The 60,948-nt window shown below is 39.3% G+C and overlaps 3 protein-coding genes and 1 pseudogene across 5 annotated transcripts; 2 read left to right on the top strand and 2 right to left on the bottom strand.

The window, feature by feature from the left end:
- Positions 1–3,273: 3,273 nt before the first annotated feature.
- On the top strand, positions 3,274–18,713 carry LOC143849675 (F-box/FBD/LRR-repeat protein At1g13570-like). 3 transcript variants are annotated; one of them, XM_077358802.1, is made up of 3 exons: positions 3,274–3,630; positions 17,730–17,885; positions 17,975–18,713. In XM_077358802.1, the coding sequence occupies exons 2-3, from the start codon at positions 17,757–17,759 to the stop codon at positions 18,299–18,301; spliced, it is 456 nt and encodes a 151-aa protein (XP_077214917.1). In that variant the 5' UTR covers positions 3,274–3,630; positions 17,730–17,756; the 3' UTR covers positions 18,302–18,713. The 3 variants fall into 3 exon arrangements, 2 of the variants coding, with proteins under 2 accessions (XP_077214917.1, XP_077214916.1); XR_013235759.1 differs by lacking the exons at positions 17,730–17,885; positions 17,975–18,713 and adding an exon at positions 16,569–16,719; XM_077358801.1 differs by lacking the exon at positions 3,274–3,630 and having other exon boundaries at positions 17,538–17,885.
- LOC143850644 (F-box/FBD/LRR-repeat protein At1g13570 pseudogene) lies at positions 16,841–17,536 on the top strand (annotated as a pseudogene).
- A 353-nt stretch (positions 18,714–19,066) lies between the features above and the next one.
- LOC143849674 (protein DETOXIFICATION 33-like) lies at positions 19,067–28,228 on the bottom strand. The gene is made up of 9 exons (XM_077358800.1): positions 27,908–28,228; positions 27,545–27,740; positions 24,257–24,602; positions 23,439–23,525; positions 23,254–23,310; positions 21,135–21,373; positions 19,677–19,795; positions 19,489–19,575; positions 19,067–19,376 (listed from the first exon to the last, which is right to left on the bottom strand). The coding sequence occupies exons 1-9, from the start codon at positions 28,139–28,141 to the stop codon at positions 19,317–19,319; spliced, it is 1,425 nt and encodes a 474-aa protein (XP_077214915.1). The 5' UTR covers positions 28,142–28,228; the 3' UTR covers positions 19,067–19,316.
- Positions 28,229–30,564: 2,336 nt separating this feature from the next.
- Positions 30,565–43,260, bottom strand: LOC143849828 (protein DETOXIFICATION 33-like). Its single transcript, XM_077359038.1, has 9 exons — positions 42,893–43,260; positions 42,514–42,709; positions 35,721–36,066; positions 35,493–35,579; positions 35,084–35,140; positions 32,774–33,012; positions 31,192–31,310; positions 30,998–31,084; positions 30,565–30,919 (listed from the first exon to the last, which is right to left on the bottom strand). The coding sequence occupies exons 1-9, from the start codon at positions 43,118–43,120 to the stop codon at positions 30,863–30,865; spliced, it is 1,416 nt and encodes a 471-aa protein (XP_077215153.1). The 5' UTR covers positions 43,121–43,260; the 3' UTR covers positions 30,565–30,862.
- Between the last annotated feature and the right edge of the window lie 17,688 nt (positions 43,261–60,948).

Raw genomic sequence — 60,948 nt, 5'->3', positions numbered from 1 at the left:
GTAACTTCTCCAGATGCTGTATTCTGGAAAGAAGCTATAAAAAGTGAACTAGACTCCATAATAGAAAATCACACTTGGGAACTAGTGGACCTTCCTCCTGGAACTAAAGCACTAGATAGCAAGTGGATATTTAAAAAGAAGCTAAGACCTTATGGGACAATTGATAAGTTTAAAGCAAGGCTAGTAGCTAAAGGCTTTAGACAAAAGAAGGATATAGACTACTTTGATACTTATTCTCCTGTTGCTAGGTTGTCCACTATTAGAATTTTATTAGCTATAGCTTCTATTCATAAATTGGTAATACATCAAATGGATGTAAAAACAGCTTTCTTAAATGGAGATTTAGATGAAGAAATCTACATTAAACAACCTGAAGGATTCATTGTAACTGGACATGAAAACAAAGTTTGTAAATTAATTAAGTCACTATATGGCTTAAAACAAGCACCTAAACAGTGGAATGACAAATTTGATAGTGTCTTAATTACAAATGGCTATAAGATAAATGAATCTGATAAATGTGTTTATAGTAAGTTTAATGGTGATGAAGGTGTGATTTTGTGTGTATATGTAGATGATATACTGATTATGGGTACTAGTTTGAACATAGTTAAATCTACTAAGAGATTTTTAATGTCAAACTTTGAAACCAAAGATATGGGTGAAGCTGATATAATTCTAGGAATGAAAATCATTAGAAAAGAAAATGAAATAATATTGTCTCAGTCTCACTATGTGGAAAACATTCTTAGGAAGTTTGGACGATATGATAGTTCACCTGCAAAGACACCTTTAGATTGTCAGGTTCACCTAAAGAAAAACAAAGGTGAGTTGGTATCCCAAAAGGAATACTCAAGTATTATAGGTTCAGTGTCATATTTAATGAACTGTACTAGACCTGACATTGCACTAGCAGTTGGAAAACTCAGTCAACACACACATAGACTAGGACATAAACACTGGCGGGCTTTGACTTGGTTGTTGAGGTACTTAAAAGGTACAATGAACTTTGGACTGCATTTTAGGGGGTTTCCTGCTGTCTTAGAAGGCTATAGTGATGCGAATTGGATCTCTGATTCAAGAGATTCAGTGTCTACCAGTGGATATGTATTCACCCTTGGTGGTGGTGCGATTTCTTGGAAATTGGTTAAACAAACATGTAGTACAAGTTCCACTATAGAAGCGGAATTTATAGCCTTAGCCCTAGCAGGAGCTGAAGCCGAATGGCTCAGGAATTTTATGGCAGATGTGCCTTTATGGCCAAAGGCCAGTTCCCTCGGTGTTTCTACACTGTGACTGCCAAGCTGCTTTAGCCAAGGCAAAAAATAAGACCTATAATGGCAAAAGAAGGCATATTCGCCTGAGGCATAATTTGGTAAAGCAATACTTGAGTGAGGGAACAATAACACTCGACTTTGTAAGGTCGGAGAGGAATCTGGCAGATCCTCTGATAAAGCCACAGATAAACAAGGTGGTTTATGAGGCATCGCAAGGAATGGGGTTCAAGCTCGTAGCATGAACCATTAGTGATGGACACCCAACCAATGTGAAAGGAGATCCCTGGAATTTGGTTCAATGGGTACTAACAAGTCACCGGATGGTTTGTTAACACTATCACCCCTACTCCTAGATGCAAAATGTTGGAAGATAGTGTTCACTGCAAATGAGAAAGGATGAGTTATATGCTCTTAATCAGTTCATAACCTATATTGGGTGGTATGTTACTTGCAGTGCATACTTGATGACTGACCTAAGTGAATGTGGAAGTAAGGCCGCCTCCTATGAGAATTTGACGAGTAATTCTCTAGAACATTCATGAGAACCAAGAGGGGAACAAGACCAAAATGTTCCAAAACTGTGATTGAATCACCAAGGAATCGATGGTAGGGTGTGGGTGACAGGTTAGTCGGTTACACCTACGAGGAAAGGTTGAAGGAGTCTAACTCTACCCGTACTCGGTAACGTAATCTGTTTATCCTAAATATCGGTTGAAGTCCAAAAGACACCGGTATGAATCCGCTCTATTATTCTAATGTGCTCAGATACTTCCGTTTTCAAAACTGTAACTGTATTTTGAATCTTATGGGGGATTGTTAGTATTTTTAAATCAAAATTTAGAGGGAAGATTCAAATTAAAGTTTTCCCTCTCTTATTTGGAAGGCAAAAGTCTTTTGCTTGAATGGGGACTTGAACCCAAGACCTTGATGTGTGTGTGAACATTGTGCTCTCTAAACCAAGGCAAAATAAATAGTCCCACATGGGAGCTTGAGAGAATTTTTCTCATCCATATAAGATGGAGAGTTGGAGAAAGGCTTGAGCCTTCAAGGGGCTTTAGAATTTGTTGGGTCTTGGGCTTTTAGAAGAGCACAAGCCCATGTTTAAAAAACACACGCGCGCGCGCGCCTTGCCTCGCCTCGCCGGGCCGGGCCGTGGCCTGTGGTCCGAGGTCCGGGGTCCGGGTTTGGGTTTGGGTTTGAGGGGCTTTAGAATTTGTTGGGTCTTGGGCTTTTAAAAGAGCACAAGCCCATGTTTAAAAAACACGCACGCGCGCGCCTCGCCGGACCGTGGCCGTGGCCCGTGGTCTGAGGTCCGAGGTCCGGGTTTGGGTTTGGGTTTAAATGAAAAAGGTTATTTTTATTGCAAAAAAAAAAAAAACTGTTTTGATTTTTACCCTTTGGTTTTGATTTGGACACACCACCTTAATTGCAAAGAACCGTTTAGAATCTCAACGGTCACAAAAATGACTGTTGGGAGAAAAAACGTTTCTGGCCTTTAAGGGTGCGTTTTAATGGTGGCTCTCCCCAACATACACTTTCAGGTCTATAAAAGGGGACGAGACAGATTGTTTTACACACAAAAAAATACACAGACGTTTTTGCACTCAAGGTTTTCTGTTCTTCTTCCTCCTTCGTTCCGTTCTTTCTGAGCACAGTTCTGTTGGTGATTCTGGGTGGGCCAGTCAGCGAGTGCACGTGGACTGGGGCCAATTTCGGCTGTTTTATCTTGGAGCGTCGGTTCGCAAATCCCGGTTGCACCGATAGGGGGCGGATACGATTCTTAAGGAGAGTGACCAGTGGCACGACTCAGCCTTATTCTTTTCAATCCAATTTCCAAAGGGTTTTCAACCAAACAGATAAGTTCTATTTTATTTCTGATTTCCAAACAGAAAGAGTTTTTCATTTCAAGTTGCAGATTTTTTTGGGTTCGAATAAACCATAGATCAGATCCATACTAACTTTTCCAACATTGTTGAAACCAAGAATGTTACTTCACCATCTTCTCCGGCCGTCCTTGCTGGAATCCGGCAAACCCATTTCCACTTCTCCAAACCCACCTTGAAACCCATCTCCACCAAACCTCCATTTCTATTGAAACCCACTTCAAAACCCATTTCTCCATATCTCATTTATCCCGTCAACACTACCAAAGCCTATACCTCCTCCTCCGGTCACTTTTTGGCTAAGATCCCGACGCGGATTTTCCTTCTTCTTCATTGAATCCTAGACAGATTAGCCATCTAAAAAAATCAAGATTATCTAGGGAGTGGCTGTTTGTCTCCATTTATTTCATTTCTGGCTAAGGTCTAAAGGTATGCTAAGGAGATCCGATTATTCGAGGTGAAGAGCTGAGGTATTTTCGTTTAATTCCTTTTAGATAGGGTTTTGATTGATAATTTTTGTGAATTTTGGCTTCGTATCATCTCTGATTTGGTTGAAGCTCGAATGGTCTTTTTAAGATTTGAGATCCCCATGTATGTCCATTTCAGTTTGGTATTTATACTAAAATTTAGGCTTGTTTGATATTTGTACTTAGATCTGAAATATTTAATTAATTTTTTTTATGTATGTTTTGCTTAATGGATTTCTCCATTCTTGCTCTGATTTGAATGAAATTTGAGAATTCTGATTTTATCCCATCGCTAATTTTTTTTTAGTCTGAACGTTGTGCTGGAATTCAAGATCTGCGTGTTCTATCCATTTTGGTTGTTTAGTGTGCATTCTCATTGATCTAATGTGGGGTTTTTAAAAGGAATAGAGCCAGAGGTTTTTAATTTGGTTGTGATTCCCAAGCTTGAGTATTCCAAAGTCCAAGTTTCTGTAATATATTCTATGGTCTGATTGTTTAGATATGCTTATATATGGATAATAAGGTCATAATGTTGCGCACCATAATAAGGATAATAAGGTCATAATGTTTCTGTAATATATTCTACAGTTTGATTATTTTGATAATGTTCTGTTACTATATCTTTGGTTTAGGTGGACAGATATGTTCACATCAGTTTTAATATTTCTTTATATATGAATGTGGCTGTGGATATAAGTGTATGTGTAAGATTGTGAATATGTGTGTGTGGCTGCGAGTATATGAGTATATGTGAGTGTATGTGGCTATGTGTGTGTGTGTGTGTGTGTGTGTGTGTGTGTCTGTGTGTGTGTGTTTATAGATGTCGTTGTATACTTATATATGTGTGTGGTTCATTGTTTGTTTCAGCCCAATGCATTTGTATCCCAGTTTCTGTCCAAGACATTTTATAAACTCAGTCTAATTCGGTCATAGTTTATTTTCTGTTTTGTAAATTTTACTAGTTCAGCCCTGTTATGCATTTAATTCAATCCCTGTTTTGCACAAGTTCAGTTTAGCACATTCCTTTCAGCTGGTTTGGATATTATAACAAGAAATTTTGGTTTAATTCCAAACAGATTTCTCTTATGATGTGGTTTTGCCAATCGTTTGTTTATTTGCTCTAGTAAATACACTTTTTTGTTCAAGTTTTGGTATTATCTGTGAATGTGGATAAAATTCAGGTTGTATATGCATTGGGGGTTACATTGGGGGTACATTGTTAATGATGGCTAATTAATGACTTTGGAAGCCTGTACGTTCCAAACATATTTCGCTAGCTATAAAATTACTCTGGCAATTTTTTTATCTTGCTGAAGCATGATAATTTTTCATAACTTTTTTTTTATGTTGCCAAGGTTTAATGATGCATACAATAGTCCCCTCTATTTCGTCAAGACCTGGTAATGGCAATAAATCATTTTGTTTCTTTGGAAAATATCTTAGTCATTTATACCAGCCAAGGAGTAGAAGAGTGGTCTTCCTTTTATGTTTCAATTCAGGATAGAGATGGTTCATTCCATCTATAGTTTTCAGAGGGTAATGTGTTTTAATTTTTCGAACTACTAAATGCATTACTTCAAACATAGAGAGAAGGCTTTGGCTTTGAATATTAGGAAAATAAATTTGGCTTCCTTAGAGTTTTACTTTTTGGCTTACTTTCTTTGAAGGTTTGGGAATTCCTACTTTTGATTGAGCACCTTAAGAACAGTAGACCCCATCCTAGTTTGTAACCAAAAAGTCCCCTCTTCCATCTTTGTGTCAATTGATATTTGCATTAAAATGTTTTCATATGCACTTGATTCTGAGCTGTCCATTTTATCATCTGACTCATAGAAAATTGTATCAATTTGATCATGTTTGGATATGTGCATAACCTTGGTATTAAACTCTTGATAATTCTTTGAATGATAATAGAGAAAGTGCTTCAGTGTAAGAATTGTAGAAATAATGCCTAATCTTGGGATTTTACCTCTCTTTTCTTTTAAAATTTTAGTGTTTAGTTTTCACTATAATTTTAACTATTGATATTCCATTCCAGTTTTCTTCACATTGCCTGATGATTGGAGAAGTAGTATTGATTGTTTTGTGAATGAAAATGTCACCTGTTTGCATTTTTATTTTATTTTTAAAAAGAGAAGAAGAAGAAGATGTGGACAGGTTAGTTAGTATCCAAGCCTTTCTACCCAAAACCAAAGTTTTCCCAGATGGTGTCCCTTTTTTTCATCTCTTATCCTTCAGCTCAATGATTCTATCCCTTTTAATCGACTGCACGGATCACTCCTCGATTGCTTATGCTCTGATAATTGTGAGGAGCTGATTGATTTTTCTTTCAACTGATTAGCATATTTAATTATCATGTCCTCTTTTACATGTGAACTAATGCTTTCATCTAGAATTTTGATGGTCCGCTCATAAGACCATTTCTGCACTATAATTTCTTGTTGTTGCCTTTCCTTTTGCTATTATCATGGTCTATTTTGAACTGTTTATAATAATAAAAAATATAAGTGAAACTAAGACTGCGGAGGGAGTGAGTATTGGTGGTCAATCCCATCCCTTTCTCTTATAAGGAAGATTCTACTGGAGCGGTTACTTGCTAGTTTGTAGGAAGGTTTTATCTAAATAAGTTCAGTTTGTTTAGGCAAGGTTGTCCTATAGTTTCACTCTCCTTTCATTTTGGGATTCCATTTATTGGCATTTTAAAAAGACGAGGGCAATGAAGGCGTTAGCCCAAGCCCACATTTTAGGGGACTTACCTAGTCCAAGTAGCGTTTCTCCCTCTTATTTAGTAGACTTACCAAGTCTTTTAGAAGCCTTTAGACATTAGACCCTTAGATTTTGTCCTTTCATTACAAGGGCAATGAAAGAGTCATTTGGAGCCCTTTTGGGAGACCATTGTGGTCTCATTAGGGAGTTATATTAGGAGACATGCTTTGTCTCATCAAGGCGATCCTCCCTTGGAGACAAGCCTTATCGTTTAGAGCCTATCCCTTAGGGAGTTACCTTAGTTTGGTATGGAGTTTTCTCGTAGGAGGCATGCCTTGCCTCATTTATAGAGTCCCTGTTTGGAGACAAACCTTGTCTCATTTAGAGAGTTTTCTCTTTAGGAGGCTTACCCAGCCTCATTTTAGAATAACCCCTTCTGTAGCGAGTCTTTGACTTATTTGCCCCATATTTTGGTAGCGTTATTAGAGAGTCATTGACTCATTTGCCCCTCTTCCTTGGTGTTGGTAGCTAGGAGTTTCTCCTTTAGAGTTGTTGTCATTCTTCTTTGATTAGAGACTAACTCAGTCTTATTAGAGCTTTGCTTACTCGAGATCTTAGATCTTTTTCATTGTTCTTGGGATGCTTGTTTACTTGTTTGTGGATTGATGCATCTTGTTTTGGGATACTAGTTCGTTGCTTTGGGGTTTCCCCTTTACCCTAAGGGTTTTACCCTAGGATGTTGTTTTGCGTGTTCCCTTTGGCCTTTGACCAAAATGGTGAAAGTATTTGAAATTTTAAAATCCATAAGCTTTGAAATCATTTACAATCGCGAAAACTTTGAAATCATTTAAAATCACAAAAACAATTGAATATTTTAAAATTCAAAAACATTGAAATATCTTAAAATTCAAAAACAGTTGAAAAATATCAAAAACCTTAAGTCATTTTGAAGTGCTTTAAAGCTTTAGGAGCATAGTAGGAGAGTTCGTTTGGAACTACGTTGGCTTGATCCTCTTCCAAGAGGTACGTAGTACAGCTTGGGATCTTTATCTCAAGTCCAGCCAAACTTTTGTAAATGGCAGTTTAAATCTTTTTTTTTTGAATAAACAACTTTAAAACCTTGCTTTCAAAAAGCTCTTCCTCTAAAGTTAGGATTTTGTTCTAGATAGAGGGTTTTAGAGCTAGGAGTTTGTCCTTGATTTGTTGTGTGCTTGATGTGTTAGTGTTAGAGTTAGGAGTTTGTCCTAGCTAGGAGCGCATCCGTCCGGTCAGTTGGCGATTCACATCGCTGACTGATGACTAAGTCTAGGATGCGTTAGTGATCCCATTGTTTTCCTTAGGACGCACAGCCTTGTTATACATAGGTTGTAAAAACAAGTGTTTAAAAACTCCTTAACTCGGCAAGGAACTCGCCCGAGTCGACTCCTTTTTACCTCGGCCGCATTCCGCGTTTCACCACATCCGCGTTCCGCGTTTTGCCTTACAGAGTCAATAAACTCCTTTGACTCTCCCGAGTTATGACCTTGTCAACCGTGTTAACCGCGTTCTTGGCCGCATCCGCGCCGAGTCAACAAGGATTTTTCTTGGCCGCGTTCCGCGTCAAATCCGCAGTTTTAAACACTGGTAAAAACCACCTGCATTAGCTTAGGGTTAACCTGCATTTAGTTAGGGCATATATGGTGTCTTAAAATTCGCAATTCACTGGAATTTAAATAATCGCATAAGGAGCTTTAATAACTAGTCCGGTCTTTTAGGTCGAGTTTAGGATAGAGGTCTAGACGGCTTAGGCATCATAGCTTAGAATAGGTGCGAAGAACTACGTTGCCTTGATTCTCGTGGAGGCGGGGATACGTAGGTTTCTTTGGATGAACCTCAGATCATCTAAAGACTCGGGCTTAAGCATTAGAGTCTTAGGGTCTGTTGTTAGCACTTTAGGGTTTGTGTTTGTATTTTGATGATGATTTTCGCATAGGATCATGATAGTGTGTGTTCATTTCTTGGCTTTCTCACATGCTTTTTCTTCTATCTGCCCGTATTTCTGTTTATTCTTTATTTCATTTACTGTATCTTAATTTATTTCATGATTAACTGCTAGTTTTAGATTTCTCATCCTGTGCAGACCTTATACCTTTAGCTGTAGCATGCATGTGTTTGCCTATCAGAATTTAGACACCTATTTAGGCATGACACTCATAACCTAGCAATGCTTAGGTGACACACTTCTTTTATTTATTTTGTATGTGCTTATTATCCCCGGGTCATGCATGTTTAGGTAGACATTTTTCTCGGGGATATTCGTTCTCATTTCACATGATTTTCACCCAAAACTCTTCAAAGTTAATAAATAAATGGCATAAGAGACCAAGTGTTAGCACTCGGGCGAATTGGGGGAGCTCTTCAGACCTTCTCCATTCGTCACCAGGCACGGACCTTTTGTATCTTTGGTTATCCATTGCAAACAGAGCATTTATTTTGGTTCCATGGCGTATCCATGGATGGTGACTCTGAGTTATTTCAAGTGCGTCTCGGTTTCGAGCCCTGGCTCCGGATCAAGAGGTATCTCTTTCATTTCTTTTTATATCGCCACTCGTGCTATGCTATGAGGGTGGCATCCATTTCGAGAGTTCCTTGGTAGAGCTCTCTCTCATGTGGAGATCTAGAGAATGTAGGGACTCGTTTCCTCATCATCCTCGGATTGGGGTCCACAGATATATATAGGCCCAACTAGGGCAATCATGATACAAAGACTATAATACCATCTAATATACAAGTAATGCCTAAACTACCCTTACACACTATTCAACACTCCCCCTCAAGCTTGAGTGTTTATACTATGTAACTCCAGCAGCTTGTCCAAAGAAAACTACGACAAACAACTCAAAGTACAAATACAAAAAAAAAAACCTAATAATCTCATACATACAGCCGACTACCTCGGTACAACACTCTCCCTCAAGCTGTTGTGGTGAATACATAATGAAAAGCATAACAAAAAATAGCAACGGCCATAAGAGTACAACATCGAGATCAACAGCCATAAAAAAGAGCAGCTCCCCTGAATCGTCATGACGTCGAGAGCAATCAGAACAGGACATCCCCCTGAATCACAACACGACGAACGAAGCTGAATGCCAACAACGATCAAACAAAAGCGCCTCAGCAGGACAACGAGCATCGAACAAAAAATAAGCACGCCAAGGTGTGCACTGCGAAAAAGGGCAACGTAGCACCGGCAGAGACATTGACTGAGTAGTACAACGCCAATAGAATAAGAACTCCCACCATTAGAAGGGTGAGAGGAACCAACCAATGACGGGGGACACCGTTGCCTGGAGAGAGATAACCAACCGACGACGGGGGATATTGTCGTCCGGAGAGACAAGGTCGACGGGGGACACCGTCGCCAGGGTTGAGATTTGGAATTTACAGCAGGCGTATTTTTTTTTTTTTTTTTTGAGTTTTCGTTTGTTGGGATTTACGGCAAAGGCATTATGGGAGAGAGGAATCGGGGATGGATTTACGGCATGGGAGGTTGCCGCAAGGAGGTTTGATGGAAGAGGGGGTGAGAGAAAGAGAGAGGTGGCCTGTGGGATGAGAGATTTGAGGAGAGAGAGAAAGAGAGAGCTGCGAGAGATTTTTGTGGGGATTGTGCAAAGCACAAAAAGGAAGGGTTTTCCGTAAAGGGGTTTTCATGTAAGGGGAGATGTAGGTAGTGTAAGAATGAGAGATTTTAGGGAGAGAGAGAGAGAGAGAGAGAGAGAGAGGGGAGAGAGAGAAATTAGGGAGAGAGATTTGGCTAGGATTTGGGTTTTACGGCAAACCCAAAATGGGTTCCACTCAAAAACAGAAATTGTGAGATGAGAGATGGAGATGCGTGAGATGAGAGATGGACTCTTCTTCTTCCTTTCCTACCGTAGGATCTTTGCTCTGATACCATGTTAAAAATGAGGATTAGGTTAAAGAGGAAGACGAAGAGGAATGGAGCGATGGAGAGTCTCCATTAAGGGAGATTCTCATGTAAATGATATATATAGGCCCAATTAGGGCAATCATGATACAAAGCCTATAATACCCTCTAATATACAAGTAATGCCTAAACTACCCTTACACACTATTCAACAAATCCTTATGAAAATGGGTCACGAGCAATAAATGGGCCACATTGAACCAATACTACAATGGACAATAATGAGCCTCGATGGGTAAGACATCATGGGTCTACTTTGACTACCGATCCTCATGGAATTAGAAATATTCTTTCAGGAACGCACTTCAAAAAGAATGAAGCACCTCAACCGAAAAGAGTACTATTTTAGGCTGCTATGAACAGAGAAAAACTATTCTCTTTACTTAGCTTTCCTAATGCTTCAAGCCCTTTGCATGTGATCTTCTAGAGGTAGATGACATCCAACACAACGATCCTGCATATGTTTCTCAACTCAAATGTAGAGTCGAGATTATATGCACCGAGGCCGCGCAACGTACGCCAATGATGATTCCCCAATAGAAGATAGCTTGCAATGTAGATGGAGACTAGATCTTGTCTTTGTGATTGGAATGTTGTAGCTCTTGAAGAGAAATGAAGGAATGAAGGAACGAAATTAGGACAAAAATTTCACTCAAAACGAAGAAGGGAAAGAAACTGAAGGAAGGAGGCTTAGTTGAGTTGAGTTGGAGAGAAGTGATAGGGGAGAAGTAGAAGAGGAAGAATAGAGGAGAAAGAGGAAGAAGAAGAAGAAACCTGTAGAGGGGAGAAGCTAATCAATATCAATTCATCAAAACTTAATAATCCCTAATACATGAGGCCTATATATAGGCAACTGAAATAAAATTTCATAGAAAATAAAATCCGTAAAACTAAAATATGGAAATAAAATCCTAGAAACTAAATAACATGAAAATAAAGTCTAAAAGTCCTATTAGGCAAATATGCCTCTTATTTGGCCTACTATCTACACCATTTTCCCACGCTTGAAAAGAACTCGCCCTCAAGTTCTAATCCACCTGGACCGAATATGTAGACGATGCACTGAAGCAGTAGGAGTCGTAATCAGTCAGAGGCACTCCTGATGTCTAATACTCCTGACAATCGTGAAAGTGGTCTGAAATGCCGATGGAGCGATATGGAAGAAATAAGCCATGTAAAATCAAAAGAACACAAACCACACTAAAGAAGTAAACTTGCTGGGAAGATAGCAACGTACTCCTCCTGGATCGGTGGGATCGACATAACACCTATGGGCAATACCAATCCATCACTAGCCTCAATAAGGATATCGACTGCCGTTATCAAATTTGGCTCAATGGAATCAGCAACAAAACCATCTGCTAGAACTGTATCGGGCTCGGTGCTATCATTCGGTGTGCTAAAATCCTATGTCCTAATATCCACAACAGACTCAACACTGTCACTATGCTCCTGTCCTGATATGGAATAGATATCCTCAGTGCAATGCTCAAGCTCTCCATGCTCTGGTAATGCCTCATCAGTCACTGGACTCTCTGGCTCTATATCTTTCATCTCTGATTCTGTATCTGCCATCATGGACTCTGTATCTGACATAATCATGGGCTCAACATCAATAATGGTCTCGTCAACACTAGCATTTGGCTCCGCAATAATGTTAGCAACTACCTTCTCCCCTTCTTTAGAACTAATATCATAACAGGTGGTGGGGGAGAAGAAATAGCTAACCGGTTCTGCAAATCCCACTCACGGCGGGCTGCGGCTTCCCGTTTATGTTGACTGGCTTCTTCGTGTCGAGCGGCTTCTTCACGCATCAATCTTTGCTTATATGCTGCTCGCTCACATTTCAATCTTTGTTGATATTGATATGCATAAATCCTCATAAACTCATAGCGAACCTCTTCCAACAAATGGAATGGTGGCCTGCCCAAATAACGACAATCTAACACGAAGAATCTCCATTTCGACCTGGCGTCGCTGTACATTGTATCCTTGACTCGGCGAATGGTTATCTGATGAACTTAACCATAATACTTACGGCATGCATCAAGAGCCGTGATCCATTCTAGATATGCATCCTCATAATAGCTATAGGGAGTGTAACCTCGCAAATATAGATCGTCGTACTCATCAAAATATGGAACAACTGGTGGAGCCATTGGAATCGGTGTCGAAAAATGAATTTAAGTGTGATCTGTCTGTCATGTCAAAAGGAACACAATGCTTTTTGCAGATCTCAGATCGGACTCCGGGATAGCCTGGATTGGGGTTCAGACCAAAATCGACAAATGCCAAAAGTTGCTCGAAGTAGTAGCTGCGTTAACTATTGGCTTCTAATAATGGGCTGGATAGACTCTAAAAGTTGTCACGAACAACTTTTGTGTTGATGGCGAAACCTAATTTTGAGCAGAAATTGCTGGAATGATGGGAGGAGAAAAACGAGATGGTGAGAGGAGAAAGAAAGTGAAGAGAGAGATAAGGCAAGTGGCAGACTACCGTGGCTTAGTTGGAAAGAGGTGTAAATATTAAAACTGTAATGACCCTTTTCTTCAACCTTACCACTTGTAATGACCCTTTTCTTCAACCTCTATAAAGAACATTAAACACTCAAGAAGAAGACTGCATTGCATTCATATAGCACTAATGGCAGCACTCCATTTAATATACCATATGCAAAAACACAATATAAAGATAGGTGGAAGATGGCCAATCTGAAGTTAATCTCTTCATGTATCAATTCAGTCACATACAAAAGATTGGGGGCATTACATGGAGGGATGTTGTGGAGAATATGTAGGGAAGGAGAAGAGTAGATGGGGAAGGATAGATGGTTGCCGCATCCAAGGGCGCACTGCTCATGGAGGGGGTGTTCTCTTGAATGATTGTGGAAGATGGGTGATCTCCAAGTGCACACTTCTACAAGGAGGACGAGGATGGAGGATAGATGGGGTGTTCACTGCACCTTCACCATGTAGGAGATGCACTATGTCACTACCACGGCTGATCGGCTATACTAGCCAACTTCACTTCGAGACATGGAGATAATAAGCAAGCATAATTTCCTTTCTCAATTGACCCATCTTATATATGTTTGCAAGATGCCCACCAAAATCCCATGTGGCTATCAATATCATTTCAACATCTTAATTAGATTAGCCAAAGAACCCCTTGCATGATTGTGCCCTTCTTGCCCCGTACTAACAAAGCCTTCCACTCACCACATGGGGTGCCAATATCATTCTAATGCTCTTGTGAAAATACCCAAAAGTGAGTAGCCTTTGCCCAAAGATGGCCACACTAAAAATGGGTGCCCTTATCATTTTAGCATAAAGGAAGAAATAGCACAAACATAGTAATATTCCCCATTAAGTGATTAATTGCATATATAAAAAGGGGGGTGTTGATATCATTTCTGCCCCAAGGCAGAAACATTCCCAATTGATGCCCATGTCATGGCCCTTTAGCCCAAGCCGTAAAGAGGGACTCCCACTCCATAGGCCCCGCAAGTGGGTCACCTCGACACGATCTGACCCCTTGAATGATGCCCAAACACACAAAAAGGGGCCCCACATGGCCAAAGCCTTGCCTTCATTCCAATCTTTGTCCTACGGAGTGGGCCCCACATGAAGATGGCCCTTGGCTCACACCCACATTAACACCGTAAGGAAAGCCCTTGTGAGAAAAACCAAAAGAGTGGCCCTTGTACACGACGAACCACGAGCCTTGATCAATGTTCCTAAAAGGGAACATTACAGAAACATATCTTACCAGAGAAGGATGTTTTCAATTACCTGAGAAGGAAGCTACCGCTTTTCTTTCTTTTTCTAGTTAAGGCAAACTCATTTGCGCAACATAGTCAGATCTGTTACATAACAAATTAAGAAAAGGGGGGTGCCCTGGGGAAGAAAGGGGCTCAAACTATGTTTTTTATAAGCCTCCAGGGTATGCTGCTCAGGGGGAGATGTCCTCCTCTGTCTGTCGCATGAAGAAATCTTTGTATGGCTTGAAACAATCTCCACGAGCATGGTTTGAGAGATTCAGTGAGGCCGTTATACGGTTTGGCCTCAGGCAGTAGATCACTCGGCATTCAGTCATCAGTCCTCAGCAAGGTGCATTCTATTGATTGTGTATGTTGACGACGTCATCATTACAGGTAGTAATTCATAGGGAATACAGAAGCTGAAGACCTTCTTACAAAAAGAGTTTGCTACGAAAGACTTGGGACGTCTTAGATATTTTCTTAGGATAGAGGTGGCATACTCCTCTCTGGCAGAGGAAGTATGTTCTGAACTTGTTGGAAGAGACAGGAAATCTTGAAGTAAAACTTGTATCTGTACCCTATGGATCCCAATGTAAAACTAGTTCCAGAAGAAGGAGATCTGTTGGAAGACCCTGGCAGGTATAGAAGACTAGTGGGTAAGCTCATATACCTTACAGTCACTCGTCCTGGTGTATCCTATGCTGTAGGGTGGTCAGCCAATACATGAGTTCAATACTGTTAAAGTATAAAAGGTAAATAACGCCTTTCTCCAACAGCTTAAGCTTTTGGAGAAGTTGGTAAGTTAACATGGTATCAGAGCCAAAGGTCTCGAGTTCAATCGTCCCGGATAGCAAAAATCCACATGCGATGGTCGGCCCAAAGTGGGACCACATGTGTCACGTGTTTGCCAAGTGGGCCACACGTGCGGGGGAGTGTTAAAGTATAAAAGATAAGTAACGCCTTTCTCCAACAGCTTAAGCTTTTGGAGAAGTTGGTAAGTTAACAAATACGTACCTCACACTAGAGTGCAGTGGTTCAAATCCTGAAATACCTTAAGGGTGCACCTGGAAAGGGCCTACTATTCAAGAGACATGGTCATATGCGAATTGAGGGATTCTCTGATGCTGATTGGGCTGGATCTCCTCCAGATAGGAGATCAACTATCGGGTATTGTACTTTTGTGGGAGGTAACCCGGTATCTTGGAAAAGCAAAAAGCAAGATGTCATTGCAAAGTCAAGTGCTGAGGCAGAATACAGAGCGATGGCACACACAAGTACAGAGATTATCTGGTTAAGATCACTTTTATCTGAGATTGGGATTGTTTCTTCGTCACCCTCACAATTGTATTGTGACAACAAAGCTGTCATCTACATTGCAACTAATCCAGTCTTCCATGAGCTTACAAAGCACATCGAAGTCGATTGTCACTTCATTCGTCAGAGGATTCAGAAAGGGGAGATATGTACTGTATTTACTCGTTCTGTAGATCAGTTGGCTGATATGTTAACAAAGCCATTGAATAAAGCAAAGTTGAGCGATATTTGTAACAAGCTAGGAATATAAATGTATAATTTATACATTCCAACTTGATAGGGAGTGTTAGAATAAGCCTATTAGGGGCATTCTTGTCATTGTAGCCTTCTTTTATGATATAAATACTTCAGTGAGGGGGAGTGTAGCCCTAACTCACTATTCTCCTTTTCATCACGTAACATTAGCCATGCACCTTGTTATATGTAAGTTGATTTCATGTTTTTATTTTCTCGAGATCTTTTCTTCTTTTAAAGTCCCAAGAAAAATGTAATTAATCGATTTCAAATTTCAAATTCGTGTCTTAAGTTCATTAAGTGGGTATAGTAGGAGCTTCTTTAAGAAATAGAAATTTTTCATCTGAAAAAGGTGCTAGATAAGGTGGAAGTGGAGAAAACCTCGGTCACTTTTCCTTAAGTTTCGAGCCCAAGTTCGTCCAAGCCTAGTCAATAGTAGAATAAGGTCTTTATATTTTTCATATTTTTCGTTCCTTGCAGTTTGTTCTCCGTGATTAATCTTGAATGTACTCTCTTTCAAGGTCTTGCTTTATATATTCTTTTTCTGATTTCTCTGGAAGTTCTTTGATTCATGGATTTTTCTTTAATTTGGTTCTTTCTATTTCTTGGTTCTTATCAGCGAAATCTGGGTTGTGCAATAGAAAAATCTTATGATTCATGAATTAGACTCCATGTTTCATTTCAAGTGTAAAAAGGACCAATATCTTTCTCTTGAGTTCTCTCCTGACTGATTGTGCTTTTTGAATAGAATTTTCCAACTTTTGAGAGACCCTTTTGAATATTGGAAACAATGTCTTACAGATGTATGCTTTAGTACATCCTCTTTAGTGCCTTGGAACTGAAAGTTCTATATTCGCTCTTCTATTTAGAGTATTTGAACATAATATAATCATCTTCACATGGCATTCTTTTGTAGATTCCATTTTTCTTGACTGTATTTTGTTTGATGCAACTTAGCAGTGGCTTAAATTTGCTCCTCATCAGGGAGATCAAACCCTGTTTCGAGCATAGGCGGAGATCGACTAACGACGTGGCAGATTCTTTAGCCAAGGAGGGTGTTAATCTCCCTGAAGCTCGCATCCTTTCTTTTGTGGAGATGTAATTTCTTTGTCTGGGGGACCTCTTGTACATATCTTCTTATTAATAAAGTTTGGTTACCTTTAAAATTTTTTTTTTTTTGAATCTTTTGAATTCAGAAGAGAATAAAAATTGAACCCGTTTGCAAATCAAAGATGAAGTCTGTTAAGAAGTTAGATATGATCAGCAATTTAGCAGAAAATATTACAGACACCGTTCTCACCCACTTGCCACTAAAGGATGCGGTGCGAACAAGTATCTTGTCGAGCAATTGGAGGTTTAAATGGATTACAATTCCTCAACTTATATTCGATAAGCACTGTAAAACACCACTGCTTACGGACCATACTCTCAAGAAGCTTAAGCTTGCAAGCATTGTTGATCTAGTTCTCATACACTACAAAGGTCCAATTCACATGTTCAAGTGTTCTTTTTACCTGCACAGTTGTTCTGATATTGATCGGTGGATCCTTTATTTACAAAGAAATGGAATTAAGGAATTCATCCTTGATATAGATGGGGACAAGCATTATAATATTCCTTCTTGCCTCTTCTTTTGTCATGAAATGGACCATTTGGAGTTATATTCTTGTATTTTGAAGCCACCTTCCACATTTAAAGGATTCCCTAATCTGACAAGCCTTGATCTTCAAGAAATTATCATTTCTAATGATACATTGGAATGGTTGGTTTCCAGCTGCCCACTTCTTGAGAGACTGGTATTGAAGAGCATTGATAATTTAACTAATCTTCGGATACATGCTCCAAATCTCCGATCCTCATTCCTCTGCGGTGAATTCGAATCACTTTGTTTTGAAAATGCTTTTACTTCTATCTACTCTAGTTATTGATTTGTCTTCGGGTGTCAAAAAACACCAAATATCTTGAGCAAGGGAAAACTTGCAATTTAATCAAGATTCTCAGCTCTCTACATGCACTTGAAAGGCTTGAAATGGAGAACTAATTTTTACAGGTAACTCGGTGTTGTGGTTCTCATTTGAAATTCACTTGTAAAACACTCATGTTACCTTTTTGGCTTTATAGGTTTTGGCTTTGGGTGATATACCGAATATGGTTCCTATTACATATGAATATCTGAAGAATCTTTCTCTCAGCATCAATATTATGAACTTAAAGGAGATCTTGGCAGCTATTTGCTTGTGTAAAGCCTCTCCTAAATTGCAAGAACTTACAATCTCGGTAAGTTCTTTTGAACATACCTTTTATTTTGATATGTAATGTTGTGAGATAAGTGTATAAATGAGTTTTAGTTTCATGAATATCTCTAGGTCTATTCTGATGCAGAAGCGGCTTCTGAACCTGTTGAGAATTTATGGGAAGCGAATTTCTGGGAAGCACAAGAACAATTGGATTGCGTGTTTAATTACCTGAAAATTGTCAAGATGACTAAGATATCAGGCACAATAATTGATCTGGGAATCATAGAATTCATACTCGCTAGTGCCCCCGTGCTTGAGACACTGTATTTTAAGATTTCCGAGGATATGGTGTCTGAGAAATCAAGGATTCTTGAAGAGTTGATACGGTTCCGAAGAGCATCACCACAAGCTAAAATCATATACTTAGATAACTCGGGTAACAGCGGCAAAAAGTAGTTATGGTATTCATAGTTTACATTTGGACATTTTTGATTCATTACATATTGTTGTTTCAATTGATTACATTATTTTATTTTTTAGGGAAAAATACAGTTACACCCCTCAACTTTCTGACACTTTCAACTCTAATCCAAAGCATTCATTGGATGGGCCCTGACATAGATAGGGTGGGCCTAAAAAATCACCTCCATAGGATCATCTTAACCCTTCGATTTGTGGACGAACAGTCAACTGAGGGGGTCTACCTTATACAGATTGAAACCTCAGGGGGTGTAGTTGGTGACTCTTAAAAGGCAGGGTTATAGTTGAAAATGTCATAAAGTTGAGGGAGTTTATCTGTATTTTTCCCTATTTTTAATTTTCTTCTCATACTTTTTGCAGTGTTCAATGGGTGGATTAGCTTTCTAAATCTTTGTTACTTAAGTAAGATGAAAATTACTGTAATCACCTGTGGTACAATGCATGATCTAAGACATACATGTACTCCCAAGAGGGTGAAAGTTATCACCACCACGGTTCTTCGGGCCAAACAGTAGTCACTATGCCATCTGTCCATTTGCAAAAGGGAGCTGATACCCTTTTTTTTGTAGGCCCTATCATGAAGATAAAAATATCACAGGAAATTAACTAATTTGATCTCATGCTGTCTGATCATCTTTATAGATGGGCAATTAAGAAAAATTAAGCAACATTCCACATTTATATTGTATGCTTGAATCGTTTTAAATTGTGGATTGGGAGTATTTTCTGCAAGATGAAGGATTAGGATTGTTATGACTTCACTTGGAAAATTTGACATCAATTGTGGGACCATCTGATGATTTATCGTCCTATCAGATGATCTTTCTCTAATGGCTATCAACTATGCTCAATGTGAAATCCTAAAGGGGGTCCATTACATGCCTTCCAAAAAAAATGATCTACTTAGAGGGTAGATTAGCCTTCAAATTAGAGATAAAACTTCAAAAGGACACATAATTTTTTTCCTTCTTTCTACCATGAAAATTAGTACTCAATCTTCTTCAGCAGCTGTTCCTCCCCATTTCTTAACACGTTCTTCCGCTTGTGCAGCCTGCAATATCAATCACGAGAGAGTCACTAACATTTCACTATTATATTAGTTATGCATTGCTAATCATATCTCTAAAATGAAACCCAACATTGTCCAAAGAACATTAACTCACCTCCTTGTTCCAGTTAGTACATGAAGTTACCACCACTAAGATTATTGTCTGAAGAACAATGCCACCAATCATCCCAGACCAAATACCCTTCAACGCCCAAAGAAGAAAAAAATAGTAAGAAATTTGAACAAGAACTAAATCAGTTTGAAAATTAAAAAAATGTCTTAAAGAATTTCCGGGTATTTCACCTCAACTCCAAAATCAAATTTAAAGCCCAAAAGCAACCCAATAGGTAACCCAACAATATAATAGCATCCAACGTTTATGTAAGCTACCAGAGCTTGCCATCCAGCTCCAATGGCTACTCCTGAAAGAAGAAGGAAAACAAAATTAAGCTTACCATAATTAAGTTACAGAATCAAGTTTCTCCCTCTCTCTTTTACAAATCAGTACTCTGGAATCAATTGTTTTCGATCACAGGAAAACGTGCTTCTATTCCAAAAAATAGAAAAAATAATTCTTAGAAATAAGTTCAGAAATGTAATTCTAATTTTGGAAGCACTCCATAAAGTAAGAATTGATTCTAGCTTCCAGAATGAGAATCAAGAGAATGGTTAAAGAACGCACCCTAAGGCCTGCTCGAAACCTTTCTCATTCACCTAGTGAAAGGGGGGACAAATGGGTGGAAATGGGAGAATGAGAATTGCCTGAATACAATGCGTGTGATTTCAAAAAATCAGGCAAAAACTCATTCTCCCACACCGTCTCTATGTCCGGCCGACTAGAGATCATTCTCTAGTCCACCACCCAAAAACACATGGGTCCCACATATTTGGGTGATGCAAAGCATTCATTTGATGGGGCCTGACATAGAGACGGTGTCCACAAGAAATTAGCTTCATAGGATCATCCCAACCCTATGATTTGTGAAGCTTAAAATGGACGGCTATATACCGCCACAAATCTGTCCATTTTTTAACTCCACAAATCGAAGGGTTAAGAAGATCCTATGAAGCTGAATTTTTGTGGACATCTTATCTATGATGAGGCCTATCAAATGAATGCTTTAGATCACCACAAAATATGTAGGACCCATGTGTTTTTGGGTGGCGGACTAGAGAATGATCTCTAGTCGGCCGGACTAGAAACACTTTCCTCTATTTGCAATTGATACACACCACTTTCTGACATTTTTAGGCTCTTTTTCTTTATACTTAAAATGGACATTAAACAATTTGCATGTTCATTTTTACTCTGTTGCTTTCTACGTAAAATGGCATGAAACAAATTATACGCTTGTTTTAAGCCCATGTTACTAGTCAAAAGCAATGTAATATAAGAGAAATTGTTAAAGTATGAAAGATTAAATAACGCCATCTCCAACTGCTTAAGCTTTTGAAGTAATTGGTAGTTTCACATGGTATCAGAGCAAAGGTCCTGTGTTCATTTTAAAAATCCACATGTAATGGCCAACCTCCACAAAAAAAAGGCCACTTGTGTGTAGGCCAACCCTAAAAAGAAGGGCGGAAAAAAGGGGGGCCACATGTGACATGTGTAGGCCAACCCTAAAAGGAGGGGCCACATGTGAGGGGGAGTCTTAAAGTATGTAAGATTAAATAACACCATCTCCAATGCTTAAGCTTATGGATTAATTGGTTGTTTCACAAGAAATTAAACAGAAAGAAAGTCAAGTTCATGAAACTAACCAGATAGAACTGGTTGGAGGCCATTTAGAACCATGGTGAATGCTAGTAAGCCTGAAAGTTTGGTAACTTCCTTTGCGACAACACTGCTACTGGTGAAAAGAAAAGGGAATTCGTTTCTGGTTGTCAAAATGATGACCATGCAAACCAGGCCAAGAGCAATGGATGTGAGTGAAACCACAATTACGGCAAATTTTGCTGTTTGAGGATTACCAGCTCCAAGTTCATTTGATACTCTCACACTGTTACAACAACCATAACAGATTTTCATGCAAAAAGATCAAAGGGCACTAGTTATATATCTACCATAGAACAACTCAGCTCAACTCAACTAAGCCTTTGTCGCAAACTAGTTGGGGTCGGCTAATGAATCCTTTAGAAAATTTTCATAAAGAAGGTGAAAGGATCTACCTGGCTCAAATTGACCAAGTGACACTACAACTTAGAACTTGAAAATAAAATAGACAAACTAAATGAACAATTGGCGGATGTGTTGTACACCGAGAGGTCTCAAATCTCTCCTCAAATTGACTAAGTGACACTAGAACTTATAACTTGCAAATACAAATAGACAAACTAAATGAACATTTGGTGGATGTGTTGTACACCGAGAGGTCTCAAATCTCTCCTCAAATTGCTCTAAAAACAGGATCAAATTTGATGTGCAGCTAATTAACAATGAGATGAAGTGTGAGAAACATAACACACACCAAAAGAAAAAAAAAATGCTCTATGTGGTTTGGCAGGATGGCTGCGTTTACGCGAGAAGAGAGTTTCACTAGACCAAATGATTAGGATTACAAAATCTCTTATCAGCCTTTTCTCTTAGCCAAGAAAAAACACTAAGGGGCCGTTTGGATATGCGGATTTTAGAATCTATGATTTCTTCAAAATTGTGTAGCTGAGAGACAAGAGAAGAAGCGGACCGGCCGTCATTTTTGACTCGTTTTTTACTTCTCGCCCTTCTTTCCATCTGCTAGAGAGTAGCAGATCCTCCCACATTTCCAGGTTTTAGAAATCTCAGGATGCACGAGAGATTTTTAAAACCTGAATTTCTCATTTAAAATCCAAGAAACGCTGTCAGGATAGCATACAACAGCTTGATCATGAACCCTCTTTTACACTGTTTTCAAACTAACCTGGATTCTAAAATTCGCGTATCCAAACGGCCCCTAAATTTTTTGGAAAAGTTTGGAAAGTAAAAATATTTCCAAAATTACTAATTTATTCACACATGAAAAATGATAACTTGAACCGATCCTATTCAGTTTTTTTATAAAGGGAGTTTCAATTTATGATGATATCCCTCTAAATTAACCTTAATCATATTATTTCGCCTCTAAATTGTGAAAGAAAAAAAATTCTTGAGAAAATTTTTCCATTATAAATGTTTTTCTTGCAATCCAAACGGGCCTAAAGGCATGTTTTGGCAAATATGAAACAGAAATCATAAATATTTGTTTGACCAACATAAGTGGCAGGAAGGGAATGCTATTAACACAACTTTAAAAAAAATTACAAATAAAAACTCGTAGAACTCGACTTGCCAATAAAACGAGTTGACTCACCAATAACTCAAGATTTGAATTGTCTACTTGTCCGAGTTAACTCGACCCACTTTTGAGTCTCGTCAAGTTTTTGGGCTATACTTTAGATAGAATTCTCCTACACTTCTAAGTCTCGCCGAGTTTTTGGACTATACTTAAGATAGAATTCTCCTAGGCTCTGTTCACTTGTTTTCTAGCTGCAGGAAACGAAAAGAAAGGAAAAGAATCTGGCGTGGAAAACTGGAAAAGAAAGGAAAAGAAACTGTGACAAAATTCCGTTGTTCACTTGGTCGAGAAAGGAAAAGAAAGTATGCAGGCAAAGTGGTTTTCTCAGGAAAGTGATTCTTTTGGTGAGAAAATTTAGAGGGAAAGTGCAAGAAAGTTGGTTTTCCACGTCATTATTTATATTTTCCACCTGTGTAATTCCGCTTTCCCGAAAAAACGAGTGAACGGTGGAAAATGTCAAATCATGTCCAACACTGGTAAATTTGGCTTACTTTCTTCTCCTTTCCTTTCTCAAGAAGGCAAGTGAACAAAGCCCTAGAGAAAAAAAACAAAACAAAACAGTGACAAACCTTATGGCAGCATTGAATCCAATTGCAATCATAATCTCCCATCCATATAAGTTCATGCTGCAAATGCAATTACAAGAATATTTTTCATTTTATCATCACATTAATTTTAGAAAAAAATATATTACATTTTCATCACTTTATATAATTGAAAAATGGTGATATTAAGTTTATTGAAGCTCTTTTACCAGATGGAGATGGCATCAACTGCTATCACAGGGTTTGTAAGGCGGCCTGCCAGGATTATCAATATCATCAAGTACCAAAACTCTAAACTGCCATTTCAGCCAACAAAACATATCAATTTCGCATGAGAGAAAGAGAGAGAGGGGTCGGATAGGTTGGGTTTTCCATAACCCTACCCTACCTGAGAAATTATCTCGGGTCGGGTCGGGTAGGGTCGAGTCTTTATGAGAAAAGCCGAGATTCATAAACCCAACCCGACCCAAGATAGCTTCTCGTGTTGGGTTGGGTCGGAATTTTAAGGTTAAGCTTACTATAGCGATTAGTTTCAAAGATGGTAGAAAACAACAAATCTTCACACCAAAAATCTCCAAGTTTAAGTTCTCAAATGCATAATTTTAAGAAGCAATCTACTTTTTTTCAAATCACAAACATGATCCTAAGTGAAAACAATTATATCAATATACCAGAAAATAATTTGACATGTTATTTTAGAGATATTTAAGAAAATAATAGCACGCCTGTAAGAGTCGGGTCGGGTTTCTGACTTTTTTCTTGAAACCCGACCCGACCTGAGTTGGGTCGGGGTCGGGTTTTTTAACTTGAAACCCTGTCCAACCCAAGATCCATGATTTCTAAACCCATCCCATGCTATTTTCTGGTCGGGTTGATGTGGGGTTGGTTTCAAGAATCTGAGTGAGAGAGAGAGAGAGAGAGAGAGAGAGAGAGAGAGAGAGAGCACTACATTGATTGCCATCAAGTCAAGAATGGAAAGTGTTAATTAAGATTCAAAAAAGATTGTGTAATAATGGAAGTGGCTTACCATAACATTACAGCTGAAGCCAAGGAAAGTTTGATGAAATCAAAGAGCTCATTGAAGGCAAGCATTGAAAAACCAGTCCAAGCAGCATCAGATGTGGTTACAAAGATGTAGCCCAATTGGCCGAAAACGATGAGCCACCAAGACAAGTTGAGGGCAATGGCTGCACCCCAAAGGCCCCACCCGAATTTAAATATAAGCAACCAGCTTAACACCACGTGTATCACCAAGACCACGGCAGACACTACAGTCATGACAATGACTTTTCTTTGAGCTTGCAAGAATTTTTGAATCGGGAAATTGAGGGCGTAGGCGAACAACTGAGGAATCATCCACAAGGCAAACTTCCCTGTATAAACAGTCTTGTTTAATTTCTCTTAGAAAATGTAATCAGATATCCCACAAATGAGCTCTATGTGGGGTATTTGGGGGATGTTCTTAATGCAAGCCAATACTGCCAATAACGTGCAGCATGCAACAAGTCTCTTATTCTTCAACTTCTATTTTCTTTATGTTGATAGCAAGTTTGGGTTTATTTTATCCTTGGATAGCCTTACAATGGGTAAGATATATTATACAATTAGGTTAGCCACTCCCCGGGATTTGTTCAAGATAAAAATTACCCCTGTGGATGTTTGACACAGTAAATGTGTCGAGCCTAATCCAACCATTCTAATCCTATATTCTAAATCGAGCCAGCTCGGATTCGGGTTGGCCCGAAGCAAAATAGAAAAAAAATACAAAAATAATATAGCTTAACCCTATAAGATTTTGAAAATCATAATAAAATCATGATAAAATTAGGCTACTAATTTTTGCGCGAGCATGTTTTGATAATGGGTGACTCACTTTGTGTTGCATGTCTAGGATTGGCTGTTGAGAGCATTTTTGAAATTGTAAGAGCCTTTGACCAATGGTTAATCAATGTAAAACAAGGTATCAGTAGCCAAAAATTAGGGGGATGGGTCAAGTTTTGGTCGGGTCGGGCTGGCAAAGTCCTCAACCCTATCCAACCCGAACTTAAATCGGGTTTGCTTTTATTTTCCAGCCCTAACCCAAACCCAACCCAAGTAAATGCAACCTGGCCCAAGCCAAAATCGGGTTGAACCCATCGGGTTTGGATTTAGCCCAGCCCAAGTTGCACCCCTACTTTTAAGAAGCCAATCCCGAGGGTCTATTCAACAAATACTCCTTCATTTTAAAGTATATTCCACTTTAGTGATAGAGAATCATGTTTTTTTTATTTATTTATTTAGCTTTTGGAAGGTAAGATGGGATTTAACAACACCCCACCTCCCCCCCCCCCCCCCCCCCGGCCCGGTCAAAGAAGAAAGCCTGGACCATATTTAGCTAGAGGCTCAATCCCGAGAATCATGTTTTAGACGAAAAGTTTAATTATTATTTTTTCAAAAATTTTAAATAAAAATTATATTAACATAAATTAGAAATTAAACTTTCTAAAATATTTATATTAAGTTCCTAATTGAAACTACTAGGTCCATCGCAAAAGGCATTTCGCGGCTGATCTGCCGCACATCACAGACCAGCCGCGAAATGCCTTCTGTGATGGACGCTAGCAATTCCCAACTTATATTAAGTCCTTGTGAGTAACTCTAATGCTTCGTTTGGTTGCTAGTAAATAGAGATATTCCATTGGAATTTTGTGTAAAAAGGGAGGTGACATCAGCTTTACCTTGGAAGTCTCCCATGTAATTTTTAGGGAATGATGCTCTCTCTTTCTCTCTCTTCCCTCTCTCCACTCATAATAACACCATTGTCTAATAAATGATTGTCCCCTCCCTTATCTCCTCAATTTTTCCACAAAAATCTAATAAATGCTTGTCCCCTCCCTTATCTCTCTGCCCTCTCTCTCTCTCGTTTTTGAACATGAAGTGGTAGAAACTCCACGATGCCTCAAAATCAATCATTCACCTTCTTTTTTAAGAATGATGGAGACTAACAACATGAAAGGTGGGCAAACAGTGTCCACAAAAAATTGAGTGAGTAGGTACCACTGACTAGGGCCAGTTGGGGGCCCACTTGTTCAATAGTCCAAACATTTATCTGTCATTGGACCATTCTAAAGTTTTAATTTTTGCCGATAATACTTGGTTTTTTTTCTTACCGTCCATTCAACTGCCAAAAATTGGAGGGTTAGATTCGTCCAATATAATTAAACTTTTATGCATGATCCATCCAAAGAAGACAAACAAGAGAAAATGGTTGTGGATCATGAGACATTTATGATCATTCCTCGGCCTAATCAACTCACAAAAGATTTAAGGCTCAGTTTGTTTTGGATCATGGGAGTCGATTGTGAGTCCAAAACTACTGAGTATTGGACTCAAAATTAAGGCCATATTTGTTTTAGATTTTAAGTTCGACTGTAAGCACACGAAACTAGTTATTAGAATTTTATGTTTAATTTTGAATCCAATAATAAGTTTAGAGGAAATGATAAATGCACCCCTTTTCATCACTGGGACACCCGGCTACAGTGTATCTATGACTGAAAAGGGGCTAATGTACTTCACATTTGAAGGAATGAAGTGACATGATTGCCATGTACAATGCAGTTGGGTGTCCACGTGATGAAAAGGGGCGCATTTATCATTTCCCTAAGTTTAGGACTCACAATTGATTCTTAAAACCAAAACAACACATGCCCTTTGGATTTTAAGAACTGATTGTGTCCAAAACTGATTATAGGACTCAACTTTACGTTTAGGCCCTGTTTTTATGAGGTTATCAATGGTGAGCCTCCAAACCAATTATTCGACACCAAAATAATGTAATTCAAGTCCAAAAATTGGTTTGGGGGCTCACAATCAGTTGTCATAATCTCAAACGAACCAGGCCTTAATTTTGAGGCCAGTAATCAGTTTTGGACTTCTCAAAAGCAAAGTGATATTTACGCCTCTTGTGATCACCCCTTTTGATCACTGGGACACCCGGTGTCAGTGTATCAATGACAAAAGGGGGGCTAATGTTCTTGATGTCAGAAAAATCCAGTGGATTTGATTGCAACGTGCACTGGCGCTGGGTGTCCCGGGTTATCAAAAGGGGCGTAAATATCATTTCCCTTCTCAAAATCCAAAAATAAACAGGGCCCAAGGTAGTTAATATGTCCACCCACCTTTTTTGGTAGAGAGAGAGAGAGAGAGAGATTTCCCTCTACCTTAAAATGTGATACAACCTTATCCTCCTGGTCAGGGGAGAATACCACACGAGAGAGAGAGAGAGAGAGAGAGAGAGAGAGAGAGAGAGAGAGAGAGAGAGAGAGAGTGATACCAGCTAAATCCGCAATATCTTTAGTCTGCCCAAACAGGATGAGAATGGGAGGAGAGAAGACATAAATGGGAACCAAAACAAGAGCCGAGCAAAGCAAAATAATCCAAGATCTCTGCATGTACACACCCAACATCCTAATCTGTCCTGCACCAAAAGCTTGCCCACAAAGTGTCTCCAAAGCACTTCCCATTCCCAGCTACAAAAACCCACAGACAAAATCCCAAAACCAACAAGAGAATCAGGAAGAAATAGGACCCTCTAAACTACTTCAAAACAATAATGAGTGAAAATAACTTCCAAATTAGTGAAAAAAAATAGAAGATAAACTAGCACTAAATTATCAGTATGCAGGGTGAATCTTACCATTACACCGAAGGCAAGCCCGGCAATGACAGAGTTTTCGATTGAAACCGCGGCGAGTTCGAGTGTGCCCACATGACCTACAAAGGTTTGAGTGATGGCACCAAGAGAGTATTGGAATACTGAAGTGAAAATTGCAGGCCCTGCAATTTGCCAAAGCTTCTTAGATTCTATCAGGGATCTCTTGAAGAGATTGGGTTCTACGTGTTCATGTTCACGTAGGAGAGGAGCTTCCATCTCTACGAGACTTTCTTACCACAGTGTCAAAATGTTTGGGTATGTGAAGTTTTTTATTAATAAGAATAGTTGGGAGTGTTAGGTAAAGAAGAAAGAGTTGACGATTTGTTGGCAGTGTGCTAAGTTTTTTTTATAGAAGCCGCCAAAACAAGTTGCCACAAAACATTGGCCAATCCCAAGTTCTTTTTTTTTTTTTTTGATTAGTAATCGGGGTTAGGCAGACCCCAAGACCAGAGAACAGAGAAAAGAAAAGAAAAAGATATTACAATCTATAATAGAGGGTTCCTTCATCATCCTCTTTGACATACTCATAAAGAGGATGAGGGAGGGACACCCCTTGAATACAAGAACCTTTTAAAGGGCAATCAGCTTTTGAAAGAAAATCAGCAGGTCTATTTGCTTCCCTCCAAATGTGAGACACCTTTTAAGAAGCGAGTGTTCTTCAGGTGAGCTAATGGTAGTCTTTTCTTCCACGGGCATGGAACAGAGCCTTCGATTACATTCACTGCCAATAGAGAGTCCGACTTAATCCAAAGGCGATCAATATCAAGGGAGGAGGCCAGGGAGGCTCCATGACAAATCGCTTCAAGCTCCAATTCCTGGATGCTCATTTGAATCTTGTTCTGTGAATACATGGCTAGAACTGAACTATCATTGGTATGCAAAAGACCCCCAATGAAGGCTGATGAGCCTTCCAAAGATGCATCACAGTTTAGCTTGACACATCTAGGTTCTGGATGGACCTATTTACAGCTTTTGGTGGGTTTCTGGGACCTGAATAGGGGTAAATCGAAGGCCTTCGAAAAAGCCAGATCTCTGCTACCGGTTTGGCTATATAATCTAAGAAATATACATCTGCTTCTGATAGTGTGGAGGATATTTCTCAGGATCACTTGCTTGTGAGACTTGTCTGCAATACCAAGTTCTTTGACACAATGCTTACAACTTGTTTGATATAGTGCGAGTGGTTTGATCCTCAGTGGCCTTATGTCATGTACTAGTATGGGGCTTAATTTGTATAAATGGTTAGGATCATGTTGGAAATATAGAGCAGGCCTAGCTAGGGCAAGCTTCTAATGGTCACTCCATACCAAATGCCTAGAATAGTACCTTTTTTTTTGGTAACCAGAAAAGTATACATACGGGTAGTTATGTCTGGCACTAGGCCCAAAAAAATCTTGGAAACAAAATTCCCTGGAGATTTTGTTTTCCAACTTTTGCGTAACTCCTTTTTTTTTTTATGAACATGTTTTTCCAAAATAATTTGTTTCCTTGTTTTCGATGTAAAGCTCAATTTTGTTGGACCTTTGATTCTCTGCCATTGAAAATTTTATTTATCATTAAATGATTATCCTAGATTGGAAAGCTCCCATAATTTTAAGAGGAAAGTTTAAATGAAGGGCACCCTTGTTAGTGTATTTATAATGGCAAAATATATAAAATCAAAGGAATAATAAATGCACTCTAACACTTGTTAGTGGTCCAAAAGGAGTACTGCCTAGTTTTTTTTTGCAAGGAATATCGATTGATATTTTCATATATGTTAGTATCATGCAATTTGTGTATGTGCTCCTAGTAAATATATGAATACTCTATCCCATTCTATTAATCGGTAGTCATCGAAAAAGCCAGACCGGTATGGTCTCTATTCTTGGAATCCTGAATAGGGTGATACGATACCGCCGATCACTCTACATATGTCTCTCCCCCATCAATCGATACTAGTTAAAGTAATTGAAATTCCTATATTTGTACCATGAGAAATTTAATATCCATATAATAATACCAGTACGAAAGCTCATGTGATGCACGGGGTGTTATAACTACAGTACTAGACTCAAGAACCTAATATAACTGCAAATTAACTTGTCTCCAGACCGGTCTGGATGAACTTTCCTCCAGACCCCTTGCTAATAGTGTTAATAGCAAAGGGTGTGGAAATATCATTTCCTTCTGAAAATGAGAAGGAAGCATGGAATTAATATTTTCACACCCCCTGCTATTAGAGGGGTGGGAGGAAGTTCCTCCAGACCGGTCCAGAGCCAAGTTTTGTTCTAACCGGGAGACGTGGGTTGTTAAACCACTAACAAAGTAGTTTACTTATGGTCTCATCTCGAAGTGGTTCTAATTTCTGGCTGCTGGTTGGACTCTCGATGAACACGTCCAGATGAATGTATTTATTTCATGGAACTCTCTCTCTCTCTCTCTCTTCCCTCTCTCTCACTCTCAAGGTCCCTTTTGCAATGTTGGTCTCTCTCTCTCTCTCATGACAAAAGCTTGATCTTGACGTGAGAGGTTGCATAAACCTTAAAATGAGAAGCCTGGTCTGGGTCCACCCACACCCACATGACATTAGCTTGATCTTGACTCTTAATTTTGTAGGCCTCAAGAAGATAATATTATAGAAAATAACTCATTCGATCTCAGTTGTTTAATCATTGTCTTTTGCTATGAGCCATTAAGAAAAATTAAGCAACATTCCACATTCAAGTTGGGGCCCCTTGGACAATGTTGGACCCGTTAGATGATCTGTTTCCAATGGCTATCAATTATGCTCTCACGAAATGTGAAATACTAGACAGGGCCCATCATATGATCCAGTTGAGATCCAAGGTGAGGCCCATTACATGCTTTCAAAAAAATTATATAATGATCTACTTTGAGGGAAAAATCTTCAAAGGACACAAACTGTTTCCTTCTTTCCTCAATGAATATAAATACTCAATCTTCTCCAGTTGATCCTCCCCATTTCTTTACACGGCTTTCTGCTTGTGCAGCCTGCAATATCAAGCACGTGAAAGTCATTAACATTTCACTAAAATGGAACCCATCAATGTCCCGAGAACTTTTACTCACCTCCTTGTTCCAGTTAGTACATGAGGTTACCACCACTAAGATTATTGTCTGAAGAACAATGCCACCAATCATCCCTGACCAAATACCCTGCAACCCCCCAAAAAGAAAATAAAAAGATAGAACGTTGAACAAAATCAGATTGAAATTAAAAACAAAAAAAAAGGTTCTCTTTAAAGAATGTTTTGGTATTTCACCTCAACTCCAAAATCAAATGTAAACCCCAAAAGCAAGCCAAGAGGTAATCCAACAACGTAATAGCATCCAACGTTTATGTAAGCAACCAGAGCTTGCCATCCAGCTCCAATGGCCACTCCTGAAAGAAGAAGAAGAATTAAGCTTACATGATTAAGTGTTAGCATATAAAAGATTAAATAATGCCATCTCCAATGGCTTAAGCTTTTGGAGTAATTGGCTGTTTTACATGCTATCAGAGCAAAGAGCAAAGCTCTTGGGTTCAAAACTCCTTGATATTAAAAATCCAAATGTAATGGCTAAGCCAAAAGAGGGGCAACATGTGACATGTGTCACGTGTAGGCCAACCCTTAAAAAGGGGCCACACATGAGGAGGGGGAGTGTTAAAGTATATAAAATATTAAATAACGCCATGTCCAATGGCATAAGCTTTTGGAGTAATTGGTAATTCCACATTAAGGTGTGTTCGGAAACCTTTCTCATTCACCCCTTGAAAGAGCGGACGAAAGGGTGGAAATAGGAGAATGAGAACTGCCCGAATCCAATCCGTGTGACTTCTGTTGAAGTATAAAATGATTAACTCTGACATATTAAGCCTCTGGACAAATTGGTTGTTTCATATGGTATCAGAGCGTCTGCCTCACGGCAGGTCCTAGATTCAAAACCCAAGAACTCCAACAACTCCTTGATATTAAAAATCCACGTGTAAGGCCAACCCAAAAGTGGGGCCACACTTGAGGGGGAATGTTGAAAGTATAAATTGATTAACACTAACTCTAACAGCTTAAGCTTTTTGACAAATTAGTTGTTTGACAACTAAAACTAATCAGGCGAAAACTCATTCTCCTGCACCATTTTTTGTAGGGATGTGAAGACACATGCAGAATTGGGTCTGCTTGCCGAATGTTTTTTTATCTGTACTCATTCTCGGCAAGGCAAAGAGAACCCTTCAAAGAATGGTTGCCAAACACCACCTAAACTTACAAACAAACATCTAAACTCAATGTGGCGAACTTGATTTTACATTAGGATGTAAAATGGGTGTAAAATATATTTGCACCCATTTTTTCGGCTAAGTTTTTGTCGACGTAAAATAGGCATAAAATAAATTTTACTCTCATTTTTTGAGAGAAAAAATTGCCTTAAAATTTGTTTTACGAGCATTATTTGACTACGTTTCTTTCAACATAAAATGGGCGTAAAACAATTTACATCCATTTTACTTCGAAAGAAACAGAGCTTAAAGTGAAAATGAATTAATCTTCGTATCTATTTGGGTAAGAGAGCTCTTACTGTGGCCACTTGTTTTGGTCTTTACCAAAAAAGTGGATTGCATTACCATTTTCCTTTGTAAAATGGTGAATATTTGCTTGTGCTGCCCACCACCTTCTGCCATTTTAGGCTCTTTTTCTTTAGACATAAAATGGGCGTTAAACAAATTGCACGCCCATTTTTGTTCTTTTGCTCTCCACTTAAAATGGCATAGCACAAAATTTTATGCTTGTTTTATGCACATTTTATGTCGAAAGCAACATAAATAAAGAAGAAATTAAAGAGAAAGAAATTCAAGTTGATCAAACTAACCAGATAGAACTGGTTGGAGGCCATTTAGAACCATGGTGAACGCTAGTAAGCCTGAAAGCTTGGTAACTTCCTTTGCGACGGCACTACTACTGGTGAAAAGAAGAGGGAAGTCGTTTCTAGTTATCAAAATGATAGCCATGCAAACCACGCCGAGAGCAATGGATGTGATTGAAACCACCATTACAGCAAATTTTGCTGTTTGAGGGTTACCAGCTCCAAGTTCATTTGATACTCTCACACTGTTGCAACAACCATAATAGATTTTCATGCAAAAAGATCAAAGGGAACTTCTTATTTACAGCAGAAGGTTGATCAAAGAACTTCATATCTCTTGCAAATAAAAATAGACAAATTAAATGAACATTTGGATCTCAAATGTATCCAAAAACCGGATCAAATTTGATGTGCAACTAACAATAAGATGAGATGTGAGAAACACAAACACAGCAAAAAAAATAAAAAAGGCTTTGCGTGGTTTGGAGCATGCTTAGATGAGAGTTTCACTTTATTGATGATTAGGGTTACAAACTGTTGTAATTTTTGAACTCAAAAATTTGGAGGGAAGATTTCAAATAAAGAATCTCCCTCTTGCTTTTTAAACTCTGTCTTTTGTGGTGTCTTGAAACTTGAAACCAAGACCAAGTGTGTTTTGTTAGTGGGATCCAATGCAAATTATTTAGTCCCACACTAGAAAGTTAAAGGAACTTTTGCCTCCAATAAGAGGTGGTGTGGAGACAAAGGCTTGTGCATTTCAAGGGCCATTGTAATTTGTTTGGGTGAGCTTGTTTTAACAAGAACCAAAATACATAAAATACACACGCGTGCCGCTGTGGTCCAAGGTTCGGGTATGGCTTTCGGTTAAATAAAACTTATCTTTTTATTCAAATCCGTAATTAAGTTTTTAACCAAAATACAATTACGTTTGTAACAAAAACGGTTACTTTTTTTATTTCCGAACGGACACCACATAAGTGCTTTCTAATTTTATTTTATTTTTTACCATTTTGTGACCATTTTTAATGTTTATGTTCATCTTCTCCAAACAGCCACGAGATTTGACCGTTGGAGAGAGGTGTTTCCTCTTCTCTAAAGGGCGTCTATGTCTCTATAAAAAGAGAAGAGTTCAACCGTTCAAAGACATAGAGAAGAATGTGGAAAACATACCGAAATACATTGTTTACAGAAAAATGATTTGTCTACTTTAGATTTTTGCTCTCTCTGTTCTTCCATATCCGTTCTGTGTTTGACCACAGTTCCAAAGTGATTTGAAGAGGACCAATAACTAAGTGCACGGCTACAGTAGGTTGTTTTATCTTGGAGCGTCTATTCGCAGTTCCCCGTTGCACTATAGGGACAGTAACCAAGTGGCGTGACTCAGCCTTCTTCCTTCAGCAATCGGATTTTCAAAAGGGGTTCTATCTTCAAAATTGATAATTACAATTTGCCTCTCATTTGAATAAATATTCTGTTTTTACATATCCCACAGTCCCAAAATCTAATTAGCCATATTACATTTCAGTTAAACCTAAAAATTTTCCAACACAAACTCTCTTATCAACCTTTTTTCTTTTCCAACAAAAAACACTAAAATTTCTAGGCTGTGTTTGGTAATCTAGAATTAGTATACCTTAGAATATTAGCTCATCCGATGTGAGGGAGGTCGGGAGAGGGGACACCTGAGAGAGAGAGAGAGAGAGAGAGAGAGAGAGAGAGAGAGAGAGAGCAGCCACCTCAGACGTACAAGTACACACGGACGATAAATCACTGGCAGAAAACAAGACATCTATACAACAGTATGTAATACCCAAATTGCAGTTTATGTGAAAAATAAAACTGAAAATACCCAAATTGCAGCCAAACTATAATTTGGATGTAGACTCAAAAGCACCCCACATATACTCAACTCAACCAAGCCTTTGTCCCAAACTAGTTGGGGTTAGCTAATCAATCCTTTAGAAAATTTTCATGAAGAAGGTGAAAGAATCTATCCGGTTTCCCAAACTAGTTGGGGTAGAATAAAATGTACGAAACATAGGTATAAAGTCTCTATAAATTAATCGAATGTCCTCAAGTTTTTATTGAGTCAGCTTACTTTTTCGAGTTGACTCGACCCACTTTCGAGTCTAGTTCACTTTTCGAGATTTTGGACTATGCTTTAGAAAGTATTCACAAAAGGCTTTGTTTCTTTTGACACAAAATATGCATAAAACAAATTTTACACCCATTTTTTTCTCAAAATTTGTTTTACGCCCATTTTACGTTGAAAAGAAATGGAGCGTAAAGAAGGAACAAAGTAAGAGAGTGACAAACCTTATGGCAGCATTGAATCCAATTGCAATCATAACCTCCCATCCATTTAAGTTCATGCTGCAAAGATAGGTAAGCTGTATGATTACAAAGAAATATTTTTCATTTTATGTTCTTAATCATTCTAGAAAGAAAACATATTACATTTTCATCAATTTACATAGGCTACTGATATTCCCACTACCATGTTACAATTTACATAGGCTACTGATAATGAGACAAACTCACCTTGTCTATTAATATTTAACCAACTGTCAAAAGCTATATTACAATTCCCATAAAGCTTTTAACAGCCAATTAAAAAGGAAAAGACAAGGTGAGTTTGTCTCATTATCAAAACATGGTAGCGCAGATATCAATAGCCATTAGATATTGGAAAATGGTGAAATTGAGTATATTGAAGTTCTTTTACCAGATGGAGATGGCATCAACTGCTATCAAAGGGTTTGTAAGGTGGCCTGTTATGACTATCAATACCATCAAGTACCAAAACTCTAAACTGCAATTTCAGCAAACAAGACATATCTATTTCTCATGAGAGAGAGAGAGAGAGAGAGAGAGAGAGAGATTGTCATCGAGTCAAGATTAGAAAGTGTTAAAAAAGATTCAAATAAGATTGTGTAATTTGGAAGGGGCTTACCATAACATTACAGCTGAAGCTAAAGAAAGTTTGACAAAATCAAAAACGTCTTTGAAGGCAAGCCACGAAAACCCAGTCCAAGCACCATCAGATGTGGTTGCAAAGATGTATCCCAATTGGCCAATGACAATGAGCCACCACGACAAGTTGAGGGAAATGGCTGCACCAACAAGGCCGCACCCAAGCTTAAATATAAGCAACCAGCTGAGCACCACGTGTATCACCAAGACCACGGCCGACACTATAGCCATGACCATGACCTTTCTTTGAGCTTGCAAGAATTTTTGTATTGGGAAATTCAACGCGTAGGCAAACAACTGAGGAATCATCCACAAGGCAAACTTCCCTGTATAAAAGAACATTCTTGTTTCAGAAAATGTTATCAGGGATTTCACAAATGACTGACACAACTCGGATAAAGGAATGCATCATCCCTAATAAAAAATTCATGAAGGTGGTATGGTGCAAGCTGCCTAGTGATTAGTATAAAGTAAATGTTGATAAAGTGTTTAAAGAAAACCCGGGTTAGGCTGGGGGAGAAGGCATTGTTAGAGATTATCTAAGCAAGATTTTTTTTTATTTCTTGATAGGCAAGCTTGGGTTTGGTGGGTACCCCTACCAGTTTATTTGATAAAGAGGAAAATAATACAATCATGACCACACTATGCCATCCCTAACTCGAAATACATGAGGGAGGGAGATCCATAACTCGGAATAGAGGAACTCTAAACCTAGGGAATCGAACTGCTCAATACCTATGAGTTACATAATCAACTAACTTGACGGGAGTATATTGGGGTCTTTGGGAGCGCTTTGGCCAAGTTTTCTTTGGAACTTCTTGCCATGATTCATTAGATTCCTCTAATTTTGGACCCTTGTTATGAACCTGATTCAGTTCGCAACAGGATCGATCTTATTAGAGGGAAGATCAGCCTCTTGATCCACTTCGAGGGAAGGGTCGTTCCTCGTGCAAAAACACAATTTATGGGATATAATTCTTCTTCGTTCCATTACAAAACTGATGAGTGTATATATAAATACGTAAGAGATAAACATATAAAGATCTAGAAAGATCTTATTATAAGAATGGCAATAACTAAATAAAGACTAACCTAATTTTGGCCAAATCAATCCCAGTTACTCAATCTACCCTATACGCCTAATCTACTGTACAAGCAATCTGATAAACAGATATTCTAGGATCTGACATATCCTAAATCCAAACTAATTTATTCTACTAAAGCGGCACCCATCTAGGCACATAACATTCCGCCCGCCTTGAAATCATCTTTGTCCTCAAGGTTGGAGATTAGGCGATGATTGTTTGAGGAGATGATCTTACTCATAACTTTTCAAATTTCTTCTCTCTTCTCTTTTTCTTTATTCTCTCTCCCTCCTTTTGGTCCTTTCTTTGTCCTGTAATTAGTCACCATCATGTATGTCCTCATCAAGGGTTGAAGCTTCTCCATCTTCAAATTGATTTCATTGTACCTTTCATCAAGGCACTTTTGATGTGTCTTTTTGTAATGATTGAGATGTTGATACATGGATGGTTGTAAGCGAGAGTCTTTTCGATGGAGTTGGAAAGGTTGAGAGGAATGGTAGACTCTTCGACGGCGACCATTATTTTTTGGTTTCTTTCCTTTTTCTTCTATCTTCTTTCATTCACTCTTCTTCTTTTCTCCCCTTTTTTTGTTTCATGTTTCCTTTTCCTTGTGCAAGCCATCTCCATGGTGCTCTCGCTCAACTCTTCCATCAGACATGGAGGTCCTTCTGGCTTCACGCCAAATGATAATGCTATCTTGTTGAGCTTGGCCTTCATAGAAGCTAGATGCCTTAGGATCGCTCTTATATTCTCATCCCACCGATGCATTGCTCCTTCGATTTGCTTTGACATGATGTCGGATCGTGCCGCTCTGATACCAATTATTTGGTACCTTACCATTACATCGAAAGCTCCAGAGCTGATGGAACGCGTTAGCAAGGCCCTTTAAAAATGTTCCATACCACATGTCCCAAAGGTAAGTGTTCTGTGGATTCGTTGACTAATCATGCTTGTTTTACTAGACTTAATGAAACCTTTTAGAATTGGTTGGATCTCTTAAAAACTTTTAAAATAAAGCTTATGATGCACCTCTTAAGTAGGGATGAAACTCATAAACGTCTCAAACCTGACCTAACCCGCCCCAACCCAAGCCTGAAGGAGGTGGACCCTAACCAATCCACCTCGAAATCTCTCGAGTCTAGCCCAACCCATCTAAACCCATATTCCAAATTGTGGTGGTTCGGAATCGGGTTGGCCCAAGGCAAAACAGAAAAAACAATAAAAAAACCTAACCCAATAAGATTTTCAAAATCACTTTAAAATTATGATAAAATTAGGCTACTAATTTCTGCATGACCATGTTTGAATGGGGTGACTCACTTTGCTCTGGATTGGCTGTTGAACGCATTTTGAAACCGTAACAACCTTTGACTGATGGTTAAACAATGTAAAACAAGGTAAGTTCGCTCCGCCATCAAAGCATAATCATGCACATATGTAGCCTAAAATTAGAGGCATGGGTTAAAGTTCTGGTTGGGTCGGGTTGGCAAAGGCATAAACCCTACCCTACGCAAAATTAAATCAACTTGGCTTTGTTCTAGCCCTAACCGAAATACGACCTAAGTAAATGCAAGATAAAATCAGGTTGAACCTGTCGGGTTTGGGTTGCCCAGCCAAGCTGCAATCATATTTTTAGCCCAAAGGTTTAACCCTTTTTCAAAATCTAATCTAACTACTATATATAAGGGCGAAATGATGGGTTAATGTGTTCCACCCTTTGCTGTTATTTCCGCTTCTGTCCCACTGCCATAATTCCAATTGTATCACACATGTAAGGGCATTTGTGTCATTTGCCTTTATTTCTGCTTGTCTCTATGAGAAATTATTTGAGGGTAAAATTGTAATCTACATACGAAAAGTACCGACACAGGGTACCTGTCTATGACAATTTCGGCAAAAAACTACCAAGAATAGGCAAAGACATATGACAATGACGAAAGAACTAATTTATATTACTCATGAAGGACACTTGCAAAATATTGATGGATTCCGGCACCTGAAGAGGAACAACAATTATGGAAACCCCTATCGATTGGAGGGCTACGATAAGCCTATATCGATTGGAGGGCTAGGATCAACCTATGGAAATGGTTTTACGGGCACAACAAATTGATGTTGTGTTCCATCAGATGGACGGTTTAGATCAACCTATAACCCTCTATAGATCGGAGGGTTCGGATCAACCTATGAAAATTATTTTTGGGGCACAACCTATGTAGGAAGTAGCCCATTCAAAAGAAATTTATTGTCTTTCTATCTGGGATTTACACATCAGCATTACTCTTTTACCATTAACCCCTTTGCTGATATCTAACATCTATCACTATGAGAAATTATTTCAGGGTAAAATCGTAATCTACATACGAAAAGTACGGACACAGGGTACGGGCCATACCGTACATTTTATTAGAGTGAGGAGTGCGATCATCAAAATACGGTGAGTAGTGCCATTATAAAATATGGTAGTGAGGACATTGCAGTATATATAATTTCAAACCGTCGTTGTTACTTGGATGTTCCCACGCAGGTCGGGTTCAACACAAATTTGGGTTGGGTTGGGTTAAGCTTTTTCGCAAATCAGGTTGGGTTGAGTTGCGAAAAATCAACCCCAATTGAAAATCGGGTTGGGTCTGGTTGGGCTGTCGGGCAACCCGACCTGACCCGATATCCGAATTTGGGTTCCATCTGAAGAAGTTATGTATATTTGTGTTTTTCTTTTTCAACACTGAAATAGTCTCCACAGTCCACAATGGACGGTTTGGATAATCCTATGGTGCGGGCCATAACGTACTTGAATAAAGTGAGGAGTGTGATCATCAAAATATGGTAGTGCGAATAATATTTCCCTTTGTTAATTATTAGTCCCTGTTTCGTTTGGATTTTGAGAACCGATTGTGAGTTAAAAATGGATTATTGGTGACTCACTATTGGTTCTCAAAATCCAAAACCACCCGGCTTGAGTTGAGGTGGTCAACAATTGGTACCATATCAAATCGGGTCAGCCCGACCCAACCCAACCCAACCCGAATTGGGTCGGATTGACACCCAAGTTGCACCCCTAACGATGACGAAAAAACTGTTTTTCCTTATTCACTACGTGCGGGTCAAATTACAGAAATGTTAATATTACGAATGCATGACACCTGTAAAAATATTGACGAATTCTGGGCACCTTAAGAGGAACAACAATCATGGAAACCTCTATAGATTGGAGGGCTAGGATCAGCCTATGGAAATGATTTTAAGGACACAACCTATTGATGTTGTGTTCCATCACATGGACGGTTTAGATCAACCTATGATGTGGTCTGTACAATTTTAAATGGATAATTTAAATGGATAGCAGTGCATCGCACGTGCATTTTTACTAGTATTTCTATTAAGTTCCAAGAGTAAAACTTAGGGATTTGCTAAGGACCATCAAAATTGGACAGCAGCAACGTAGGCTCACTTTTCAACAGATTTTGTCCTATTCATTTAATCCTTTTGAGGCTTTTCACAGACGGGCTGGTCATGAGGGGCAGCCACCTAGGCTCAGGTTTTGTCTTTTTCATTTAACTCATTTGAGGTGGCTGCTCTCTCATGCAACAGCCCGTCCACAAAATGCCTTCTGCGGTGGTCCCTAGTAAATCCCAAATTAGACTTTAAACTATAAAACACCCTTAAGATAATGTTTTTAAGGGAGTTGCTGGAACCATCGCTGAAAGCATTTCACGGACTGCTGTTTCATGAGCGACCAGCCACCTCAAAAGAATTAAATGGATTGAGACAAAATCTGAGACTAACTGGAGACGTGGGTAAACGGTGGCCACCAAAAAGTGAATAGGTAGGTTCCATTGACTAGGACCAGTGGGCCCACTTATTCGATGGTTCAAACATTTATTTGTCATTGGACCGTTCTAACCTATTAATTTGTGTCCAATAACACTTGGTTTTTATTCTCATCATCCATTTAACTGCCAAAAGTTGGACGTTTAGAATCATCCAATATGAGTAAATTTTGATGCATCATGCATGGTCCATCCAAAGAAAAGGCCTAACAGATAAATGGTTTGGATCATTAAACAAGTGAGCCCTACTTGTAGAATTCCAAAAAGGGAAGTGATATATCCGCCCCTTTTGATTACTAGGATCTACTACTCTCTTGCTGATGGAAAGAAGGGAGAGGAGTAAAAAATGAGTCAAGTCTCTAACCCTCTTTTATACTGTTTTCAAACTTAAAAAATAGATTCTAAAATCCGCGTATCCAAACGGCCCCTAAGGCTTACACCATATTAAATCTCACTATACGTAGAGCTGCAACTCAGGTTGGGTTGGATCAGGTTGAGGCTAGCCCTAATCCAACCCGAGATAGCATTCACTCAGCCCTCAACCCTAACCCAACCCAACCTGAGGCTCGGGTTGAGGATGGTCAACCCTAACCTAACGTGCCTCTAAATTTCTCAACCTTAACCTAACCCATGTAACCCAAAATTGGCTCGGGTAGGTTCGGGATCACCTTAGGCCAAACAAAAAAAAATACAATGACCCAAAGAAATCAAGATAAAATTAGAGGACAAAGGTCGGGTTCGGATCGGGTTGCCAAGGCCATAACCCTAACCGAATCCAAAATTAAATCAGGTTGGCTTTTCCCAACCCAACCCAAGCCAAAATGGGGTTGAACCTGTCTAGCTCAGGTTGAGCCCCACCCAAGTTGCACCCCTAGCTATACGGATTCTCTTTTGTAAAGAAAAGAAGGGGATACACCATTGTTACACGTCCATAAAAAGACAAGAAAGAGAGCTCCAATCTCCTTCAAACACAGAAAAGTCGTGAAAATGACAATAAAATAAAGGAGGGGATACACCATTGACCATTGGTACACATCCACAAAAAGACAAGAAAGAGAACTCGAATCCCCATTAAACACAAAAAAACAAGGGAAATGTTATCTGCGCCGCCGAGGTGTTTCGATAAACAAGCGCTCCACTTGTTTGTCGTGTAGTATTTAAAGAGATTTCAAAGGATATTATGGCTCTCAAAAAGCTCTTTAAGCCCTTTAAATACTACACGACAAACAAGTGGAGCCCATGTTTATTGAAATACTCGGCGCATATATCATTTCCCAAAAACAATTGTGAAAATGACAAAATCAAGAGTCATTTCCACCCTCGTCTATTTTTACCATACGGGAATCCGTTCTGAAAGTGTTTTCCTTTGTTGATTTTTCTAAACCTAAGTGCTATCGATCTTACATCACTAGTGACGTTATGGCGAGGACCTATTCGTCCCCCCTGCTCTGTCTTAGTCTCGGTGTCTCTACCATTTATAACTATTCCCCGGCCCAATCAAATCTCAAAAATGATTTTTAAGGCCCTGTTTGTTTGTTTGTTTTGGATTATGAGAATCAATTGTGAACCCAAAACTGATTATTGGGAGTCCCCAAACTTGTTAGACACAAATTTAGGTTTAATTTTTAATCCAATAATCCAAAAAAAAAAAAAAAAAATGCCCTTCAATTTTGAGAACTGGTGTGTGTCCAAAACTGATTATAGGACTCAAATTTATGTCTATGATCAGTTTTGGGACACACAAATCGGTTCTCAAAAACAAAGAGGGCCCAAGGGTGTTAATATTCCACCCACCTATTTTTTGGTGTTATATTATATTGCCTTATCCTCCTGGTTGAGAGAGAGGGGAGAGACATACCTGATAAATCAGCAATATCACTAGTCTGCCCAAACAGGATGAGAATGGGAGGAGAGAAGACATAAATGGGAAGCAAAACAAGAGCCGAACAAAGCAAAATAATCCAAGATCTCTGCATGTACACACCCAACATCCTAATCTGTCCTGCTCCAAAAGCTTGCCCACAAAGTGTCTCCAAAGCACTTCCCATTCCCAACTACAAAAACCCACATACAAAATCCCAAAAGTCAACATTAGATTCTCACCTCAAGACTCTCCTTTAATCTTATCTTCTGTATCAGGAAAAAAAAATGGCACCCACTAAACTACTTCAACACAATAAAGAGTAATCAAAACTTTAAGCTAACACTAAATTATTACTGTAAAGAGAGAATCTTACCATTACACCAAAGGCAAGCCCGGCAACTACGGAGTTTTCGATCGAAACCGCGGCGAGTTCGAGTGTGCCCACATGACCTACAAAGGTTTGTGTGATTGCGCCAAGAGAGTATTGGCATATTGAAGTGAAAATTGCAGGCCCAGCAATTTGCCAAAGCTTCTTAGATTCTAAGAGAGATCTCTTGAAGAGATTGGGTTCTATGTGTTCTTGGAGGAGAGGAGTTTCCATCCCTATCTTAACTTTCTTATCAGTGTATAAAAGTTGGGCTGTGTGATGTTTTGTATTAATGGCAAGAGTTAGGAAGGTTGGTAGGGCAGAAACAGTTGGAGGAGATGAAGGGTTGGTAGTGTGCCAAGTGTTTGATACAAGGAACGAAGACAAGTTGCCACAAGACATTAGCCGTCCCAGGATTATTTTCCACTGAAATGACTAATGACTAAGAAGTTTCACTTAATGATTTTAAATTAGGGTTTTACTAATGAGTGCCCTTAGGGTATTCGTTAAGGAGCATTTAAAGCACCTATTTTCATGTACCCACACTTTTATCCTCAAAACACATTTATTATTAGAGAACCGTTTCCCACAATTTTATTTCTATTACGAGAAAATAACAAGAATACCCCTATGTCATAAAAGATAATAGCCAAAGTACCTTAACCCATTTTCCATGAGATTGAAATATTTTATTATTTTATATGAGATAAGTTTATTTTTGTCATTTTCATGAGATAGTGTATTTTGTCATTTTTATGAGATAGTGTAGTTTGTTCATAGGATCGATGATCCTAACCTTCCAATCTATGCATTTTTTTTTATTGTGGTGTCCATTTTAAACTTCCTCAAATCAAAGGGTTAAGATCATTCTATGGAGAAGATTTTACGGGCCCACACTATCTACATTAGGGCCCAACAAATGAATGGTTGGATCACCCACCCAAACAATGTCGGCACACATATTTTTTTCATTTGTTGGGGGTGTGCCCAGAAAATATTTTTCATTCCTAACCCGATCTATGTAGTTTTTTTATATTGCGGTGTCCATTTTAAACCTTCTCAAATCAAAGGGTTAAGATCATTCTATGGAGAAGATTTTATTAGAGAATAAAATTAGATCTGAATTAGAGAATAAAATCAGGGTCCAACAAAATGAATGGTTGGATCACCAAAAAAATGCGACCACCAATATTTTTTTCGGATTGCACGTAAGTGCAGAGCCGTCCACCATGTAAATTGTCTTGCATTAGATAGGTCTTTTTTTTTAATTTTCTATGAGATATAAGTGTATTGGTCATTTTTTATGAGTGAGTGGTACTTTGATCATTTTCTATGAGATAGGGCCTTTTTATTTTCCATGATATATGAGTTTTTTTTTTTCCCGAAGAGATAGGTGTATTTAACACTTTCTATGAGATATAAGTATTTTTGTCATTTTTCATGAGATTTAAGTAGGGATATTTTCGTTATCTTTTATGAGATAAGGGTATTCTTGTTATTTTGTCATGGTGGGGGTATTTTTGTAAAAACCAAACCCAAGCCTCTTTTGTTGAAATTGTAATTATGGAAATAAAATCTCGACTACAATCGTTGCTCCAGTAATAAATGTGTTTGAGGATATATGCGTGGGGGTGCATGAAAATAGGTGCTTTAAATGCTCCTTAACGAGTGCCCTTAGCAAAACCCTTTAAATTATCACTGTCCAATCAACCTGTCTCAAATGGACAATCAAACAAAAATGAACAATGGTACACATATTCAAGTTCTCTGAGACAATGATTAAAAGACATTGATATGATAAAATCGGGATTTTCACTAAACTTGGATGATTACAATGGACCCTAACAGTGATTATATAGAGCACTTAAGGGATAAACAAAGAAAGAAAAAGATGACAATACAAGGAGATTATGCTAATCTAATTCACTTACCTAACCAAACTCAGCCACCTAATGTAACCCAATCAAATCAAATCAAAAGATTTGATCTTATTCTAAGATGATTTGATTTCATTCTCTTATAGACCCCTTATGTCAAGTATGGCCTTTGGATATATGATTAGGATCATGTTGGCAGTATAGAACAGGCCTACGACAAGCTTATTGTACAGTGCATGTCCTTCCATACCAAATGCCTAGAAAAAATGCATTTCTTTTCCGTAACTAGAAAAGTATACTTATGGTAGTTATGTCTTGTTCTTGTGCAAAAAAATCTTGGAAATAAATTCCCTGGAAAATGTGTTTTCCAACTTTTGGCTAGCTAATTTTCTATGGAAATGTTTTTCCAAAATAAAATTTATTCCTGGTCTTCCATGTAAAGCTCAATTTTATTGGGCCTGTAATTGTTTCCCATTAAAACATTTACTTCCCATTAAATGATTATACTGATTGAAAAGCTACCATAATTTTAAGAGGAATGCTAAACTGGTGGGCACCCTTGCAAAAACTAGCTACAAGAGCCCCCCTATTGGACCATCTTACCGAAGTGCATTTATGATGATATGGCAAAAAAATATATAATTAAAGGAATAATAAATGCAATATGGCGAGTGGTCCAATAAGAGTTACCTTGTAGCAAGTTTTTTTTTTAGGAAACTCAAACGAGTGCCCATTTAATTGTCCTTGGGATCTTGAATTTACACATACTTTGAGGATAAAATCATTTAATTGTCCTTGGGATCTTGAATTTACACATACTTTGAGGATAAAATCTCAAAACATGTGTAAAAGTCTAAATCGTGGACTCCGTTTGGATGCCAGAATTTTTTTGGTTCTTGGGACTTTTGTGGAATTTCTGCAGAAAACCCATGTTTGGTTGCTGGTTAAATAGTGAGCCCAAAAAAATCCCACGAACTAAAATAATCCCGCACAAAACCTAAAGCTGGAAAAAAAATCCAAGGAACCAAAATAATCCCGCACGAAATCCGAGGAACCAAAATAATCCCACACAAAATCCGAGGAACCAAATAACCAAAAGAAGAACTTTTTTCTTCCCAACAGTTCAAGCAACCAAACAAAGTCAAACATGGGATTTTTATTTTACCGGATACTTCCAGGGAGTTTTTTTTCCCACCAATCTCCCAGGAGGTTTTTTGTTCCACAAAAGTCCCAAGAACCAAAAAAATTTTGGCATCCAAAACAAGTGCTCTAAGGGCACTCGTTAGCAAGCAAAACCCTTCTAATATTAGTATCTATCCATATATAGTAATATACTAGCAGGAAAGCCCATGCGATGATGCAAGGGGCATTAAAGAAAAATTAAATGAATAATAGAAAGATACATTAAAAAGATTCAGATAGTTCTAGAAAAGGAAAACAAAAGAAACTAGATAGGTAGTCATTGAAACTAAAATGGAAAAATTAGGTGGTGTTTGACAACGTTCCAATAAAACATTTTTCATGTTTTTTTATTTTTAAAATCATAAAATCATAAATAAAAAAATCATGTTTAGTTGGGTAACTAAAATTTGTTTTTCTTTTCTTTTTTTCCACTCCAGAAATGCCTAATACAAAACATAAAAAAATAGTTTCCAACAAAAAACTATGAATAATTTTATCGAGGGCTCATGTTGAAGGTGTTGCATCCAAGGTTTTAAATTTCATTTTCGGGAGTAATTTCAGTCCTCACAGAAACAGAAATTTTGGCCGAAATCCCGAAATTTCAGCAGAAATTCGGTAAAGGTGCTCGAAATGTTGGTTTTTCGGGCCGAAATTTCGGCCGAAATTACTGAATTTTAGGTGAAATTCTGTAAAGAAATAAAAAATTAATATTCTATCAAAAATTTCGCCGAAATTTCCAAGATTTCGAAATTTCGGCAACTTCAGTTCCGGAATGTTTCAGTTTCGGTCCTCACCGAAATCCAAAATTTTGGTGCGAAATTTCATATTTTGGCCGAAATTTAAAACCTTGGTTGCATCTCTCAAAATACGTTTCATTTCATCTCTGCCTCTCGTGTCGATCTCTTCTTCTCCAAAAAGCTATTAGTGATTCTGCCCACTGTCAACTACAGACCCCTGACCGCCACCAATCATCTTACTGCCTAGCTAAGCTCTTGTCTCTTCTGTCGTTCCCCGTTCCTCCCTCCCTCTCTACTGTAAATGTTTGGAGGTAGGGTTTTGATGTAGGAGCATCCTTTTCCATTGGCATCCGACATTGTTCCATTAGAGTAGGGTCATTTGTCCAATTAGTTTACTTGGATTAGTAGTGTAGACTGGTCATTGTGGGTAATCTTTGTGGTCACCCTTTATTAGGGGTAGTTTGGTTATTTTACTCTTTCTTGTTTGGCTTCTATGTCATTTTACCATGGGCAGGGGTACTTAGTCATTCTTGTAAAAGATCATTTCCCACCAAATTATAATTAGACTTAATTTTGAAATTAAAGATTTGGGATTATAGGGAATTTTTCCCTTTTCTTGTAAAAAAAGGTTTCTTTGATGCAAATTCTTCTAAGGAAAGAGATGATCTTAGCTTAGACAACAAGCCTCTTTCTGCATTTTCTTCCAAAATAAAATATTTTCATGTTTTATTCACAAAAATACATTATTTTCTTTTTCCTAGAGTCAATTACCAATTAGACACCCTGTTTCTATAATTATTCACCAAATCACTTTCATATTCCATATATTAAATATGTTTTTATAACATTTTTTGCATAAGTGATATCCACCGCCTTTTCTTCCTTTGGACAGCTCCCTCTAGTGTATCTATAGATATTGTTATACACAGGAAGGGGTTGTCCGAAGTAAGAAATAGGGATGATGTTTTAAAGTTAAAAACTTTCTCCAATGACAATGGGCCAGCACGGCCAGGCACAGCACGAGTGGGCTGCGGGCCGCAGGCCGTGCCGTGCGGAACCCCAAACCATTTCATGCCGGCATGGCACGGCCCATGAAGCATTCGTGTCGTGCCGTGCCTGGCCCGCGGGCCGTGTGGGCATGGCACCACCCATTTGTCACCTTGAGGTTAGGATAACCCTATGGAGATGATTTATGAGGTACAACCATGGTTTTAAATTTCATTTTCGGACCTCACCTCACTGAAATTTTGGCCGAAATTTTGAAATTTCAGTAATTTTAGTCAAAATTTCGGTAACATATTAAATTAATTAAAAAAAAGGTTTTTGGCTGAAATTTCAAAATTTCAAACGAAATTTCAAAAAAAAAAAAAAGAATTTCAATAGAAATTCCCAAATTTCGGACAAAATAAAATATTGTTTCGGGTATGTGCTGTTTCAGTGTCGATCCCAACCGAAACCCGAAATTTTTGATTTCGGTCGAAATTTAAAACGATAGGTGCAACCTATTTACACTGTTGCCCAAAAAATAAGGTGCTTGGATTATCCTATGAAGTAGGTCCCACTTTTAAAAAAATACTGACCCTTAAGCCCACACCAAGACATGGCAAACACGACCCGTGCCCGCGGGTCGACCCAACCCACCCGCAAATTTGCGGGCACGGGTCGGGGTTTTAGTGACCGGCCAAAACTGATCCGTGGGTGACCCAACCCGCAAAAACACGGGTTGGGTCGGGTCGGGTCAACCCGCGGGCACTTGCGATTTTTTGGATTTTTTTTTATCATTTTTTATTTTAAAATAGAAAATGAGATCAAGGGCTAAGAGCATGTCACTTTTTGAGCTGGAATAGTGCACTTGTGTTTGGAAATCAGCCCTTCTAACAGCATCTCACTTTTTGAGGACTCCCAACTTCCAGCAGCTCATGAGCAATACTATTTTACTATTCATGAATACACTCCCTATTTTTCAAAATGGATGATTGGAACGTACAACCCACACCGTAGGATGATCCAAACCGTGCATTTGATGGGCCATAATGTAAATAGGTTGTGCCCAAAAAATCATTAGCATAGGATGATTCTAACCCTCCGATCCAAAGAGGGACTGACAATATGGAAACTCATATAGATCGAACGGTTGAGATCGTCCTATGGCAATGATTCTTGGGGCACAATCTATTTACATTGTGGCACATCAAATGGACGGTTTGGATCATCCTATGGTGTAGGCTGTACCGTCCATTTTGAAAATTAGGGGGTGAATTCATACATAGAAGGGGGAGAATTTTCTTAACGCTTGTTCCTCATCACTATCCGCTTCACTTGAGGATGATGAGTCCGTCTTGGAGGCCTTTAGAGCTAGAGATCGACTTTCTTTTTCTTTCTCTTTCGGCTTCTTCTCTTCTTGATGGCTAGTGAGGAGCATCTCATGAGTGATAAGAGATCCTACAAGCTCCTCCATAGTTAGCGTCTTAAGATCGTTTGATTCTTGGATGGCAGTGACCTTTGGATCCCAATATGGAGGAAGTGACCTAAGCAACTTACTCACAAGCTCATCAGTAGGATAAGATTTACCAAGATTAGCTAATTCATTTGAAATTTTAGAAAATCGAGTATACATTTCGGAAATACTTTCATTTTGACCCATTCTAAACATTTCATATTTGCTCTTTAACAAGTTTATTTTGGAATCCTTGACTTGTGATGTTCTCTCATAGGTAACGGCAAGAGTATCCCAAATAACCTTGGCGGAATAAAAAAGAGCTACTTTATTAAACTCCTCCGTAGATAAGGCGCAAAACAAAGAGTTTATAGCTTTGTAATTTAAATTTGCATGCTTTTTCTCTACAACATTCTATTCTTCAAATGGCTTGGAAGGCAAAGTGTATCCATTTTTCACAATATCCCAAAGCTCCACATCTATCGAAAGAAGATAGATGCACATCCTTGTCTTCTAATGTCCATAGTTGGACCCATCAAAGAAAGGAGGTCTAGTTGCAGAACGGCCTTCCGGAAGTCCGGTTCCATTTATATTTTCCACTTCACAAATAGAAAGTTGCCAAAGATCTTATGATCTTTCCCTTGTTAAAATTTAAAAAAATTTACCAAAGATTTTAAGAAAAGAAAATCTTTTAAGAGCCAAGGCTCTGATACCAAGTGAAAATCCAAGGGTAGGCCCGAGTACTTACTCTAATGGCAACTAATGAGGAGGTAAAATTAGGTTCCTAACAAGTTTTAACATTTCCAAAACTCTAACCCAATTTTGAAGATTAAGAGATCAAAGAAGAAACAATTTAAGCACACAAGTTAAATCCTAAGTGCAGTGCAAATATAAAGCAAGAGTTAAGAGAGAGTGCACCTGAGATTTAAAGTGGTTCGGTCCTCAAAACGCGAGGCCTACTCCACTCCACCAACCAAACCCGTTGATGGCTTCACTATTTGATCTTCTTAACTTCGGCGAAGATCGGTGCCGATTACAATTCCGAATGCCTTTAACCTTGGTGGCAATCCTCACCACGGAGAGTGGGCTCCGCTTCTCCGAACACTCGCTCGAATACAATCTTTTGAATAAGAAAGAAAGAACAAAAAATCCCTCACAAGGGTTTACAAGATTTGTAGAAGATCTACAAATTTGAGCCTAATGATCAAAATCCTAAATCTAGAGGATGAGAGGCATAAACAAGCTTGATTCACTCTTTGGATATTCCAATAGGTTTTTAGAGTGTTAGGATTGATAATTGGGAAGTAGAGAATGCCCATATATATAGAAAAACCAAATATGACCGTTTGAGGGGCATAGTCATAATTCTGGCAAAGTTTCCAACGGTCACAAATTTCTTCCCGTTATAGTGTTCTCAGAGTTCCGAGAGATTTTCTCGGAGTTCCAAGAAATTTTCGGAGTTCCGGGAATTGAAACAGAAATTGGAAAAATGCTACTGGACCATTTCTCGAAGCTCCGAGGAATCTCTCAAAGTTCCGAGCTCGGAGCTCCGAGAATTCTCTCGGAGTTCCGAGAAGCCTATGTCAAGCAGATTTTCAATTCTTGTTTTTGGGCTTCCAACTTTACACCAAGTTGGGATTGTTATGAGGGTTCCAAAGTGTTGGAACACCACAAGGATAATCACTTAAATATTTAGGGTGTGTTTATTTACTTAATTTATGCCTCTTAAAATCTAAACTAGGATTTGATCATATACATTCTAAAAAGACTTTGATCTTCAATGCGATGCTTCAAGTCTTCATGCGTCTTGGATCTCCGATGTCTTTGGCCTTCCTAATGTGGTCCAATGAGAGCTTCTTGGCCTCAATCCAAGCAATCTTGTCTTAGCGCAATTATAATCTACAACTTAGACATTCAAACACATAAGTGATATAAAATCACTTGTGTATTGGAATCATCAAAAGAAGATGGGAATGCCAAGGTGGGAACCATTGGGCTTACAATCTCCCCATTTTTTATGATGACAAGCACAAGAGATTTTCCAATAAAAGCACACATATATTTCTTTAACCTAGATTTCTCTCCCCCTTTTGCATCAATCAAAAAGATGGCGTAAAAGAAAATCAAAGGAAAAAAATTTCAATTTTAAGCTCCCCCTTTTTCAAGGAAAAAGACAAACATAAAACTCCCCCTATTTAGAATTTTTATTCAACACAAGAGGGGATATTTAACAAACCATAACAAGATATTCAATTTTAAGTTCAAGCCCTTAATCTAAAACACATATGAAGATACTCATATGGGGGCTTTGGGAACCCAAGCTTTCTTGATTCCACCACAATCCCTAATTTTAGATGCACATTGAAATTGGTAATGACCATTGATTCCACAATAATGGCATCTAACATGAGGGTTAGATAGACTAGTCCTATCATAAAATGTGTGATTAGGTCTATGACTAGCCTTCTTCAAGATTATGTCAATAATTTTATCACCATTTAGAAATCAATGGAGACATAATCTTAATCTTTCATTTTCGTTATGAAGGTGGGTTATTTGATTTAGAAAATCATTAGTGTCATCTTCATAAGATTTGGAACAGCTTGCCACATCTTGAAGTTTAACAATTTGGCAAGTTTTCTCATCCAAAATAGCCTCAAGGGTTTTAATCTCAAGTTTAAAATTTTCAATTTGTGCTTGAGATTTTGATATGGAAGAAGATGACTCATTTTTCAAACTATTAAGTTCATTTTCTAATTTAGAAATAGATTTTTTAAGAACTTTATTTTTTGAAATTTGAGAATGCAAGGTAATGCACAATTCATCATAAGATATGTTTTCACTATCACTACTTGATGAATGACAAGAGGGGTTAGAATTTACCTCATCTTCATGGGTGAGTGCCATGAAGCAAAGATCATCCTTGTTAACTTCCCCTTCACTTGAGCTTTTTTCCGAAGTGCTAGAAGCATCCCAAGCGGCTACAAGACCCTTGTTCTTCTTCCAATCCTTCTTCTTTCCCTTGTACTTCGAGGAAGATGACTTGAGAAGTGGACACTCCGGTCTTTTGTGTCCCGTCTTCTTACAATTGTAACACCTTAATCCTCCTTCTACTTCATTTTCTTCTTTCTTCTTCTTTTTATCCTTTTTATGTGTCTTTTTCCATAAGCTTTTAAATTTTCTTAAAGCTTATTCTTCATCACTATCCGCTTCACTTGAGGATGATGAGTCCGTCTTGGAGGCCTTTAGAGCTAGAGATCGACTTTCTTTTTCTTTCTCTTTCGGCTTCTTCTCTTCTTGACGGCTAGTGAGGAGCATCTCATGAGTGATAAGAGATCCTACAAGCTCCTCCATAGTTAGCGTCTTAAGATCCTTTGATTCTTGGATGGCGGTGACCTTTGGATCCCAATATGGAGGAAGTGACCTAAGCAACTTACTCACAAGCTCATCAGTATGATAAGATTTACCAAGATTAGCTAATTCATTTGAAATTTTAGAAAATCGGGTATACATTTCAGAAATACTTTCATTTTGACCAATTCTAAACATTTCATATTTGCTCTTTAACAAGTTTATTTTGGAATCATTGACTTGTGATGTTCCTTCATGGGTAACGGCAAGAGTATCCCAAATAACCTTGGCGGAATAAAAAAGAGCTACTCTATTAAACTCCTCCGTAGATAAGGCGCAAAACAAAGAGTTTATAGCTTTGTAATTTAAATTTACATGCCTTTTCTCTACAACATTCCATTCTTCAAATGGCTTGGAAGGCAAAGTGTATTCATTTTCCACAATATGCCAAAGCCCCACATCTATCGAAAGAAGATAGATGCGCATCATTGTCTTCTAATGTCCATAGTTGGACCCATCAAAGAAAGGAGGTCTAGTTGTGGAATGGCCTTCCGGAAGTCCGGTTCCATTTATATTTGCCATTTCACAAATAGAAAGTTGCCAAAGATCTTATGATCTTTCCCTTGTTAAAATTTAAAAAAATTTACCAAAGATTTTAAGAAAAGAAAATCTTTTAAGAGCCAAGGCTCTGATACCAAGTGAAATTCCAATGGTAGGCCCGAGTACTTACTCTAATGGCAACTAATGAGGAGGTAAAATTAGGTTACTAACAAGTTTTAAGCTTTTGAAAACTCTAACCCAATTTTGAAGATTAAGAGATCCAAAATGAAACAATTTAAGCACACAAGTTAAATCCTAAGTGCAATGCAAATATAGAGCAAAAGATAAGAGAGAGTGCACCCGAGATTTAAAGTGGTTCGGTCCTCCAACGCGAGGCCTACTCCACTCCACCAACCAAACCCGTTGATGGCTTCACTATTTGATCTTCTTAACTTCGGCGAAGATCGGTGCCGATTACAATTCCAATTGCCTTTAACCTTGGTGGGAATCCTCACCACGAATAGTGAGGTCCGCTTCTCCGAACACTCGCCCGAATACAATCTTTTGAATAAGAAAGAAAGAATAAAAAATCCCTCACAAGGGTTTACAAGATTTGTAGAAGATGTACAAATTTGAGCCTAATGATCCAAATCCTAATTCTAGAGGATGATAGGCATAAACAAGCTTGATTCACTCTTTGGATATTCCAATAGGTTTTTAGAGTGTTAGGATTGATTATTGGGAAGGTGAGAATACCCATATATATAGAAAAACCAAATATGACCGTTTGAGGGGCATAGTCATAATTCTGGTAAAGTTCCCAACGGTCACAAATTTCTTCCCGTTATAGTGTTCTCGGAGTTCCGAGAGATTTTCTCGGAGTTCCGGGAATAGAAACAGAAGTTGAAAAAATGCTACTGGACCAAATCTCGGAGCTCCGAGGATTTTCTCGGAGTTCCGAGCTCAGAGCTCCGAGAAGCCTATGTCAAGCAGATTTTCAATTCTTGTTTTTGGGATTCCAACTTTACACCAAGTTGGGTTTGTTATGAGGGTTCCAAAGTGTTGGAACACCACAAGGACAATCACTTGAATATTTAGGGTGTGTTTATTTACTTAATTTATGCCTCTTAAAATCTAAACTAGGATTGGATCATATACATTCTAAAAAGACTTTGATCTTCAATGCGATGCTTCAAGTCTTCATGCGTCTTGGATCTCCGATATCTTTGGCCTTCCTAATTTGGTCCAATGAGAGCTTCTTGGCCTCAATCCAAGCAATCTTGTCTTAGCGCAATTATAATCTACAACTTAGACATTCAAACACATTAGTGATATAAAATCACTTGTGTATTGGAATCATCAAAAGAAGATGGGAATGCCAAGGTGGGAACCATTGGGCTTACACCCCTCCACTATAATCTAATCCAAGATGTTGTGATCTCAATCAACCTTATTCCTTGATAAACGACTCTTACCTCCGCCTCATTAGAGTCTGCAATCCCAATGGGGCCTGAGAACATCCAGCACGTGCTGCGACCATGGTCACGAAGAAGGTTCCCTGCTCCTGCCGACCCCGGATTTCCCATGCTAGAACCATCGAAGTTCATCTTAAAATATACCTCAATAGGCGAGTCTCATGACTGACTCACGATCTCCCTCTGCTCCCTAGTGAAGCAAACTTCCTTCCACTCCTGCCATAAGTCGTCTTCTAAGACAAATTTAAAGCTAGGAAGAGCCCTAGCCCATGCAATGGTCAACACTATCACCTTAACGAGGAGTCTTTACTAGACCTCTAAACATCCCAACGTTTCTTTCTTTCCATAACACCCAGATAATAGTGAACAATTTTAATTCCATGAGATTTTGCCTCGTTTTCCTCTTCTCCTTGTGCTTACTATCCCATGAAAATAAGTTGTATTTTTGTCTCCTTCCCTGCGCCGTTTTACTTTAGACCTCTGCCTCTATGTAATTTCTTCCTGAATGATCATTCTCTTATGTTTCTCATCTACTCAACCTTCCCCATGCTCGCTACTCCCTCTTCATCTGTCCTTGGCAAGGGTCGCCCTTCCCAGACCCCGCAATGGCGGGTGCCTCATGCACTGGGCCGCCCTAGTCTTTCATTCTTTTCCAATCCAGTTCTTTCTCTATCCTGTTTCTTTCCATTCACTTTCTTGTTAGTATATTGGAGTTATGACCTATTACCACTTTCACAGGGTCTGAGGAAGCCTTCTCATTCTTCCATGCTCCTAAGATCTAAGACTCCTCCATCTTGGGTTTCTCCAACCTTACCAATTCAAATCAAAATGGAGTGTAGTCCCAAGATTCCGGTCTAGGATCTAGCCGAACTGAACAATGATCCGAGGTTGAGCGGGGTAGTGCTAAGTTCCTCGCCTCAGAGAGCAGGTCTAGCCAACTTTGACTGATAATGAACCAGGCTATACTGCTTCTACTCAAGTCTCTTGACCAAGTGAACCGAGCCCCACCAAATGGTAAGTTGACGAGCTCTTTTCTGCCAATAAAGTCAGAGAAGGCTAGCATATTCTGTGAATTTCCATATGGACTGGCCTGCCACCTTCTTAACTCTTATTGTTGCAGTGAATATTTCAACCAAGTTATCAACCATTTCAAATGTTGATGAGTCCCATGATACTAATACCTTCTCCCTTCCCGCACTGACCCAACTGCATCTATAGTGATGAAGTCCCAACTTGACTTGCCGCAAGCCCTCTTATCTATGTCCGATTCATAGTTTCCATCTTGGTCTCCTAAATACGTAATACTTCTGGTTTGTGTTTCAATACTAGCTTTTTAACTCGGGCTTTCTTTTCTAGGGGACTCCGGCCCTCTTACATTCCATTAAAGTTTCTTCATTCGTGAACTCCTTGATGAGAGCAGTTCCCGACCTTCCTCTTCCCCTGCCTCATGATTTCCTAGCGGAAGTCCCTACCACTGTAACTAGATTTTCCCCCTAATTGTTCTTCTCACAGCCCCGAGTCTAGAATCTTCTGCATGGTCCTAAATGTTAGAATAAGTATAGTGCATTAGGGTATTATCGTCATTGTACATCCTCTACTTATGTAAATACTTTAGTGAGGGGGAGTCATTCTCTCCAACTCACTTTTCTCTTCTCTTAGTCTTTCTTTCAACATGGTATCAGAGCCCTAGGGTTTCTGATCCCTAGGGATTACCTTCAGCCTCCATCTTCTCCATCCCAAAACCCTAACCCTAACCCTAATCTCTCACCCTCTCCTCCATCTCTCTGCTTCATCTCTCCCTCCCTAACCCTAACCCAACCCCCACACTCCTCCAGCCCCACCTCCTCCCGCCCCTCGTCCCACCTCCCTCCAGCCCCCTCGCCCCACGTCTCCCCCCTCCAGCCCCTCCCGCCCCTCGTCCCATCCCCATCCAGCCCCCCTCTCACTCTCTCCAGTCCCCCAGCCCCACGTCCCCCCCTCCTCCAACCCTCACGACCCCCCAGTCCCTCGTCTCACCTCCAGCCCCCTCCACCCCCATGCTTTTCCCACACGGATTACCTTAACCCTAACCCTATTTTTCCATCTTTTTATTTCTTTTTCCACATCTTACCCTAATCCTATTTTCCATTTCTTTTCTTCATCTCTTCACCTTCATGTGCTGATCTAGTTCTGTTTCTCTCCATTTTGTCTCTTCACGGAATCTCTCCGTCTTCACTATGGCCACTACTATCATGTGTCCTTGTCTCGTGAGGCCGTGCTATTAGTCCTTGCCTCTAGTAGTTGGTTCTTCTCATCTCTTATCTTGTTCTTGCCGCTCGTTATAGCCGTTGCTTGTGGATTCTTTTCTTCTTGTCGTTCTTATGGATCCCCCTATCATTTTGGATCCCTCTCTCGGCATGACTACTGAAGTCCATGCCACCCCACCACCTTCAGCTCCGTCTCCCTCATCTTCTCCTAGCTACGCAACTGTGGATGGATCTTACCCACAGTTGAATATTGCAAAGTTTGATGGAACCAACTACTTACCATGGAAAGTTGCCGTTGAGACATACCTCCTGAGTCGGGGCAAAGTCAGTTTTCTTCGAGAGGACCCCCGTCTCTGAAGGACCCTTCCTATACTCGGTGGGAGCAAGAAGATGCCTTGATTCGTAGTATACTCTCACAAAGCATGACTCCTGCCATTTCCTCCACTATGATACTCCTCTCGACTGCCAAAGAGATATGGGATCACACTATTGTCACCTATTCTGAGGTTGAGAACCTCACCCGTATCTGTGCCACCTATTCTGAGGTTGAGTGGATGCGTCTGCGACGTGGTGACATGTCCCTTGAGACTCATTATGGACAGTTTATCTCGTTATGTCAACAGCTTGACATTTTTTGGCCTCTCACTTCTGATGTGAATGTTCTCTATTGACAACGAGAACAAATTCTAGTGGTGCACTATCTTGGGAGCCTGGGTCCAGAGTTTACACACCTTCGTCAACAGATTCTTGGCTCTGGCACTATTCCATTGTTACGTGAGGCCTATTCTAGTGCACAGCAGTGCCTTGGTGAGTCACCATCCAGCCTCCCCTCTGATAGTTCGGCTTTCGTGGCTTCTAATGGTATTGATGGTTCTCGGCCACCCAGAGTAGGTGGCTCCTTTTCTAGAGCTCGTGGCCATGGCCGTGTTAGCGGTGGACGTGGCCGTCCTTATTGTACCCACCGCCATTGTGATGGCCACCAGATCGAGACATGCTATATGCTTCATCCAGAGCTTCACCCACGCTACTGGCTCTTCTGACACAGTGACTTCTGCGCCTGGTTCTACTTCAATTGATGAGTTCTTCAGCTTTACGATGGCAGATTATGAGGAGCTGCAGTGCTTTCGACAGAGTGCTTCCCAGCCCACTGCAGGCTTTGCTCGGCCAGGTAGTTCATCCACGACCTTATTCTCTAGTTCCGGGTCCTGGATTATTGACTCGGGAGCCTCCAATCACATGACTGGTAACTCATCTTAGCTATCCTCTTTTTGCTCTTTTTCCTTTGGCTCTCATTCCATTACCCTCGTTTGCGGGTCCACTTCCGCTATCACTGGTACTGGTACAATATGTCATTCGCCTACTATTTCATTATCATATGAACTGTGCGTCCCTAAATCTCTATTTAGTTTACTTTCTGTCAGTCAATTAATGAAAAATCTTCAGTGCTCCATCTCATTTTAACCCTCTTATTGCTTGTTTCAGGATCTTTTGACTGGGAAGACGATTGGATCAGGACGCTAGGTGGATGGACTTTATCGCCTTGACTGCAGCCCTTCTCCTACCATTTTGCATAGCTCTGTTGACACCTATCAGTGGCACTGCCGCCTTGGTCACCCTTCTCTGCAGCGGATTCAGCAGACTTTGTTTCTGCTTCTATCTCTTCGTTCCACAGCGAGTCTTGTGAACTCAGGAAGCACCACCAGGTGTCCTTTCTTCTCGAGTCGTTAGTCGAGTTGATAGTCCTTTTCTTTTAGTTCATTCAGATATATAGGGATCCTCTAGGGTCACGTCAAATAATGGATTTAGGTATTTCATAGTTTTTATTGATGACTATTCGCATATGACATGGGTGTATTTGTTGAAAGACCGCTCTCAGGTCTCACTTCTTTTCAAAATTTCCACGTTGAAATAAAGACTCAGTTTAATTGCAATATTAAATGTCTTCGTACTGATAATGCTCGGGAATTTTTCTCGGCCTCGAATGGGTTTCAGGATTATCTTTCATCTAATGGGATTCTTCACCAATCCTCCTGTGCCTACACATCACAGCAGAATAGTTTAGCTGAAAGGAAATTATGGTATTTACTTGAAGTTACTCGCACTATCATGTTTCAGATGCGAGTTCCTAAGTAATTTTGGGGGGAGGCGGTCTTAACTTCCTGTTTTCTTGCGAATCGCCTTCCATCTTCTGTCCTTTGTGGATCCTCTCCCTTTCAGGTATTATACCCTCAGCAGGATCCGTATCCTCTCACACCTCGGGTCTTTGGGTGTGTCTGCTTCGGCCATCATCTAGGTCCCGGTCGGGACAAACTCGATCCTAGGTCAGAACGGTGTGTCTTTCTGGGTTACTCTAGAACTCAAAAAGGCTACCATTGTTATAGTCATCGACTACGTCAATGGTTTGTATCAGCTGATGTTACCTTCTTTGAGTCTGAGGCATTCTTTAGTCCTTCATCTGCCCCTATTTCCAGCCCCTTGGAACCTAAGGCACCATTATCTCTTCCTTTGCTTCCTGACTCGGCTCAGATACACTCACAACCTCCTACTCTGGATGTTCCGCCAGCATCGTCTCCCGTACCAGTGGCTCCACCACCTGTTACCAAACACTATCGGCGGCATCTACAGAAAGATGGACCTCCACCTCCTTCACTCGAACCATCGCCTTCATCTGTCAAGGTCCTTGACTTGCCTACTCAGGTATTGTCTTTACCCTCTTCTGTCATTACTTCTGACTCTCCTATTGCATCTCGCACTTGTTCTCATTCTACTACACATCCTATTTCTCAATTTGTTTCTTATGATCGTCTCACTCCTACTTTCCAAGCCTTTGTGTCGTCCTTGTCTTCTATTGTGTTACCACAGTCATTACAGGAGGCTCTCCAACATCCAGGCTGGCGCGTTGCTATGGATCTAGAAATGGGTGCACTCCATTCAAACCAAAAGTGGGATCTTGTTCCTCTTCCTATTGGTGCTCGACCGGTAGGTTGTTGCTGGGTGTTTTCCATCAAGTATTTCCGTGATGGGACAACTGAAAGGTTGAAGGCCCGTCTGGTTGCTAAGGATTATACTCGAACCTTTGGGGTTGACTACCATGAGACATTCTCCCCAGTTGCGAAAATTCCTTCAGTTTGAGTTATACTCTCCATGGCAGTTAATAATGGTTGGACAATACATTAGTTAGACGTCAAGAATGCCTTCTTACATGGCGACCTCCATGAGGAAGTTTATATGGAGTAGCCTCCAGGGTATGCTATTCAGGGAGAGATGTCCTCCTCTGTTTGCCGCCTTAAGAAATCATTGTGTGGGTTGAAACAATCTCCACGGGCATGGTTTGGGAGATTTAGTGAGGCTGTTATGCGCTTTGGGCTTAGACAGTGTGCAATAGACCATTCAGTGTTCAGTCATCAGTCTTCTGCAGGGTGCATTCTGTTGATTGTGTATGTTGACGACATCATCATTACAGGTAGCAACTTAGGGGGAAACAGAGGTTGAAGACTTTCTTACAAAAAGAGTTTGCTACAAAGGACTTGGGCCGCCTCAGATACTTTCTTTGGATAGAGGTGGTATATTCATCTCATGGGATATCTCTATCACAGAGGAAGTATGTGTTGGACTTACCGGAAGAAACAGGAAACCTTGGAGTAAAACCTGTATCTGCACCTATAGATCCCAATGTAAAGCTAATTCCAGAGGAAAAGGATCTGTTGGAAGACCCTGGCAGGTATAGAAGACTGGTGGGTAAGCTCATATACCTTACAATCACTCGCCCAGATATATCTTATGCTGTAGAGGTGGTTAGTCAATACATGAGCTCCCCACGCACCTCACACTGGAATGTAGTAATTCAGATTCTTAAATACCTAAAGGGTGTACCTGGAAAAGGTCTATCATTCAAGAGACATGGTCATATGCGAATTGAAGGATTCTCTGATGCTGATTGGGCTGGGTCTCCTACAGATAGGAGATCAACTACCGGATAATGTACCTTTGTAGGAGGTAACTTTGTATCGTGGAAGAGCAAAAAGTAGGACGTCATTGCCAAGTCAAGTGTTGAGGCAGAATACAGAGCGATGGCACACACAGGTACAAAGATTTTATGGTTGAGATCACTTTTATCTGAGATCGAGGTTGTATCTGCATCTCCTTCACAGTTGTATTGTGATAACAAGGCTGCTATCTACATTGCAACAAATCCAGTCTTTCATGAACGCACCAAA

The sequence above is a fragment of the Tasmannia lanceolata genome, unplaced genomic scaffold (genome assembly GCF_043159265.1).
Source record: "Tasmannia lanceolata isolate RefF3 unplaced genomic scaffold, GAP_Taslan_0.1 ptg000018l, whole genome shotgun sequence".
NCBI classification, from domain to species: Eukaryota; Viridiplantae; Streptophyta; class Magnoliopsida; order Canellales; family Winteraceae; genus Tasmannia; species Tasmannia lanceolata.
Note: the sequence above shows the minus strand (reverse complement) of the source record. Positions and strands in the feature narration are given on the sequence as shown.

What these genes read in the sequence shown, in the direction of transcription:
- LOC143849828 (XM_077359038.1), bottom strand. Translation starts at nt 43,120, where the DNA reads ATGGAAACTCCTCTCCTCCAAGAACACATAGAACCCAATCTCTTCAAG. An exon ending in TGATATTGCTGATTTATCAG is followed by an intron (nt 36,067 to 42,513) that starts GTATGTCTCTCC and finishes TCTTTTATACAG; the next exon opens with GGAAGTTTGCCTTGTGGATG. An exon ending in GGATTCAATGCTGCCATAAG is followed by an intron (nt 33,013 to 35,083) that starts GTTTGTCACTCT and finishes TTGTTGCAACAG; the next exon opens with TGTGAGAGTATCAAATGAAC.
- LOC143849674 (XM_077358800.1), bottom strand. Translation starts at nt 28,141, where the DNA reads ATGGAAGCTCCTCTCCTACGTGAACATGAACACGTAGAACCCAATCTC. An exon ending in CCTCCAACCAGTTCTATCTG is followed by an intron (nt 19,796 to 21,134) that starts GTTAGTTTCATG and finishes TTCTTCTTTCAG; the next exon opens with GAGTAGCCATTGGAGCTGGA. An exon ending in AATTTGATTTTGGAGTTGAG is followed by an intron (nt 19,576 to 19,676) that starts GTGAAATACCCG and finishes TGGGCGTTGAAG; the next exon opens with GGTATTTGGTCTGGGATGAT.
- LOC143849675 (XM_077358802.1), top strand. Translation starts at nt 17,757, where the DNA reads ATGGTTCCTATTACATATGAATATCTGAAGAATCTTTCTCTCAGCATC. An exon ending in TGCAAGAACTTACAATCTCG is followed by an intron (nt 17,886 to 17,974) that starts GTAAGTTCTTTT and finishes GAATATCTCTAG; the next exon opens with GTCTATTCTGATGCAGAAGC.